The 58,235-nt window shown below is 41.1% G+C and overlaps 2 protein-coding genes across 2 annotated transcripts in view; both read left to right on the forward strand.

Annotated features, from left to right (window-relative positions):
* The first annotated feature begins 2,437 nt into the window (after window positions 1-2,437).
* Window positions 2,438-32,234, forward strand: cica (capicua transcriptional repressor a). The gene is made up of 20 exons (XM_082186159.1): window positions 2,438-2,659; window positions 7,914-11,592; window positions 14,370-14,501; window positions 14,647-14,800; window positions 16,411-16,510; window positions 16,805-16,987; window positions 17,953-18,085; window positions 18,199-18,486; window positions 19,017-19,114; window positions 20,368-21,214; window positions 21,984-22,123; window positions 22,221-22,381; window positions 24,245-24,432; window positions 24,589-25,005; window positions 25,471-25,643; window positions 25,768-25,892; window positions 28,021-28,172; window positions 28,285-28,416; window positions 28,509-28,634; window positions 29,580-32,234. The coding sequence occupies exons 2-20, from the start codon at window positions 8,085-8,087 to the stop codon at window positions 29,849-29,851; spliced, it is 7,329 nt and encodes a 2,442-aa protein (XP_082042285.1). The 5' UTR covers window positions 2,438-2,659; window positions 7,914-8,084; the 3' UTR covers window positions 29,852-32,234.
* Window positions 32,235-42,623: 10,389 nt separating this feature from the next.
* The window catches only part of gsk3aa (glycogen synthase kinase 3 alpha a), a 16,315-nt gene continuing 703 nt past the window's right edge, over window positions 42,624-58,235 (forward strand). Inside the window, exons 1-10 of the mRNA XM_082186246.1 lie at window positions 42,624-42,986; window positions 44,037-44,224; window positions 46,461-46,544; window positions 46,937-47,047; window positions 47,733-47,863; window positions 48,847-49,051; window positions 50,715-50,810; window positions 51,187-51,373; window positions 52,572-52,649; window positions 56,160-58,235. The exon at window positions 56,160-58,235 is cut by the window's right edge and continues 703 nt beyond it. Coding sequence (XP_082042372.1) covers window positions 42,731-42,986; window positions 44,037-44,224; window positions 46,461-46,544; window positions 46,937-47,047; window positions 47,733-47,863; window positions 48,847-49,051; window positions 50,715-50,810; window positions 51,187-51,373; window positions 52,572-52,649; window positions 56,160-56,212 — 1,389 coding nt within the window. The 5' untranslated portion in view covers window positions 42,624-42,730 and the 3' untranslated portion in view covers window positions 56,213-58,235. The remainder of the gene's footprint in view (window positions 42,987-44,036; window positions 44,225-46,460; window positions 46,545-46,936; window positions 47,048-47,732; window positions 47,864-48,846; window positions 49,052-50,714; window positions 50,811-51,186; window positions 51,374-52,571; window positions 52,650-56,159) is intronic.

The raw sequence follows: 58,235 nt of genomic DNA on the forward strand, positions 1-58,235 counted from the left end.
AAATCAGTACTCTTATAAATAATATATATATATATATATATATATATATATATATATATATATATATATATATATATATATATATATATATATATATATGTATGTATATATACATTTCAAAAGTACTGCTTTGGTGCTCAAGGAAGTTTACTATATTTCTCTGTTGTGCTTCTTGTCTTTTCTTGTCTTTAAAGGCTTGTTTATAAGTCAGACCAGAGAAGATGTTTGTTTCCTCGTTGTTTGAGTCAAAAACTCAAATAGGCCCCTTCTAAAGCAGAGCCCTTTTATTCTTATACCCTTTGTACTTCATAATATCCCCATCAAAGTGTGTATCTAGTCAACCTGAAAGTCTCATTATGACTGAATATGCTACATTTTGGCCTCCCTTTCATTTTCACTTTGTTTTAAAGGTCAGGATGAAACTGGCCTTTGAGCATTAACTCTAGTTCTTCCTTCTCGTAGTTAAATGTTAACATTACACTAGACACACAACTGTTCACATATCTCATGAACATCAATCCCTGCCAGGACTTCTCTAGAGCTTTAACAGAACAACAGAGCAGGGTGTGGCATGTTTTGGAGATTACCGTGGATGAGTGAGTGTGTGTGTGTGTGTGTGTGTGTGTGTGTGTGTGTGTGTGTACGAGTTATGCAATTTTCCATTGCATGTCATAATTGCATGCAGAGTGCGTGACTGTCCAGCTGAGCTGTGATGCAGAAACTGATCATCTCCATAGTATGCAGTTCCACACACAGCCATTTGCATGTGTTGAAACCACACATTTATTTAAACATGGCTCAGAGGAGGCCACCCACAATGATACAATCACATTAAATGAATTTGCAATGCAGAAATGTATATCTGCTACACTGTGGCATTGCATTTTAAACCCTCATTTAAACTAATGTACTCACAACCCTTCCTGTTTGGTTGCAGTGATGGCAACAGGCATAATGAGCTCATCACATGGCTTGGTCATTGGTCTGAAGACCCCTACAGCTTGACCAATCACAGGTTGATTTGATGACGCTGGCTGTGGAAGGCGGGCTCAAGACACTGGCGGACGAGCTCTGCAATTGGCTGGATTCATGAAGGTATAGAAAGTATAAAATGAAATGGGAGTTGTTGAAGTTGTTGTGTCTGTTTATTTTTAAAAAAGTGTGTATATATAAAATAAAATAAGAATATATATACACACTTTTTTAAAAATATATATAAAATAAAGTATTTATATATAAATAAAATATAAGTATATATATAATATATATATATAAGATATGAATATATATATGTATATATATATTTTTTTTTTTATATATATATATATATATATACTTTTTTTATATTAAAGTATATATATATTTATATAGTAATGCTAAAATAGCTGAAACATACTCAAACTAGAAAATTACTTTCCTTCCTGTTTTTATCAACATAATGTCATCCCTGTTGGAAAATTCCACTTAAAAAAACAGCTACCAGTTTAAGTGGGATTTTCCAACGAGGATGACATTATGTAAATAAATAATAAACGGAAGCAAAAAACTCATTTTCAAGTCTAAGTTTGTGCTCTTAATATGAAAACTTAGGAGATAAAAAATAAAATAGAAAAATAACAACAACACCTGTGTTATGCATTAGGATTAATCCTCACTATATATATATATATATATATATATATATATATATATATATATATATATATATATATATATATATATATAGTGGCCAGTAAAAATGCTGAGTGGCTAGTAACTTGAAAAACAATTACAGTCAATATTCTAGGCTAGTTGTTGGTTAGATGAAACTATACAGGGCAACAATATGACAGTGCTGTGACTAGTCCCAGTTAGTCTAGCACAGTACATGTAGCATGTTTATATTAATATATAATTTAATAAATAATTATAAATAATAAATAAATAAAATAATATAATATAATATTATTAAATCATAATAACAATAATAATACATAGATGGATAGAATAGGAATAGACTTAGAATAGTATGGGTTAGTAGTAATGGGTCAAGTGTTGACGAAAAGGTTGCGTTTTTGTTAGCCGTTTCTGGAAAAGGCTGCTCGGGTTGAGTTGGTCAGGTCATTCCACAAGCGTCCAGGTAATGTTAATGAAAGTGATTTTGTTTTATTTGAAATTATTTATTTATGTAATTTTATTTGCTTTGATGTTTTAGTCCAATTGATTATTATTTTGAAGTATTTTGAAATAGCAAATTGTTAATATTCTAGGTTTCGCCCACCTACTAGCTTCAGTTGCCCCGCCCTTCAATTCCCATTGGTTGATACAATTTCATGATCGACCAGCTGTTTCTTGTTTTCCCATAACGCGATTGGCCCGAACGACCTGTCGATCAACGGGACTTTGACAGATGACTCCGCCCTCTTCAAGGCTACCCTAATACCGACAGGCTACTGTACCCTTTTGTGAACGCCGATTGGCTGATGGCGCTGGTTGTCAAGGCTTAGTGCTTCATTCACCATTTTGCGACTGTAGAGTACCCTGGATCCTCAACGGCTGGACTTTTTCTCATTTGCGGAAGAAAAACATTCTTTGCAAACCCTTTCTCGGGGATTCCATGGTTTTATAGGCTTGGTTCTCGCATCGACACCATTTCGACGGCACTGTAAATATTCACGGGGTGAGTTGAAACCTTTCATCTGCAGTACTGCAGTGATCTGCCTATATATTTAATGCTGTGGTTTGCCTTTACGTCGCGGATCTATCTACAATGTTTCGCTGTCAGTTTATTTTTTTCTTAGTGGATTGTATAAAATGGCGGAGTAAGCATTTTAACATACACACACACACATTGAAAGGGAGGGGTGGAGGTGCACAGTCAGCCTAAAAACTTTTTTTCCTGAAAATATTTGTTGTGACACTACAGTTACAGCTTCAACAAACTGCTTTTGTGTATTCGTTTACCTTTCAGGGACTGTCACTTCTTATATCCATAGTTCTTTACATAAAGATAAGGCGATTGATTTGTTATTTAAACTTGACTATATTACATTAACATTTTCAGTTGCATTTAGTCAATTTATTTCGGATGTTTTCATATTTAGAGCCTATAGGCACACGTATATGAGAAATATTGTTTTTTTTATCTTCTTATATTTAATATTATGGCCACCGTCGCCCTCGATTCAGAAGCCTGAGGGAGACGGGAAACTGCTCTGCGGCCTTGTGTTATGGAGAAGGCCTACACCACTCGACAGTGTCGTAGGTGGTTGTAAGCGTAGAGTAGGGCACTACGACCAATAAAAGCGCTTGACACAGATACGGCGGTGTACTACTCAGCAAAACTTTCGCAAGTCGACGACAGCAGCTCCACTGTTGATGGGGAACAGGGCTTTTACTTTGTTTCAGGGCATTTGTGTTTACTTGGACTCATTGCTGTTGCATGGGAACATTTATTATTGTGCATTTGGCTAGTCATTATAAGACTGAGTCGTTCAAATGATTTGAAGGGTCAGTGAGTGCAGTGACCAAGCCGACCAAGTTTAGTGCACTGCAAATGAACTTTATTTTTTTTTGCCAATTCTAAAAGTTCTACACAGAACTTTTGAGAAATATTTATTTACATTTAATTAATTTATGTATTTCAGATGTTTCATAAAATGACTTTTATAGCATTCAGGGTATACATTTGACCAGTGTGAAAAGGGATAGTTCTCCTCAAAATGAACATTTTGCCATAATTTACTCACCCTCAAGTTGTTCCAAGCCTGAATGAGTTTCTTTCTTCTGTTGAACACAAAATAAGATATTTTAAAGAATGTAACCGGACAGTTTCGTAGTATTTTTTTTTTTTTCCTACCATGGAAGTCAATGGCTACCGTCAACTGTTTGGTTATCAACATTTATTAATAAAATATATTAAGCCTATTTTGTGTTCAACAGAAGAAAGAAACTCATACAGGTTTGGAACAACTTGGGGGTGAGTAAATTAACTATCCCTTTAAATCAAACACCATGGTGTTGCTAGTGCCATGATATAATGTTTGATTTACAAAATCATTAAAGTTATACATGAGATCCCCTACATGAAGCAGGTCGCCCCAGTGTTGCCAGATTGGGTCAATGATTTCCAGGCCAAAAACTCTCCAAAACCCGCCCGAAACATTCACTGCCAAATGAATGTGATGGAATTCTATTGTCATCACAACCAAGGTTTATAAAGACCATTTACCTCCTTAAAACTAAATAATGATGACAAAATAAAATGATAAAAATGAATGAATGCCAGGAGAATAATACAGCAGGAAAACAGATCAAAACATGGCAAATAGAATAAATTTAAGAATTAAACAAAAAAATTTAAGACTTAAACCCTCGCACTCCATAAAAGCTGAAAATTTGTCATTTGTGTGAACGATAATAATAATAATGTGCTTTAACTTCAAAATAAACTACAGTACATCTTTCTTGAAGTACACATTGTAGAACATAACACAGAACTTTGCAGTCAAAACTGATTAATTGTTGATTCAAACCTCTTACAGCAGCCGTCGGGGACGAGTATACCAGAGTGCAGTCTGAACGGTTTAAAAGTCGCAGATGTCCTAGTCAGGCCAATGTGCACATGATGATGGACAAGAGTAGTGCCATATTCATTTTCAATTAAGTCATTCAACTGTGCTCTCAGAGTTACAGTTATATTTACAAAGAGCCTTTGAGTCATAGGCTATATCACCACAAGTGTATTCCACATTTTGAGAGTTGGGTCACACTCCCACGCTTTACTGTAGCTACAACTTAGATTTTTGCCACATTGGCATAGAGGTCACTTGAATATACACCTACAAGTTCAAAATTGGATCCCTTATCGCGCTAAAAACCTGTCACTCGTGAATCATCACATCTGCCTTCTGTTGCTCTTGATTGGCTATAAGTGCGGGCTTGTCGACGATGTCAACACCAACACCAGGCCGACTCTACAGTGGGCTTGTTGTGTGTTTAGTAACGTCATGATGACTGATCACAGTGATCAGATGGAGTGTATGCACATTTGGGTTTTGTTTGTTAACCAATTAGCCTATAAAATGTAAATGTTTGAAAACTGCAAAACTGACCCCAAACTAGGCCAAACTTTTTACGTGTTTTGGCTGTTCATTTACACGCCATTTTGGGGGTCTTAAATCGCGAACTTTTGAATATCGTGATCGTCTTCATGTAAACTACAAAAACGTGAATTTTTTTAAAACAGTGACTTCATGAGCATGCGTATTGCGTGTTCAGTCTATGGCCTTGTTTACACCCGGTATTAAGATGCGCTAGCCAAACTGGATTTAAACTTTATCGGCTGGAGACCCAAGTCTGGGTTGAAGACGAAAAACGTACCAAGCACAATGTTCTCTCACCATTCCTGATTTCTAACACACTCACAGCGTTCGACATGGTCTTGCGGCTTTCAGAGCAGAAATGAAAGCTGCTGCTCTCCGTATGTCCTTTCTGTTGTCCCTGGGCGCGTTCATATGTAAATTGTGCAAGCTTATTTTACTACAATGTTGTGGTCTTAAGTAGATTGTTGTCATGTAAACATACCCTAAGGATGAGTTGTAGAGGTTTTCAAGTGTCCACTTTGATCCAAAACCCGAGGTCCAACCCAAGACCTGTGGCCAGCTGCATAAGCTTAGCCACTATGTTAAGACTGTGTCTTAAGAACTAGTTGGACCAACTTGCAGTTAACCAAGAAGTGATCAGTCTTACATTTTCAATTCCAATTAAAGAGAATGAGTGCAGGGATTTGCTTATTAATAAGGCTGCACGATATAGCCTAAGAAAAAACTGACATTGTGATATTTCGAATTTTTGCAATATATATTGCGATATGAAAACAATTTCACCAAATTATTTGAATAGCTCTATTTTTAAAGATTTAACAATTCTAGGTTGATTGGGGTGATTTTGTAGGGAAGTGCAACTGCATTGAAAAATAATGTACGAATTTCAAGGATAGATAAAAACAATAGGCCTAGAGCAAAGATACAAATAAGCAGTGCTTTGTTTTTCAGGTAGGCCTTAATCAGTATTCAGATACAGAAATTGAATAATCAAATGTAAAATAGCATAGTCTTTACTGTATATATTAAATATAATTAATCCGCGAATCACATGCATTACAAACCGGGGGGCAGCTGGCCCGTACGGATCACTGATCAACTACGATCCATTATCTTCACATCGCGGATGCAAACATTGTGATATCGATGATAAAACGATATATATATCCTGCAGTCCTACTTTTTAATATTAACAATAATATAAACGTCCTTGTTATTTGAGGTGCAACATAAAGCTTGTGAGCGGCTTATCTACTTGGAATTGCTTGCCCAAGCAGAAAATGTATACTGTTGCCAGATATCGATTACAGAAAACCATCTAAATGCAGTTGATGTCAAACTAAGCAACTAAATCAAACTCTGAATGAAAATTAGACCATAACTGTATTTTGATGTTTTTCCTCAGATAAAGCAATTTGTGAAAATCCATTGAAAACATATTCTACCACATTTTGACAAATTATAGGCTATATTGTCTGGCAACATGGCTTGGGTCTCGGGTCGATTTTAATTTTTAAAAAACTAATTTATGCATGTTGGATTCGGGACGTATCAGTCAGGTACAGATCTGAGGACCCTAGAAGACCTCTAATGAGTTGATTAAAAATAAATAAATAAGCAAATAAAATAAATAAATATTGAGTGATGTCAGTATAAAACCCAATCCAGTCAGTGGTACTATTGAGACAAAAACTGAGTGCACCTTTAAATAGAATCTTTCATAATTTACACTTTTTGTTATCTTGCATTGGAATAGTTTAGTAACCCAAAAACTATAGCCTACTCATCTACATGCCCAGGCAATATAAGTCTTAACAGGTCTTAGTAAAGCGTTTTATGATATAATTTTCTTACTGAAGGTAATATACTGCATATCAGATTTGCATATTGCCTGCAAACTTGTCTTACAGTGCAAATGGCAGTGTGGTTACTGTGGGTTCTGCTCAAAAGAATGGGACAGTTTTGCACTGCGGACCTGTAATGATCTGTTACATCTTTGTCAATTCGAGCATGCATTGGTTCATCAAAAGAGGTCATTCATGTCCTAACCTTTAACCATAATATACATTAGATACATCCTTAATTTAATGAAAACCAGCAGTCAGTCATATTTTATCGTCATAAACCCTGCATGCAGTTTTTGAGATATTCAAAGCTTCTATTAATTCTCATTTGACTACACTGGATTATTTGTAATCTGTATTTAAACTGGGTTGTAGCTCCATCGTGTCTAAATATGTAAATGCAAACCTTAATGTTGATAAAATATCTCAATTGGGTTTTAAACACAATCCATTCTGTAAGTTTGGATGGTGAAGAAAATGTGTTGTGGTAGGAGGAACGAATGTGTAAGTAGTAATGTGTAAGGATGGTATTGTACATTGAGATGTTGTAGTGCTCTGACAGGAAGTGAGGACTGTAGGGGTGGATTGCCTTTGTAACGAATGTAAAAAGGTCATTTGAAAGAGCGAGAGAGAGAGAAGAGAGAGCCTTAGAGTCACAGAAATACCACTGAACAAGGAATTCCCCCGCCTCCTCCCATCCAGCCAAAAAACCAAAGTGTGTGTGACTTGTCTGGGCAAGCATTTTTCTTTGTATTCCGTCTTTGTCAAAGTTTTTAGTATTAAGTTGTGTTATATCCACATTGTAAGGCTATGGTATATAATATCACTCTTATGATATTAGATTAGGCACTAAAACTAAAACATTATCTCCTTGCACTAACTTGTTTTTTTAATTATGCTGTATTCTATACTCCCTATTCTCTATATGGGGATTGCAAGTCTGAATAATAAACTGATCCATCTCATGTGCTGTGTTTTATTACAGGGTTTAATTAAAGAAGGAAAGGATATCGCAAACAGGAAGAGGCTTGTACAAGAACAGAAGAAAAAGACAGAGAAGGGGCGGGATGCAAGAAGGAAACAGAGTCGAAGATATCGATAGGCTGGGACTTGCAGGAAATCAGGAGGATTAGAGACTGTCTTTGAGCAAAAAAAGATGAAGCCCATTAAAAAGCAAGAAAGGCGGTCGCCCCCCTCCACTCGTGCCAAGGGAGTTAAGAGGAGGATGGTGGATAGTAGCCCACAGGAAGAGAAGAGAGAAACTGAGGAAATACCCCAAATTTCAACTACCTCTCCCAAGAGACATATCTCCTCAAATTCTGACTCATCACAGGAGGGGCCTCTGAGAAGAAGTGGGTCTCCAGAAAAGGAGGGGATCCACAGTGATGGGGTCCTCAATATAGCAGTGGATTTCGGGAAGACGGATGACCCCCCCGGGAACTCCAAGTCTGGTGGAACACAGAGTGACAGCAACAGTAGCACGACCAGTGCCAGCAATAGCCCCAACCCTTCGTCTAATCGTAAGACGGCCACTTTTAAGGCCCGCGTGCCCAAGAAGAAGTACACTTCAGAGCACTGTGCCGGAAACCATGGCAATGCCAACACTCCCAGCACACCCCCACAGAGCAGCAGCAGCTCTCACAATAGTACTGGTGCTAACCAGGTTCCAGCTGCCTCTGCTGCACATACAGACCCACACAGTCAAAGCCAGCAGGCTGTGGACAGCATCGCTGAGTATGGACACAACAACATAATGGGGCCCACTGGAAGAACTGCAGGTGAGTGCGGAGAGAAGGATGGGACGAGTGTATCCAGCCCACAGCGTTGCTCTTCAACCGATACGGCCAGCGAACACTCGGCCGAACTAGAAGTAACAGCTTCAGGATGTGATTCTCACTCCAACTCTCAAAAGCCACAAGCACATAGCACAACACCCTCACAGGAGAGCCTGTCATCTGGGTTAGCCGGAGTCCTCGCTAAAGGTCTTAAGAATCAGAGAGTTCTGGCCCGACAGGGTCCCAGATTAGGGGAAGGCTGGCCTCACGATCGGGGTCGGGGTATGTCAGGGGTGTTTCGCACTGGTGTCGTACGGAGAGTTAGTGAGACGCATGGGAGTGTGGAGGTGCAGCTAAATGGAGAAAAGACCATATGCAAGTACCCTTTTCGAGTGGCTACTGATTCTGTTGACCTCATTCTAGATGCGTCACCTCCTGGTGTTGCCCCGGTGGCTATAGGTACACAAGTTTGCGTCCCCTTTAAAGCTGGTGATGAGGGCAGCGAGGGAGCCCAACAGTGGTACAGAGAAGGTATAATCACTCAAGTAGATCAACATCCAGCTGTTTCTTTCCCATACCGTGTCCAGCTACGGGAGGAACTATCTGATGAGAGAAAGGAGAGGAGAGGTGTAGAGGATGATGGAAGGGCCATCAGTGCTCAGGCCGTTTGGGTATCACGACAAAATCTTCGCCTCCTGGTTCCTCCTTGGGACCTAGAGCCACCCCAGCCAGCAGAGACAGGGATTGATGGTAGGAGGGTAAGAGAACGAGAATGGGAGGAAAGAGAGGACATGGAGGTGTTTCGACTGACAGCGTTTAAAGTTCAGAGTTTGTTGCACCCTGTCACTGTACCTTTCACCTCATCCCATTCTTCGTCTTCTGCCATTAACACTGCCATCACGTCTGTATTCAGTGTAGCCCCAAACAGAGACTATGATCATCACAGAGAGAAGGATCAGGAGAGAGACCTGCATATGCACTTAGAGAGAGAAAGGGAACAAGATCGAGAAAGGGAGAGGCACAAGCATCATCCTCTTCATCCATCCACCCCAGAGGAGGACATGGAGGTCAGCCGTCTAAGTCAGCTAAGGGATGGCGGCATAACTGCAGCCATGGGTAGCAAAGCTCTTGGTGTTTCTTCTCAGCATCGGCACATTCTTTCTAAACCAAACTACCTCAGCCCCGGGAGAGGGCTTAGCACCCCAATTGCACCCCATCTGCCCCTTGCTCCTCACCCAAATCACCCCCCTATGCTCCTGGGCCTAGATTCAGCCACAGGTGCTGCAGTCATCTCCTCCACACCCCAGCTTCCTCCGTTGCCTCCAAGCTCTTCTCGAGGCTCCATGGACAAGACCCCCAGCTCCAACTCGCATGGTGCATCAGGGGGCGGCTCTGGATCCTCGTGCTCCTCGACACGTTCCCGCACACCCCTCACCGCCGCTCAACAGAAGTACAAGAAGGGGGATGTGGTATGCACCCCTACAGGCATCCGCAAGAAGTTCAACGGCAAGCAGTGGCGCAGACTGTGTTCACGTGAAGGCTGCTCAAAGGAGTCACAGCGCCGCGGCTACTGCTCACGGCATCTCTCCATGCGCACCAAGGAGATGGAAGCCGGAGGCGGGGTGGGCCGAGAAAGAAGTGGCGCCAGTAGCACGGGCACTCTCACACCTGACCTTCGGTTAGGTGGACGCACCAGCAGCGAGTATGACTGGGACGACAACTCAAGAGACAGCAGTGAAGCAAGCAGTCGTGGCGGGGACTCTCGACCACGTCTGGTGATGACCTCTCTCATACCGCAAGAACTGCCACGTGAACTATCCCGCTTTGACTTTGATGAGTGCGAGGCTGCAAATATGCTGGTCTCACTTGGCAGCTCTCGCTCATGCACGCCCTCATTCTCACCCGTATCCAATCAGTCACCATTTTCCCCTGCACCTTCCCCCTCGCCCACACTATTTGGCTTCCGCCCAGCTAATTTTAGCCCCATTACAGCACCTTCACCTCTGACCCCTCGCCGCCCTCGCCACCTCAGTGGCACAAAGATCCCGGGCACTCCCGGCACAGAACGTGAGCGCCACATCTCTGGCATTGTGCCCACTTTTCAGACCAACCTCACGTTTACTGTGCCCATGAGCCCTAGTAAACGCAAGTTGGATGCCCAACACCCCCCGCTGCCCAGTGCATCAGACTATGCGAAATCTGATCCCCAACTCAATGACCCCGGCCTCAGCCTCAACGCAGCAGCATTCAGGGTTCTTTCCCCCCAAAGCCAACCTACCACCCCCTCTTCTCTGTCATTCCCTCGACAGAGGAACAACACAAGTCGACCCTCATCCTCTGCTGCCTCCACTCCTCCCCCAATGCTGGTTTCTCCCACACCACCCTCACCCCTGCCTCAAGATCCACGTCGTATCGTTCCCCTACGCGATTCGCCTGTCATTGTTCGTAACCCAGATGTGCCGTTGGCAAAATTCAGTGATAGTCCTCTGAGCCGTAGAGGAAGCTCACGCTCTAGGGAGCACAGCCAGCCTCCTCACCATGCTGTGGGTCTCCAGGCCCCTGTTCCCATTAACGGCGCTCCCACTTTAGTCCTGGTGACCTCCTCTCAGTCATTGACACCTGTGGCTCCTGGACATCCCACCCATTCAAACTCTTCCACTTTAAATGTGTCCACCTCTAATGCAAACACTGGACCTGTCCTGGCAATATCTGGCTCAGGAAGTAAAGAGCAAGAGAGGAAATCAGGTGGCCATGCAGATGCAGGTGGTGCTCTTCCTCAGCCTGTGGCTTGTCATCCTTCACCCACAGCCCTGTTGCCCCTCATCTTGCCAGCCGAGTCCCCTCACCCTGCTCCTCGCAAAGACATCATCATGGGACGACCTGGCACTGGTAAGAGTCATGAAAGATAAATAAAAAGCAATTAGAACACTAATTATTATTGATAATTACTACTTATTATTGATCACTATAGTGTATGGTTAAAGGATTAGTTCACCCAAAAATGAAAATTCTGTCAGTAATTACTCACCCTCATGTTGTTCCAACCCCGTAAGACTTTCGTTCATCTTCGTAACACAAATTAAGATATTTTTGATGAAATCTGAGTGCTGGATCACTCCTCCACAGGCTTATGGACACCATAACTTGCTGGCCCAGAAAATGTATTAAAGACATTGTTAATATAGTCCAAGTGACTCCAGTGGCTCAATCTTAAGTTTATAAAGCGACGAGAATACTTTTTGTGCGCAAAAAAACTAACAAAAATAACGACTTTATTCCACTTTTCATTTCCTTCTCTCTGGGCCTCGAGTCTTTTCACGTAGTGTAATAGCGTAGTGCGTCTGTGTTGCACGTCACCATGTAGGCTCACTATTGGGCGACGCTAGTCATGTGTGTGATACGTGGTGACACAAAAAGTATTCTCGTCGCTTTATAAACTTAAGATTGAGCCACTGGAGTCACTTGGACTATATTAACAATGTCTTTAATACATTTTCTGGGCCAGCAAGTTATAGTGTCCATAAGCCTGTGGAGGAGTGATCCAGCACTCAGATTTCATCACAAATATCTTAATTTGTGTTCCGAAGATGAACGAAAGTCTTACGGGGTTGGAACAACATGAGGGTGAGTAATTACTGACAGAATTTTCATTTTGGGTGAACTAACCCTTTAAACACCACTGTTCAAAAGTTTAGGGTAAAATAAGGTGTAATATGTATGTATATATATTTTTTGTTGATAAATTAAAGGGGTCATGAACTGCATTTTTTTTTTTTTAATAATGTTCTCTGAGGTCCACTTATAATGTTATCAAGATTTTTACTTCGAAAATCATAATAATTTAGAAGTAATAAGCTATTTTCTATCCTGTTTTTGACCCTCTCTTTCGATCACTCCATTTTGATGGGTGTGCCACATTCAAGACTCGGAAGTAAACGCCCACTGCTATGATTGGGCAACAGTTTTGCATTTTAAAATAAGTAAGTACTTGGAGTTACCAGTTATAACTGACAAAGGATGACTTTGTTTCGTGTAAACGGAATTATGAATGAATGTACCATCTTTTATCGCACTGTCGTTCCTATAGGCTATTTATTGTTCATCCTTTTCGATAAAGTGAAAAACGTACACATTGTCATTTGCAGTGTCGTGTTCTAAATTAAACGTGTTGTTATGTCTTACTGATGGCATGTAAACACCTTAATCGCATTATTACCACTCTGACCAAAGTGCGCATGTGCTCGAATGTACATGGATGGTGTGTGTTGTTTACAGAACTTCATGAATGAACTCTGTGACATTATTCTGAAGTTTTCTCTTCCAAATCACTAAACTCTGTCAGCACAACTCACTGCACAGTCTCTGCGCCGTGTTTCATCCAGACGCAAACAAATAAACAGTGTCTTACTGATGCGATCTGGCTGGAACTTCGTTAAAAAGTTCACCCACGCTTTCTTAATGTCAGGATCACAAGGAAGGCACTGCCAAGCATTTTGTAATCCTCAGAGGCATCTCTATCATTTTGTTGCGACTACATGACATCTGCGAATCAGTGGGCGGGGCTATGTTATATATTTTATACAATGATATAAAAGTAGGTGTTAGTCTTCTGCAGAGACATTTTTTCTCGCACTATGATGTAATATTGTGACAAAATCCGAAACGAGTTGTTTTCTGACCTTGGTTTCAATAAAAGCTGGACTAATGAAGAAGTTTTGAGTTTTGAAACTTACAGGATATTTTTATAGTACAAGTCAGAAGATCAAGGACATTTTTATTTCTCAATTCATGACCCCTTTAATACTTTCTTTTTCAGCAATGCATCTGATCAATGCATTAAATTGATCAAAAGTGACAGTAAAAATATGTATAATGTTACAAAAAGATTTGTTTTTCAAATAAATGCTGTTCTTCTGAACTTTCTAAATCCTGAAAAAAAGTCTATCACGGTCAAAGTTCTTTCTCTGCCTAATTTTTTCTTCTGAAAAAGATTATCACGCGTGTCTCTAGTTTTTCAGAAAGGATCTCAAAATGTCACACACTTTGCTCAGATCACCCAAGATAACAAAATCAGTTTCAATGTTCTTTCTACTTTGATCTTATCTATATTCATTTTCTGCCTAGTTTGTTTGAATGAGGAATTCAATTGTGCAGGCTAGAATATGCTGTTTTGTAAGATGGAGGACACCATAATGCACTTTCTATTTCCTATTAGACTGGCAAACTGTAAAAATAAGGGGGGCTCAGATCAACTTTGGTATGCTGGTCAGCAGCAGGTGTGTTTGGGTGTGTGTAGTGAAGAATGCCCTGTGCTTTCAGGGTCAGTGTGTTTCTTTAGACAGTTGCAGCATGTCTGAAATGGTACACAGGAACTTGCCCAGACATGCACGGCTAGAGGGTGATTGGACCGCCCTGATACTCATGAGTACTTAATTTGAGATATACATTTCACTGAATGACAGATGCTTAGGACATATTACACACATTCTTAGTGTCACCATTCATTGATACACAGACATATGTATATGAATGGCTTTCATTCAAGTTCATTCTGACACAGAGAGGTGCTGTTTCAACAGTTCCCTCTTACGAGAACAGAGAGGCTGTAGGTTTTCCAAAACAATCATGTGTGTATATATTAAAGGCTTGTCTGTTTCTGCATTTAGTTTGGACCAACGTGGAGCCCCGCTCTGTGCCAGTGTTTGCGTGGCATTCATTGGTTCCTTTTCTGGAGACCAGCCAAACAAAAATGTCCACGCAGCCTGCAGATGGCCTAACACTTGTAAATCAGAGCAAAGGTAACATTTGATAGCAAAATGGAACACTATAATTTGACATTGCAAAATGTTCTTGTATGACTGCATATAATATTCACAAAATCGCATTCAGAATATACATTGATGTTTTTAGTTGATTTTAGTTTGAAACTCAATAAACTTGCAGAGCCTCGCTGTGGAGTTGCCCTTGTTACTGAAGGACTTGCTGCCCATCCAGCAGCACCAGAGAGAGGTTCCCCATCTTGCCCCCCTCCTTCTGCTGAAGACCCACCCGTGGAGAGAGGAGGCGACAGTGAGACCGAGAGTGATGCTGACGACCTGTAAATATCCGTTTGCATCTCGTCTCTTGAGCAATGTGTTAATAGGTGTGGGTGAAACAAATTTATTTTATTAAAAAAAATTCAAATAAAATCTTTCCCCCATAAATTATGTATGTTATGATATAATAATTATGTACCAATTTATCATTATAATTTTTTTTTAAATGTAATCTGCCTTTATCGCCCACACCTATCAACCGCAGCCAAAAGTATTGGCAGTGATATCAATTTTGTGTTTTGCAAAGTTTGCTGCTTCAGTATTCGTAGATTGTTTTTTCACGTTTCTATGGTATACTGGAAAATGATAAGCATTTCATTAGTCTTAAAGGCTTTTAATGGAAAAATAAATATTCAATATATGCAAAGAATCAGTATTTACAGTGTTGACCCTTCATCTTCATAACCTATGCAATTAGCACTGGCATGCTGGATATCAGCTTCTGGCTCAAATCCTGACTGATGGCGTTTCAAAATTTCATTGCAATGACCTCTTGTGACATGGTGCTCCATCATGTTGGAAAATGCACAGATTATCATCAAATTGGGAGAAGTTCCTCTTTCAGGGCGTTTTGATACCATTCTCTATTCATGGCAGTGTTTTGGGCAGAATTGTGAGAGAGTTCACTCCTTTAGATGAAAAGCAACCCCACACATGAATGTTCTCAGGATGCTTCACTGTTGGCACGACACAGGACTCATGGTAGCGTTCACCTATCCTTCCCCATACAATAGATTTTTCCAGATTTCCCAAACAGTCGTAAGCGAGCTTCATAGAAAATACCTTTGCACCCGTCTTGAGCTGTCCAATCCTTGTACTTACTGCAGAATTTCAGTCAATCCTTCATGTTTTCCTTTTCTTCACACCCACCTGCTGCCAGTATGAAGTAAGCTCTGCACTGGTAGTGACATGATTCCGTAGATGAATCCTCTGGAGGAGACGGTCCTAGCGCTTGCTAGACACTCTGTGATGTCCTGAAGCCTTCTGCAGTTGAACCTCTCTCCTTGAAGTTCTTGATCCAGTAAATTATACTTTATGTGCAATATTCTTTGCAGCAAAAGCGAGGCCATTTTGATGCAAAGTGATATCTTTCTTTGGAGGCAACAATTGTTAACACAAGAACACAATGATAGGAAGCGCTTCTTCCCTCCTTTCATAGCAATCAGTCTGCTCTTATAATCCAATCAGTATAAAGAGTGAATTCACCTGACTAGTACTTGATCACACTTCCCATGTGCTGATGATTTGATTAGTGTTTTCACTGAAAACAGTGAAATTTGGGTTTTTGTAATAAAGTTCATTTTGTTTGGCCAATGAAGCTTTTGGCAATGATTTAGAATGTATTTGATGACTCTGCACAACAATCTAGAAACAATGTGAATCAACACCACAACAACGAAGCACAAAATGTATGTTACTGCCAACACTTTTGGCCACGGCCATATATTCCCTCAATTTACATCGTTAGAAAGGCCACTCCTAAAACCAAAATTATTTTCACCTCTATAAGGCATTTTGAGACAAAATTACATCTGATTCTTTTTTGCACACTTTTTTTTTTGTCTTAATTTAAAAAAAAATCTAATTCTCACTTTTTTAAAATGTTTTTCAGGTTTTTTCCAGTTGTAGCTCAAGACCTTGCTCCATCCATCAGCCCAGTGAAAAGGCGTTCACAGTCTCTCAGTGCACTCCCAAAAGATGTTGACAAGAAGGTAAGTTTCAGTCTTCTATTCCTGTTAGTGTCTTCATTCTGAGGTTTTGTCCTAGTTGGCTACAATAGTGACATACAATACAGAAATTTTGTGAGTTGCTTGGTTTTCTTTGAGTAGTACTGGAAGTACCTCTCTACCTTGCTTTTAGTGAGGACAGAAAAATAACCCCAGGCACTTGTCAAGGGGTTTAGGATACAATTGTTAAGCATTGCACTTGTAACCATTAATTTCCCTTATTATCGTCTGTGTTTCTAATTTCTCCTCTCTTTCTGTCTCTCTCAAACCTACACAAAGAGGGAAAAGGACCACATCAGACGGCCAATGAACGCTTTTATGATCTTTAGTAAGAGGCACCGTGCACTGGTTCATCAGCGGCACCCCAACCAGGACAACCGCACTGTCAGTAAAATACTGGGCGAGTGGTGGTATGCGTTGGGACCCAAAGAGAAGCAGAAGTATCATGATCTTGCCTTCCAGGTACAGTCAGACTCGTGAAATATTACACAAGAGGAAAATGTAATGCCGATCTGTTTTCACTGGTTTTTTTTTTTTTTTTACAAATTTATAACATGGAGTTGAATCATGTTTTTGCATTTGAATTAGTGATAGACCGATTACAGTTTTACAGCAGTCAATATACATTACGTACTGTAGATGCAAATATTTGGAAAGCACTATGGCCGATGACCAGTTCAATGCCAATATGCACTACCGTTCAAAAGTTTGACTTGATAAAGATTTTTTTTATGTTTTTGAAGCATTACGCTTTTGTTTTCTTTTGTTCAATAAGGCTGCATTTGTTTGATCTATAATACAGTAAACAGTAACATTGAGAAATATTATTATTTTCTATTTTAGTATGTTTTCATATGTAATTTATTCCTGTGTGGGCAAAGCTGAATTTTCAGCATCATTACTCCAGTCTTCAGTGTCACATGATCCTTCAAAAATCATCTGATCTGATGCTCAACAAACATTATTATCAATGTTGAAAGTTGTGTTGCTTAACATGATAGTGGAAACCATGATACATGTTTTTCAGGATACTTTGAGGAATAGAAAGTTCAAAAGAACAGCATTTTTGTAACAATGTAAAAGTCTTAACTGTCGCTTTTGATCAATTTAATGCATCCTTGCTAAAAAAAAATTAAATAAAAAATGTAACAATAAAAATCTTACTGACCACAAACGCTAATATAAAAAAAGTCAAACAGTAATGTGTATATATATAGTATAATCATTTATAATTTAATAATGCTATTTAGTAATTATACATTTATGAAATTAATCAATTAAAAAAAAAGTGCACATTACATTCATGTAAAAATATTAGAAATTAGATTGTGCATGATCCAACATTTTGAAAATCTTAATTTATTCAGCCTGTTACATTATTTGTAACTCTAAAGTTTCATACTCGTATTTCTCTTGTTCTCTTTTAGGTGAAGGAGGCTCATTTCCGGGCTCACCCTGATTGGAAATGGTGTAACAAGGACAGGAGGAAGTCCCTGTCTGAGGGCCGGGGAACTCCAGGGGCCAAAGAAGCTCGCGAGCGCAGCGTGTCTGAAAGCACAGGTCTGTGTGGGTGTTTGTTTATATGCGTGGGCGTTTGTTGGTCTTGTGAAACTATGAGTGCACAGTAGTGTGAAACACAACTGATGTAGAGTTAACCTTCTTTGTCTCCCCAGAGGCCCATTCCACATCTCAGGGGACAGACCACAAAGGAGCAGGGCCTAGCTGGACTTCCCCTCGATCTGACGGTCACAGAGGATCAACGGGCGGGCAGATTCAACGGCCCCGCGCCTTTTCCCAGAGCGCTGTGCACGCTCTGGAGAGGAGGGAGGAGGAGACAGATCTGGAAAGTGCGGGTCTGTTTCAGCCCCGCACCCCTGCTCACCCTCAACGGCCGAGTGAGGATGTGACCAGTGATGAAGAGCATATGGTGATCTGTGAAGAGGGGGATGATGATGTCATAGGTAAAGTACATGCATTATATCCTTGTTAATATGATACCTAGCAACAACCCAGAACAGCATGCAATTCCCTAGCAGAACTCCGTAGTATCTTTATGGCATGTTTTGCTTATGCAAGCACCACTAATAGTTTCTTCAGAAAAGGAAAAACTAATGATCTGTCCAGTGTTTTAATGTCAAATATTAATTTTCTAAACCAAATTTTTTTGGATCTGTTGAAAATCCCTGATATGTTGATGATGCTGTTACATGTGGAATGTACCCACCATCAGAAAATGATGCTTTCAGCTATTTTGTTTTGATGTTACAAGCGCTTTGCGTTCCATTCTCATTGTCTCATTATTAGTCAGTCCTGACTGATTCTTGAGTCTGTGTCTCCCACGAGCTCTGTGCTCTCTGATGCACCACCGCCATCAGAACATCATGCATTGAATTTGGAGAGGCAAAATCCCCTCACTGCTCAGCTCTCTCAGTCTCATGAGTGTGAGATATGCAAGGTCTGGTCTCACAGCTAACGTGTGATTCCTTCGCAGAAGACTCGTTTGCAGATGGCTCCATTGACCTGAAGTGTAAAGAGAGAGTGACAGACAGCGATGATGAAAACGACCATGCAGATGAGGCTGACAGCAAGGTAACACTAAATACATCACATGGGTAGCTGGCATGACAAATCCCACAGTGTTTCAGTTATAGTTTAATATGTTTAATTTTTATACATGCAGTTTTTTGGGGGGGGATTTTTTTAATTAATAAACATTCTGTACTACATGCAATCTTTATTCTTTAAAAAATACTGACACTTTCCCATTATACATTTGTACAATTTATAAGATAAAATCTTGATGTTTGAAAAAACGTCACTGTTATTCGCCTACTAACCTCATCCAGCTGTGATATGTTGTCTAGAACAAAGTTAATGTTTATATTTCATTGGTGAAAGGACTATGGATCGCTTGTTAAGGAATATGCTTTAAATTAGCTAAGCCTTATTACCATAGCAACAGAAATTACATTTGCTCTCATCTAATTATTATTTATAAAACCAGATTATTTCAGCATCTTTGTTTGTCTGGCAAGTAAGTACTATTTCTTCAGGGTTTACTCTTGAGGTTTTCCACGCCAATGGATATATCCACAAGGCAGCAGATGTCGTTCCTTCTCTTAGATGGTTCACTGACCAAATTGTTTGCCTTAAGGGATGGTTCACCCAAAAAATGAAAATTTGGTCATTATTTTCTAATCCTCTTGTCATTCCAAACCAGTGTTATTTTATTATCAATAAAATACTATTATAGTTTTTAACAGTATTTGTTTTATTTGAATATTTTCCATTTTTGTTTTACTTGTATTAGTTGTTGTAGTTATTTAAGTAAATCAAGTTAACCTAAATGAAAATGAGATATGTTGCCTTTCATTATATTTTTATGCAGCTTTTCCATACATAAATAATATGTAGTGATCATATTTTATCCAAAAAGTACAAAATAAAAGTACATTAAAAGAAGTCCATATGACATTCCACTTTGAGCCTTCCTAGAGATAAAAACGACACGGTCATGGGTTAAATTCCCAGGGAACGCACAAATTGATAAAAATTATTATTGATCTTGCTTTGCATAAAAGCGTCTGCCAAATGCATAAATGTAATGTCAATGTCAATGTAAATTCCAAGTCCTCTGAAGCCATACATTAGCTTTGTGTAGGAAGTTGAAGTTGTTTTTCTCTTAAATCCTCATATTCTCTATTCCCCACATTTGAATTGTCACATCTCGTAAAGTTACAAGACAACATCAACGTCAAATCCAGCACAAACCTAATTTTTTATCAGAATGTGAATGAAATTATCAGTGTAGTCTGATGTAGCAAATTATATTTTCCTTTCAGCGCACCTTCCAACCAGTAGTCCGTTCCTCTTTGGCATTCTCTCTGGCTGGCAAAACTGGCAACAAAGATGAAGCAGGGCGTGAAGAGAACCTGGAGAAGAAGAAAAAGAGAGGGATGGGTGGTGCAGAGCTAAATAATGGGGAGCCCAAAGAAGGGAAAGGAGGAGGTGGAGGAGGGCATGTTCCGTTCCAAATGAATTCAGCCTCCGTCAGTAGTATAAATACCACTTTGCTGCATGATGCGGGGACGTACTATTCACACGGCACTGTAAGGATGGCCCCCACCATAGTGACCAATGTTGTTCGACCCATCACTAGCACCCCTATCCCCATCGCCAGCAAGCCAGTTGATGGGACCCTACCTCCAGACGGGAAGCCCAAGCTACTGATAGGTGCCGGTGGAGCAGGAGGAGGTGGGTACTTTTCCTCCTCTTCTCCCAAACCTAATGGGCAAGGAGGCTTAGTTACTGGCCTAGTCTTGGGAGGAGCCTTCCCAAACCAACCCACTGTTCAGCTCATCACCCCACCTCATCCTACTCCATGCAACGGAGCCCCTAGTAACAGTGCAGTACCCCTTCCCCTACTTCATCACCAGTTCCTCCCCACTGCCTCTATTACACCCTCTAGTGGCGGGAAACCTGTAACACAGGTGCAGTACATCCTTCCAACTCTGCCTGCAACTGCCAATCCCAACAGTCCCTCCTCCCAGCAGACCTCCAGCGTCCTTGCCCTGCCTAGTGCCACACCCACCCATGTGACCCTGGCCAATGGTGTACATTCGGGGGCGGGACAAGGGATAAGATATGCTTCAGTCCCAGCAGTGGGAGGAGTCAGCCCAGGAGGCGGAGGTGAGATTTGAGGCAGTTAAATAATTGTGGCGCAATCTAGTGTGATTTAAGTTGAATTCAGGGTTCCCACAGTTTTGAGTTTTTCAGGCCTGGAAAATTCATGAAAATTAATCAAGTCTTAAAATGTATGCAAATTATTCACTTAATTTTGCTTCGTTTAGAAAATATATATTGGTTTGATTAGTGTACACTACCGTTTAAATGTTTAGGGTTGTAATGTTTTTAAATAGAAGCCTTTTATATGCTCACCAAGGCAGCATTTATTTGATCAGAAAATAATGATATTCTGAAATGAATATCTTTTGAAATGTAATTTATTCCTGTGATGCAAAGCTGAATTTTCAGCATCATTACTCCAGTCTTCAGTGTCACATGATCCTTCAGAAATCATTCTAATATGCTGATTTGAGAAACATTTCTTATTGTTATCAATGTTGAAAACTATATTCAACATTCAGCTATATTCACAATATTTGATGTGTGAGTGAGTTGGTTCTTTTTAATAAATCAGTTCACAAATGACTCATTCATGAAGAAGCCACTGAAATTGATTTCAAAACATGTGGGAACCCTGTTAATTATGTGATGTGTCCACATCGGAGTCAGAGTGAGCTTTAGCATGTTTTTATTCATGATTTTGAGAGAATTTCATGAGGTTTCTCAAGCTTAGAGGGATCAGGATAATGCACACAGTGTTTGGGAAATTAGGCACTTCATCAAATCTATTCTCGGTCTCTACTATATCAGTCCTTTTCATCTGTCTGCACAGTTCAAGCGCAGTCTCCAGTCTTGCAAAGCAAGATGCTTGTTCCCATGGCAACTGTCGGAACAGGATCTACACCTCCGCAGCCAATTTCCCTGGTGGGCCCACACCTTCCTGTTCAAAATGGGGCTCAACCAGGAAGTAAGGTAGATTGCCTTGAGTTACTTCCCTGCTACATGAACAATAAGTATTTACTGTACTAACAATAGATGAGTCGGACTCATGCGCTTCTTTGCTTTTCAGATCATTCAAATTGCACCAATGCCTGTGGTCCAAGCAAATGTGCATCCTGGTGGATCAGTGCATACCGGCAGCTCATTTCCTGTCTCTATGCCAACCGCGACTGTCATGGCCCCAGGGCCCACCCCTCCTCAGACGGTGCTCTTGACGCCACCACCTACAAGGTACTCTACCGCCCACTGTCTCTTTAAAACTGCTGCCAGACATCTGAGCACTGAAACATAACATAACCTAACCTTATCTACTAGTGACTGTGCCAAGTAGGACATGTTCCTGGATCAACATCCTTGTTGGTCCTGGGACAACATCCTATAAAGTTTCAGGAAGGGTAGGGTTTGAGATGGGGTTAGGGGCACCCGATACCAAAATTACTGACAAATGTGTTAGTTGACAAAGTTTTATTTTCGTCAGTGATAATGAAGATGAGCAAAAAAGACGTATACTGTGACAATATTGAAATGATTTTAATGAAAACACACTGTTAAAAAAATTACATTGCAAGATTTAACTGTTTTTTTTTTTAAGGCAAAAAATCTTCTATAGTCTTTATAATTGATTTGTATTTTTTTCTTATTAAATATATATAATTAAGGGTGTACGATATATATATATATATATATATATATATATATATATATATATATATATACACACACACAACAATATCTACAATAATGTTGTAATTGTTGTTTTAACGATGTGCAGGGTTAGGGTGACCACCATCAAACAAACCAAATGTGGGACGATTATAAGTTTGTGTGGGACAATGTGGGACATGTTACCGACACTAAAACATAACCTGAAACTGCTATATAGCCTAATGTTTCTCTAAATTAAATCATTTGTATTCTGCCTTTCAGCTGATACAAATTCTTTGTTCTTTAGTCCCTTCCAGAAAACACCATTACACAACAATGTAACATAACATGTCTTTATTTTACATGTCATTTAAATTCAACATCACTGAACCCAAGGGAAGCAGGCATCATGCAGATCACTATTTTTGAAACAGTTCTGACCAAGTCCAACTAAAATCCAACAAAATTAATAATGAACAAATAAAATACAAAACAACATAAAATTTGATCATTGACAGTCTTATATATTAAGAATATATTAAACCAAAAACTTTCATATTTTTTTTAGAAAGGATGTTAATTAAAACAACCACAGAAGGCAACAAGTTGATAAATTCTGTTAAATTTTCATTTTACTTTACCGAATTATCCATTTGTTTTCTGACAGGGAACACATGGAACGAATCACCGCTCCACATTTTGATTGAAAGCTGTCACAACCTTCTAGTGACCGTGTTTACTCCTTTCTTTTCAACCATTGGATAGGATTTAGAAAACGGCTGTTGTATTTGTACTTCTGATGAAGCGCTGTTAAATATAGGGGAAAAACTACGCCGCAAAAAGAATAAATAAAATGCTTTCTTAAAAAGGCAAAATAACGCATGCACGTTTTCTAAATATGACAATTAAAAACCAACAGAATGATGAAAGTGCGGGACATTTTCTCAATATGCGACGTGCAGGACAAGGGGTGAAAATGCTGTGCGGTACAACGCAAAGCGGGACGGGTGGTCACCCTACGTAGAGTGTGCATTCACTGTGATGTTGCCTTTTCAGTTTGTTAGACTACTGTGTGCATGCTCTTAATGCATGATTTACTCTATTAAAATGCAGTAAAAATGTATATATATAATATAATTAATATATATATATATATATACTCATGTCCCTTGCAATTTGTCGTTTACTAAAATTATGTGCCAGTTCAGTCTGTGTAAAATGAACTAACATTTTTCAATATGACATGAAGAAACAATGACTGCATTCAAAGGACTTTTGTTTTTCAAAACACATAAACTAAACTTAGAAATGGTGTAAAAGTCGTTCATCCTCTGACTTAAGGGGTAGTTAGGGTAAGGCGTTTGCTCCTTTGACAGGATTGTTAAAAAAGATCCAGGTACATGCCTCACTTGGGAAAACCTAACTTTCTGCTGTGCTTTTGTTGTTCAGGATCACATATGTCCAGTCCACTCCTGGAGTTGCGACTCCTTTGCCATTGGGTTCTACACCTGCAGTCTCTTCCTCCCAGCAGACCCCGTCACCTGTGGGTCCATCTTTTTTGCAATCTCCAGTGGCGACTCTTGGCTTTACTGCAATTGCCCCAGCTGGTCAGGCCTTGGTTCAGCCTATTGTTGCAAGTAAGAATGTTACGATCCCTGGCGTCATAAAGGGGTATGGGGAATAACATTAACTGTCGGAGTTTGACTTCGGACCGATGTATAATAGCTGACAGTTCTTTAAACCACCAACACATATTTAAGACTATGACAAACATTATCAAATTTCTACCACAGGTCAGCCACCTCTCCTGGCTCAATGCCCACCCCCAAACGGATTGTCACAACCTTCACAAGCCTCGACAGCCACCCGTCAGCTTGTGACCGCCATTTACCCCAGCGTCAGCTTAGCCGGAGGAGTTGTGTCAGTGACAGCCTTGCCACAAAACGCACCAAGTTCTACATCAGTTCCGGCATCATCCTCAACGCCTCAAGCGAAGACCTCCTCAGCCGTGGCTGCGCAACCACACACGCAGACAGATGCGCAGCTGCAGTCTCAGGTAAACATGCAAATGGAAAACGAGAGAGGAGCAGAATCTAGGAAAGAGATGGAGAAACAGAGAGACCTGGTGGTGTCAAAGGATGGACATCAGGCGCCACCTAGTGGTTTGGAGGAATCGGTGCAACCCATCTGTACATCACACAAACATAAAGGTAAAAGTAACCTCATAAACTTCAGTTGTACAGTAGTAAAACATTTTTACCAAAGTTCAAAATACTCTTTAATTTTTTTATTTTAACATATTAATTTCAGTTGATTAAAAAATACAGTGTTATGAATTTTAAGCAAAAACAATTATATTGTGAGACTATTTTATTCAAAAGTTTGGGGTCAGTTTTATAACAAATAATACTTTTAATACTTTTATACACTTTCAATTATAATTTTATTCAGCAAGGGCACATTCAGTTTATCAAAAGTGACTTTTGAAGAATTTTGTTTTTTTATACTGTCACCATAATATAAGCTTTTGGTTATACCATCCATCGCTATTTCAAAAGTATATTTGGGCCATTTCGACGTCTTAAACTGCAGTTGTTATTAAATAATGATCAAGCATTTGTCTCATACAGAGTGGGTTTGCAGACTCTCAAAGTCAAATTCAAACTGTTCAACAGGTCAGCATTGCGAAGGGAAGGAGGACGGAAAGAAAGGGAGCAAAATGGAGCGAGAGTATGCGAGAGATGTGGGAGGGGGCCTTTCTCAAACAGAGAGAGTTGAAACAGCAAGAGCAATGGAAGTGGAGACAGAGACTCAAGCTGAGACCAACAACAAAGACGAGAGTCGAGAAGTAAGATGCTTTTTTCAGCTGTACAATCCAACTTTGATACATTTAAACAGTTCTCATACAAAACTTCATTGTGCAAGATCGAATCACCATGTTCCCATTGATCAAATTTGATTTTTTCTTTCAGTCAGGACGCAGGGAATCTTCTGTTTTGGACCCCCCGCCTCCGCCTTTGCAGACTGACACTCCTTCAGCTAAAAAAGCCAAGTTCCGCCCACCTCCACTGAAAAGCACTGCTGATGCTGGTGACAAGTGAGTGGCTTTACCCTAGATTACACGTTGACTAGACTAGCAGTGTTATTGTATTATTTATATACTATTATAGTATTTATTAATATTTTAAATGGCCATTTATGTTTATTATTTTAGTTTAAGTTTGAGTAATTTTGACTTTGACTTAAAGGGATAGTTAACCCAAAAATGAAAAATTCTGTCATTACTCACTCGCCCTCATGTCGTTCCAAACTAGGGATGTCAACGATTAATCGACGATCGATTAATTGTCGATAATACATTTAATCGATACAACTTATCGATCATCGATTAAGTAGGTCTTCATGCGCGTGCGCGCTGCTCAACCGCGAAACATGTAAAGCGAGCGCGCCGGAGTTATGTTTGGGACCATTTTACACCTTCATCATGGCTATAAGTTTGCATGTGCATTCGCAGCCTTTTGTTTTGTGCAAATGTAAGTTGTAATACTGTTTATTTTCTGTAGGCCTATCTATATCTGATTGATCTCATATTGGATGCATTTGGTTAAGAATTAACTCTGTAGTAAAGCGTCAGCTTCAGCGTGCACAGCTCAAACGGCAGTGCACGACTAATAATGACTATTGGGACTGTAATATTACATAACATTATAAAGAGAACAATATTGTAATAAAACATTGTGAATTATTTGGGTTTAGTTGCCGTGTCGCGTTGCTCCAGGAAGACCGCGTCCACAACATGAGTAGTTCTGAATGAATGGCACGTAACTTAGTTCAAGTTCACTTGTGCATGAATTTGCGTCATTTTGTGCAGATATAATTTGTAATATGTTTATTTTGAATATATCTGATTAATCTCATATAGGATGCGTTTCTTTTAGATAAATAACGTGCTAGCAAAGTGCTCCAGTTTAACGGTAGCAGATTCATTCAGCGCGTGCAGTTGTTCCAGGAAGAGCGCGTCCACAACAGTCACACATTCTAACCGCATATGAGGCGGCGTTGGTGACACGTTGTATTTAGTAGTTATATTTGATTATTAAATAATTAATTTAATTATCAATCACATCGAAACATTTTACAATCCTACTAGCCCTCTATTTATATTTAAAACCATTCTAATTGATTTGGTGAGGAACATAGCGTTTTGAGCAGCATTTGCAGACCCTGTCATGCTGTCATAGCCACTGCATATCGCAGTATTAAGGCTAACGATTAATCGATTAATTGATCGTTAATTTAAACGACGATCGATCATGGGAATTTGTGAAAATTGACATCCCTATTCCAAACCCATAAGACTTTCGTTCATCTTCGGAACACAAATGAAGATCTTTTTGCTGAAATCTGAGAGATTTCTGTCCCTCCATTGACAGCTACACAACTGACACTGACGCTTCAAAAAGTTTGTAAAGTCAATTTTCTGAAATCGCTTTATATGAAGAACAGATTGAATTCCACATAAATATTCATCAACGCGCACATCAGATATGGTAAACGGAAGCAAAAGCATGTTCGCTTGACGTGCGAGAACCAACCATACAACAGTTGTATTTTTTGTTTATTTTTAGGTTTTAATCTATTATGCATGTTTACATTTTATTTGAGCTTTTTCTCTTTCAATTAGTTTTAATTTATTTAACAATTACAACACTGGTCGAAGCCATTGACATGAACATTATAATTGTATCACTGGGTGGCCAAAAACATAATATGCAGTAAATTCTTGGCCAGTGAATTGCAAACATGTGGTTCAGGATACATCCTTAATGTACATCCTTGCGATACTGTACTATTAACTCACCTTAGTACTACTCAAGACCTTCAAAATATATGTGCCATTGCCATGTTGACAGTTTGCTAACTTCACTTCAAGATTCTCTTCAAACGTTTCCTCAGCCATGACAATTTTTGACCTGGAAGGGAAAACTGACTGTTGTAGATCGTTTAAGCCTATGCATTGTGACACATTTGTTTGCGCTTATGTATCAAAAAACCTTTATTCTTTTCATTTACACCAAAATGGTAGTCGTTGGTAGTCATGTCCCTGCATTTCTGCTTTCCTCATTGATGAACTACTGTAAATGTGATGTACATTATATCTCTGCTGATATGTCAGATTCATCATTATATTTAATTTTCTAAAAACTACATTGGCTCTTTCTCAGGACGCTTTTTGGCTCCACTTTTGAAGAGCGTCTTAAAGAGCTGCCGGAGTTCAAGCCTGAAGAGGTGCTGCCCTCTCCCAATCTACAGAGTCTTGCAACTTCCCCTAGAGCCATACTGGGCAGCTACCGCAAGAAGAGGAGGAACTCCACAGGTGAGAGCAAATAATAAATATAATGAGAATTTTAATTGTACTGTTTTCCTCACTTTTGCCTTTTTGTGTGATTTTGATCTTCTCTTTCTTTCTCTTTTCTTCCCTTCCCTAGATCTAGACTCCGCCGACGACCCCGGTTCACCAAGGAGGAAGAGTCGTCGCCTGTCCAGCTGCAGCTCAGAGCCCAACACACCCAAGAGTGCTGCCAAGTGTGAAGGGGACATCTTCACCTTCGATAGGGCTGGTGGGCTTATTTTTATGTAGAAACTCACTCTCATTAACCCATACATAATGATATTTATTTATATATGTTTTCTTGTCTTCGGTGTTTATCAGTTGGAGAGACGGAGCATATTTTGGAGGAGTTGGACCGCGTGCCGCCCTCCTCTCTGCGTCGGATGCTGGACCAGCGGCGTGCACTCGTCATGCAACTCTTCCAGGAGCACGGCTTCTTCCCCTCAGGTAACATCAAGTTAACATCTCCCAGTATAATAAACATGAATGAACATCAGAAGGTATGTTGAGAGATACAGTACAGCTTACCAAAATCCGTATCATGTCTCATGTCTCATGTAATCTCTCAATCAGTGTTTCAACCGCGGAAAGACGTCAATAAAAGAGCTTGTAAATAATTGTCACGTAATGTTATATTTAACTCAGAAAAGCCATTCAGTGTCCATAAACGCATTAGTCAGCTAGAAATAATGTACTTTAGAGTGGAGTATTTTGCTAAATGCATGCACTATATTGCATATTCATCATAAATTTAGGCCTATTATACAATATCATTATTAAACCTTCTTTATATGTAATTTAAATGTAAGTAGCATAAAAATCTGTTAATTTTAATATAGTAATGTACCAACTGGGGTTCCCTGTATAGTTTACACCATTAGTTGAGTGATATTTTTTCCTTGAGGAAATTTGCTATGTACTGTACCTGATAGGCCACAATGAATCAGGATCGAATCGCAAACTTGTAAATCGTAATTGAAAAGAGGAATTTGTGTCAATGCCCAGCCCTGGTTTTTACTATATTTTTTTTATCAAATAAATGTTGCCTTTGTGAGCATAAGAGACTTCTTTCAAAAGCATAAAAAAAATCACAAACTTTTGAACAGTAGTGTACTTTGTAGAAAAATAACCACTCAATAAAAATGATTGTGTCCATTTATAATTGTAATGTTATGAACAAATGATTTACATTTCAGTTTTGACTATTACTTATATATAAAAAAAAAAATATATATACTATTTCTCAGATATCTGATTTGTTGTATCAAATGCAGCAGTAAATGCTATTCTTTTTTAAATTTTTTTATGCTAACAGTACAACAACTGAAATAATTCCTCAGCCATCACTGGGAAGGTGGAACTTAGCATGCATATTTCATTTTTCTGTTACAGCGCAAGCCACAGCTGCCTTCCAAGCTCGCTACTCTGACACGTTTCCCAACAAGCTGTGCCTGCAGCTGAAGATTCGCGAGGTAAGGCAGAAGATCATGCAGACCGCCGGCAGTTCTGAAATTGTGGGAGGCGTGGCTCTCGCCGGCTCTGACTTCGCCTCTACATCTGGACCATCCAATCCAGCGCCCAGGGAGAATTCCGAGCCAGAGGAGAGGAGCAGGGCCACGGAAGAGCCAAAGAAAGACGCGGGCGATCCGCAGGAATCGAGATGAAGAACGACTGAGAACGGAAGGATGAAAGATGAATGTAGGGATGGATTGTAGAAATGTGTAAAACCATTTCCGCTGACAGTACAGCACTTATGTGGATTTTGCTTCATTTCTAATCGAACTTATTTCGTTGCCATTGCGTTCACTTCGTTGATGTTCTGTTGTTCTGCACAGTTACACACGCAAACACGCACATGTTCACACACGTTATGCAATTACATAACAATATCACTTTCACACATTAATGACTTGCACAAGGAACTATTACAAATAGCGCATGTGGTCGCACTCATTTGCATATGCCACTGGTGTCGGGGGCAGTCATTGGTCCACCTCTGCATTAGGGCGGGCATCACTTTCTGTCAGAATTTTAGAGCCCTTCAATGCTGCACCACAGGCAGCACCAAACCAGCCTGTCTGCACATGCTCAGTAAAGACCCCGCATGGGGCTAGCACAGATTTTTATCGAATGGACTGAATGTTTTAGAAGAGAAATTAGACTGAGGTACCGATAACTTTCAATTCAAAACGGGGATGGGGTGGGGGGTGGTTGGCGGGGGACAAATGCGCTTGCACTTTCGTTTTTAGAGACCGAGATACCGAGGAAAGCAATAGCCGGGGAGGAAAAAGGTCTTCATGCAAATGTTACACCCCGTGGCGGGGTACATGCATCGGCTGTTACTGTTCTTCAGCACGGGCTGTAAATTCACAACAGGTTTTTTTTTTTTTGTCCCAGAAGCAACAAACTCAAGACTCGTAATCACGTAGACCAGCGGAGCAGAAAACAGAGGCTACAGCGACCACCACAATCGCATAACAACAACAACAACAACACAGCACACTCACAGCGAGAGAGGAAAACATTGTCCTAACCTCGGAAGAATCATACAAAAGAAGACGAAAGTGAATAGAGAGACACTACCCCTCTTTGAATCAACGTGTAGATATGCTTTGTCGTTTTGTTGTTGTGTCGTAACGGTGGAACTGACTGATATCTTTTTTTGTATTAGCTTGCGCCTCTCTTCTTCTTACTATAGTAATATTTTCAGCATGGACTAATCCAGCTATCTAAGTGTTGGAGCAATTACGTTGAAAACAAAAAAAAAGACTGTGTTTTAGCCTCTTAGCTGAAGCTCCTCTTCTCTGGCCGCCGACTTAGGCTTTTCCCCGTACACTGTATATATATATACATATATATATAACCGTGATGGCTGGGGAGGGGGGCAGAGGGTGGGCACGAGGCTCTCTCTGTGTACTTTTCCTCGTTTCTTTCTTTCTTTTTTATATATTTCAATCAGGTGTTTGCACAATATATGGTCCTAGACCATGATTTAAATCAGGAAAGTATTTGTTTTTAGATATTTAAAAACTAACAGACGACTTTGTTCCATTGCGTTCGATTCTCCCTTTCCGCATACCCCGTAAGGAAAGCCCTTATTTTTTCATCTCCTTAAGACTTTTAACTGAAGTGTTGATGGAAAGCGCCACTTTAAGCACTGGTCTGGAGTCAGAGCAAGCTTTGTAGCCTGCGAGGACTTCGATTCAGGATTACGCAAGGGAAAGCTGACCCGAGACCAGCGCTGGGGCGGCATTTCTCAGGATCTCCTCTTTCTTACTCTGCCTCTTCTTTCATTGGTGCAATAGGACGTGGGTGGGAATTTTTTTGAAGTAGACGAGTGACCTGTTAGTGCCATAGATTTTCACTGTACAAGCTGTAATAAAATGATATATATGTTGAAAAGAGAGTGGGAAAAAAAATTCTGAATTTAGAAGCGAGTATCGAGAGAGAAATCCAAACTGAACAAACTAAAATCTGAAAAAAAAAAGAAAAAAAATGTAACCTAGCACTTTCTTGCGTCTGGTTTTGCTGAAAGAGAAGGAGTGATGAGCATAAAAATGCTACTCAGTCTTCACTTGAATGTGTGACAATATAAATGTATAAATATACCTATATATTTCTATATGTCCCATGATATACAGATGTCTGTGTGTGTGCGAGCGTATGTGCGTACATTACATGCACCTTAACAAATCCAACTTACTCCCAAGCAAATGCTATTCATATTTTCCCTGCCAGAAAAGCAGTGGCACTACATCAAAAGACTGTTAGCATATGCTGGCTACTGACCAACTCAATTCTTAACTTGACTTATCTGCCCTTTCTTTCCCTCCCCCAGCAACAGACAAATGCTTGCACACACACACACACATACCTGCACATGTATGCGTGTACACCTTATGATTGTGTATCCAATAAACTGTCGTTACTTTGGAGAAGGAGTTTTAGAATGAGAAAGGTGAGTGTAAACTCATCAACAGGCATGTTGACCATGTGCAATATTTCTAAACAAGAGATTATTGAAAAAATTAAAGACCTAACACAATGCTTGGTTTTTGTGCAGTTCTTTTGTGGTTGATTTTTTTTTATAAGGAAAGTGGTGTATGATATAGATATGGTTTTGAAATTTGAGATGCTCATGTTGTCTGGTCCTGTTTGTAAATTAGAACAGTTCTAAATATTCACCTAAAACAGTAACTAAATATCCATAATATTTAGTTACTATACAGAGACAATTGTATTTAAAATGATTAACACACACATACACATATATACACTCACCTAAAGGATTATTTGGAACACCTGTTCAATTTATCATTAATGCAATTATCTAATCAACCAATCACATGGCAGTTGCTTCAATGCATTTAGGGGTGTGGTCCTGGTCAAGACAATCTTCTGAACGCCAAACTGAATGTCAGAATGGGAAAGAAAGGTGATTTAAGCAATTTTGAGCGTAGCATGGTTTGAGGCGGATGGGCTACAACAGCAGAAGACCCCACCGGGTACCACTCATCTCCACTACAAATAGGAAAAAGAGGCTACAATTTGCACGAGCTCACCAAAATTGGACAGTTGAAGACTGGAAAAATGTTGCCTGGTCTGATGAGTCTCGATTTCTGTTGAGACATTCAGATGGTAGAGTCAGAATTTGGCGTAAACAGAATGAGAACATGGATCCATCATGCCTTGTTACCACTCTGCAGGCTGGTGGTGGTGGTGTAATGGTGTGTTTTCTTGGCACACTTTAGGCCCCTTAGTGCCAATTGGGCATCATTTAAATGCCACGGCCTACCTGAGCATTGTTTCTGACCATGTCCATCCCTTTATGACCACCATGTACCCATCCTCTGATGGCTACTTCCAGCAGGATAATGCACCATGTCACAAAGCTCGAATCATTTCAAATTGGTTTCTTGAACATGACAATGAGTTCACTGTACTAAAATGCCCCCCACAGCCACCAGATCTCAACCCAATAGAGCATCTTTGGGATGTGGTGGAACGGGAGCTTCGTGCCCTGGATGTGCATCCCACAAATCTCCATCAACTGCAAGATGCTATCCAATCAATATGGGCCAACATTTCTAAAGAATGCTTTCAGCACCTTGTTGAATCAATGCCACGTAGAATTAAGGCAGTTCTGAAGGTGAAAGGGGGTCAAACACAGTATTAGTATGGTGTTCCTAATAATCCTTTAGGTGAGTGTATATAACTGCAACTACGTGCTTGGTCCTCTCCTCTTCATACTATACCTGCTTCCCCTTGGCAATGTCATTCGCCACCATGGTCTCAACTTTCACTGCTATGCCGATGATGTTCAACTCTACATCTCCACCAAATCCATCACCTCTGCCACCCACTCCACTATCTCCAACTGCCTCACTGACATTAAATCCTGGATGCACACCAATTTCCTTCAACTCAACTGTGAAAAAACAGACATGATCATCATCGGTCCCAAACCCATCACTAAAACCATTCACAGTTTCTCCCTCACTGTTGACACCTTCACCCTGTCTCCATCCCTTCACAGTCGCAACCTCTGAGTCATCTTTGACAATAACCTCTCCTTTGAGCACCACATAAAACAAATCACCAGAACTGCCTTTTTTCACCTCAAAAACATCGCCCGACTCCGTCCATCACTCTCTTTCTCTGCTGCAGAAACCCTCATCCACGCCTTCATCACCTCCAGAATCGACAACTGGTATAGCATCCTGTACGGCACAACATCCAAAACCTTAAATAAACTCCAATACAACCAGAACTCTGCTACTCGTCCGCTCACCCACACCCGCACCCGTGACCACATCACCCCTGTCCTCAGGAACCTCCACTGGCTCCCAGTCCCACAACGAATTCAATTAAAAATCCTTCTCCTCACACACAAAGCCCTCCATAACCAGGCCCCTTCCTACCTCAATGACCTGCTCCACCGCCACAACCCATCTCGTAGCCTCCGCTCATCTGATGCCAACCTCCTGACTCTACCTCCCAGGACCAAGCACCAAACCTGGGGTGACAGAGCATTCTCGGTTACTGCCCCCTCCCTCTGGAACTCTCTCCCCAAACAAATCTGTGACTGCACTGACCTTCCAACATTCAAATCACTGACAAAAACTCACCTTTTTAAAATTGCTTTTAAAGTCGGCATGAAATCAAATTTGACAAATCTTCTTTTTATATGTAATATTGTAGTGTTTATTATAAATGATTTATCTGTGCACTTCATTATTTTTAAAAAATTCATTTACCCTTATAATCTTTAATCAAATACATTACCCTTCCCTCCCCCCTCGAAACGACCTCTCTTCTCTTTCGGTCACGTGCCATGGCGAAAGGGTGCGGCCAGAGCCGATGAGGGTGCGGCTATCGGTGTCTGTCTCGTTTTGAGTCAAGTCAAGTTATCAGTCAAGTTCACCCTCGAGAGCATCTCGAAGTGTCCGAATGGTAGGCTATCTATCTTATCTAAATCTAGTTATTTACTTATCGGACACGTCGAGATGCTCTCGATGGTGAACTTGACTGATAACTTGACTTGACTCATCTTGGTTCGCAGGAGGCTCATATAAATATGGGCTGATTCCTGCCTGCAAATTTAGCTGCTCGTCCTCGTTCTCGTCGCCGGGCTCCTCAAGAAAAAATCCTTCATGGGAGGGTAACGGTGGGGAGTCCGGTGGAGAAAAATCCTACACAACTGAATGTAAACTGGCATTCAAATCTGCCTCCATTTTGTTTGCAACGCCCAACCTCCAACGATCCAATCAATTCCCGAAGGACGAAATCAAGCCCCGCCCTACATTTTTTTTTCTAATTTCAGAAGCCGTTTCACTCGGATATACGTCACAACAAGGAAAAAATGACAATCTCAACTTCCGTTTCATGCCGACTTTAATGTTTAGCTTAGTCCAGTGTGTTTTTCAGTGCTTTTTAAAAAAAAAAATATTTGAGGTTGTTCCTGCTGTAAAGTGTCTTTGAGTACTCAGAAAAGCGCTTTCAAATAAAAAATGTATTATTATACAGGCGCGGATTAATACATAGGCTTGTAGGCTGCAGCCTAGGGGCCCCACGTGTGCAGGGGCCTCAGATTGGCCAGACAATTTTTTTACATTTTTAATTTACTTAAGCGGGAACAAAAAAAGACCCTAATTGGCCCATAAGAAAATTTTCTTTTTTAAACAAGCAGGCGATTTGGTCGATGTGAATTGGCTATCCAATCAGCTGCTGCTGGTCAAATCAAGTCAATCATTTTCATTTATGTCACTGCTATTGCTGGACCAGTTTAACTCCACATACTATTGTGTTGATGGAGTTTATTGTCAAAACGTTCGCTTTCTTCCGAGTCGACTATTAAACGAACAGCTCCACCAAAAACGTCACCGCGGAAAATGGCTTTGAAACGCAGACGCCAAAATCAAGGAAAGAGATAAATAACTATGGCTAACATTACAAGAAACATGGAAATTGCGACCATTTTGGTCGCATATGCTCCTGAAATTTAATCTGTGCGACCTAAAAAATATATTTGGGAGCATTTGTGCGTGTGCAAATAATGGTTGTGTTACGACCTGTTTTCATTTCTCTACAAAACGTTCGCAAATTACTGCACAGTGTGTACATATGTGCGCCCGCTGATACACGATGGCGGCGGACCATCATTTCTATCCAACGTTACATAACCAATCAAACTTCATCCTTACGTTCTTAACTTTAAAGCAGATTTAAAAAAACAACAACAACAAAAAAAACTTTAAAGCAGATTTTAGATTGGTTAATATTAGCTGTCAATCACTTTCACTGCGCTCCGTTGTCACGTGACAGGGAGCTGACTACCGCGCGAAATTTAAAAGGCTGATTTGACGTTTACTTGACTGACTGGACAGCGGTTTCAGTGGTTGCCTAGCAAAATAAAAAACGCGTTATGTGTGATCGAACCTGAAAAACGCGTTTGGTGTGATCGGCTCCATAAGACAGAAGATGAAACGAACGCTGAAAGATTTCTTTTGTAAGCTGTCACCTAAAAAGGTGGAACACGCCAATGCTGATGGTCATGGTGAGGATGTATATATATATATATATATATATATATATATATATATATATATATATATATATATTTTTTTTTTATTAATATTAATACATAGCTTATTTAGTTTTAGCTTATTTAGTTTGAGAGAGACAACAGCAAGTGGTGAGAGTTGAAATGTGAAGGTATTTTGTTGCTTTGCTGTTTACATTTGTTTTGGGGCTGTGGTGGCAGAGGATAATATCTGATATTCTTTCCACTTACACCTCTGTTTATGTTAGTTTTGGTTGAACTGCCAGTGTTTCTTGATCATAATTAAATGGTTGATTCTAAGCACTGGGCCTTATGCTTGTTTGTATTTGTGTTTTGTTTGTAATGTTCAATTTTTCATTTTACCTATGTGGTGTGGTGGTAATTGTCTTACTGTTGTGGTCCACCACTTGAAGGAATGTAAAGAAACGTAATCGGTTACTAACGTAACCTCGGTTCTCTCTAGAAGAGGGAACGAGTATTGCGTAAGTTAGCTTACGCTACGGGAAAGTCATCTTTTCTCGAGATCTGAAGCCAAAAAATTATCCTTATTTTTTATAATTTTGTCAACGCAGTGCAGCAGCACGCAGACCTAGGGCAGGCTTACTAGCGTGCCCATTGGCTGCCCTGCGGCAACTGCAGCAGCCTATTGCTGAGCCTTAGACGTGACGTCACGTCCAATGAGCGCGCTTGGCGCGCCTCATGCGTCACAGCCTGCGAAAGAGGGGGTGTGGCTTAACGTATACAAGCGAGGCTCAGAGGCTGCTTCACTGGTTTCTGTCGATGAAGCGAATGAGCTCGTGGCGCGAGCACGGCGGGTTACGCAATACTCGTTCCCTCTTCTAGAGAGAACCGAGGTTACGTTAGTAACCGATTACGTTCTCTTACGAGAGGTTCTCATGTATTGCGTAAGTTAGCTTACGCTACGGGAACTCCCTTGTCAACGCTGTGCGCGCCCAGCATCCACTAAATGAGTCCCAGGGGAAGTCCGGGGAACACGATGAGTGGGAACCGGGCGGCCAATAGAATGGCTAGCGCAGTACATAAGCACACACTAGGGCGCTCAGAGCGGCACGGCCGGTCTGAGCTGATAAACCCTTGTATAATGCAGCTCAACCAGGAGAGCTAAATCAACCGCAGTAGCCCGCGCTCAGACAGTGGGCCAGCCTACGCGTGACTTAGACTGATAAAACTTTCGCCTGCAAGGCAGGAACTTCCAGGTTGTAAAACCTAACAAATGTCGAGGGGGAGGCCCAGCCCGCCGCCGTACAAATGTCATGAATGGAAATTCCGCTGGACCAAGCCCACGAAGAGGCCATGCCTCTGGTGGAGTGAGCCCTGATGCCCAGAGGGCACTGCAGGTTTTTAGACGCATAAGCAGCTGCGATAGCGTCCACTATCCATCTGGACAGGCTGTGTTTCGAGGCGGTCGAGACCTTTGGTGCGCCCACCAAATGAAACGAAAAGCTGCTCCGAGCGCCTGATAGCGGCGGAGCGTGTGACGTAATTTCTCAGCGCTCTGACCGGGCAGAGGAGATTACCATCGACCTCGCTGCCGGAAGGCGGCAGGGCTGAGAGAGAAATGACCTGTGCTCTGAAGGGAGTGCCCAATATTTTGGGGACGTAACCATGCCTCGGTTTAAGAATGACTTTCGAGTCATTAGGTCCGAACTCGAGGCACACGGCGTTAACGGATAACGCGTGAAGGTCTCCCACACGTTTGACTGAAGACAGAGCTATCAGATTTTGAGCGTGAGGTATTTTATATCCACAGTTTCTATGGGTTCAAAGGGATGCGCTTTCAGGGCCTCTAGGACCAGCGAAAGATCCCACATAGGAACTGAGGGGGGTCGCGGGGGGTTCATCCTCCTGGCTCCCCTAAGGAAGCGGGTGACGAACTCGTTCCTTCCTAATGCGCGGCCCAGCGCCGAACCGGCAAAAGCTGAGATGGCCGCAACATAGACTTTGAGCGTGGAAGGGGACCTGCCCGTGTCCAGCAGCTCTTGAAGGAAAACCAATACCTGCGATACCCCACATGCTTGTGGATCCAGCCCCTTGGCAGTGCACCACTTTTAAACACAGACCATTTAGACGTGTAGAGCCGCCTCGTAGAGGGGGCTCTAGACTGGGTGATCGTGTTCACAACCCCTTCTGGCAGGTCAACGGGTATCCGTTGAGTCTCCATGCATGCAGAGACCAGCGCTCTGGATGGGGATGCCAGATCGAGCCGCGGGCTTGAGAGAGGTCTCTTCTTCCCGGATTCGGCCAGGGGACTGTGTCTGGCAGCTGTATTAGCTCCGGGAACCAAGTCTGGTTCTCCCAGTACGGGGCTATGAGGAGCACCGTGTGGCGCGCTTCCCTTGTTCTCCTGATGACTTGTGGCAACAGAGAGACCGGCGGGAAGGCATATAGTGGGCCGCTGGGCCAGGTCTGGGCCAGCGCGTCCTCGTTCTTCGTAAAGAACTTTGGGCAGTGAGCGTTGTCTTTTGACGCAAAGAGGTCGACTTTCGCTTTGCCGAAACGGCGCCACAGTGACTGGACTGTTTGGGGATGCAAGGACCACTCCCCAGGGGAAACATTGTCCCTGGACAGTCTGTCGGGACCCTCGTTCAGGTGCCCAGGCACATGCGCGGCTCTCAGCGAGCGCAGTGAGTGCTGAGCCCACACGAGGAGGCGTTCCGCCAGGGTGCAGAGCATTTTGGATCTGACGCCACCCTGGCAGTTCACGTAGGCCACTACTGATGTATTGTCCGTGCTGACTAGAACATGGTGACCTTGGAGGACTGGGAGGAAGTGCCTGAGCGCTTTCTCGACCGCGAGCATCTATGGCCGCTGGTCAGACCAGGAGAATCTCCTTCACATAAACTGTCTAAGTTTATGTGAAGGAGATTCTCCTGGTCTGACCAGCGGCCATAGACCGGTCTGCCTTCGAAGAGCGCTCCCCAACCTTGGTTGGAAGCGTCTGTCGAGACAACCTTCCGGTGCGAGATCGCTCCCATCGTCACTCCCGTGCGATACCATTCGGCTGCCAGCCAGGGCTGTAGGGCTGAAATGCAGCCTTGATTCACCCTGACTCGCGAGTTGCCGGCCGCCCAGGCTCGGTGAGGCACGCGCGCTTTCAGCCAGCGTTGAAGCGGGCGCATGCGCAGTAAGCCCAGCTGAAGCACTGCTGCAGCTGAGGCCATATGCCCCAGGATTCGCTGGAATGTCCTCAGCGGAGCCTGGCTGCCCACCTGGAAGGATGCGCGAGATGACGGATGCGGCGCACGCGCTGCTCCGATAATCTGGCCGTCATAGCCACCGAGTCCAGTTCTATCCCAAGAAGGAGATTGACTGGCGGGGTGATAATGAGCTCTTGGTCCAGTTAACCGAGAGACCCAGGTTTTCCAAGTGGCTGAGAAGCACTGTTCTGTGAGACACAAGCTCTGTCTCTGACTGCGCCAGAATAAGCCAGTCGTCCAGATAGTTCAGTATACGCATTCCCCGTCTTCTGAGGGGAGCGAGAGCCGTGTCCATGCACTTCGTAAATGTACTGGGTGCCAAAGACAGGCCGAACGGCAGGACTGTGTATTGATATACCCGACCGTCGAAGGCGAATCTCAAGAATGGCCTGTGACGGGGTGTTATCTGGATCTGAAAGTACGCGTCCTTCAGATCGAGAGAGATAAACCAGTCTCCTGGGCGAATTTGCGCGAGGATTTGTCTGGTTGTGATCATTTTGAACGGCCGTCTCATGAGAGCTTTGTTCAAATGTCTCAGATCTAAAATAGGTCTTAGCGCTCCGTCCTTCTTGGGTACGAGGAAGCAACGGCTGTAAAAGCCCGACTCGCTCAGAGAAGGATGGACCTGTTCTATAGCCCCTTTGTGCAGCAGCTTTTCTATTTTCTGCATGAAGCAGATGCGCAGCTTCTGAATTCACTCTTGTCTCCGTCCGTGCTAAAAAGCGCGGGGACGACGAGCGAATTGAAGCGAATAGCCGTGTTCTATAGGGTTCAGCACCCATTCTGACATGCCCTGGATAGCTTCCCATGCTTCCGCACGCATAGCTAGGGGTCGAATGGTCTCTGGGTTCAGATCGCCACACTGCGCGAGATGGGGAACCTGTATCAGAGAACACGGGGGCTGGTAGACAGTAGTGACTGGCTGTACAGCGTATGACGGCTCGATCTTTATGGATGGGGCACATTTCACTGTTAAAAACCCGTGTCGCGAGAGCGGCATGAGGGGTATCGTGTTTGTTAGTAAGTGCGCGCACTCGCGAGCGGGCGCAGGGCTTACATTTGTCACACGGCCAGTGTTTGAGCGCTTTAGAGGATCTGCAACCCGGGGTAACTGGCAGAGCGGGCAGTGGGTAGGTGTGGGCACAGAGTCGTGGACACATTCTCTACGCTTATCACTCGAGCGGCGCGTGCCCGCTTTATGAGAGTGCACTCTGAGCGCGTTACCAGGGGAACCGTGTTTGTGTGTAGCAGTGAGCACGAGGGTGTGGGCACATTTTCTACACTTATGACACCTTCGGTGTGAGCCGGACAACCCGAATTTATACTCTTTATGTGATTTATCTGGGCCGCCTTAAAAACGGCGTTTGTGTGCAGGCGAGCGAGTTATGTTACTGGCTCGTTGGCTGCGATGTAAGCTGCTGCAGTAGCCTCTTGTAAGGGGACTGACAGAGCTGGGCGCTTTGATGGCTCATATGTTTAGACGCTCATAAATACTCAAGCACCATCCTTGTGAGCGGGAGGGTGCGAGATGCGGGTTCGCTTTCTGTATGTAAGAAAGCTGGCCCGGAGCTCGGAGCAGCAAACAGAAAAAAATGTAGCTGCCGCCAGGGCCGGATTCGAACACGGGTCTCTGTCTCTGAAGCTTTCTTGTAACGTAAAGGAAGCTATAGCCCGAGACCGTCCGTTTCTGACATCCCTTGTGAGCGGCGCCGTTTGCGCGGCTTGACAGAGGGGGGTAAAAGCAGCTGTCTATGATAGCAGCGTTGTCTGCTTCATCCCCTGAGGGGACGGCAGTGCGGGCGAAGCCGGCCGTTGCGCGTCGGGAGGTGGGGGGGAGAAGGAGATAGCGAGGCTCGCGGAAGGGGCTCCGGCGAGCGCTCAGCCACTGCATCCGGCTCCGGAGGCCTCTGAGCGCGACGTTTCTTCTTTACGCGGCGCGGTGGAGGCAGACGGAGAGGCAGGAGGAGGGTCCAACAAGGCGAGTCGAGCCCGCAGGGTCGACATCGGCATCTCCTCGGAGAGTTCGCAGCCGCCCGAAGTAAGGGCGAGGGCTGCGGTGTCGAGGCCCAGGCAGAGAGCGCAGATCACATGGCGGTCGCTGTCGCTGAGCGGGGCTCTGCACGAGCCACAGGAGGAGCGAGGCATTTGCAACAACGCCTCGCGCTCTTTTAGATGCAGTGTGTCGCGGGGCGAACACACAAACACACACAACACAGAGCAAAGAAGGATATAATCCGCCGGATAGCGGAGCAGGCAGGGAAGGCTGAAGGCGGCGAAGACGGCCGGCTTCCTCAGGCTGATATCCTCGGCGTGCTGGCCGCTTGTTTCAACGGCGGCGGCTTCCTCAGAGTCCAGCGATGCGGAGAGCGTCGCTGAAGAGACAGAAATCAGTGAACCAGCCTCTGAGCCTCGCTTGTATACGTTAAGCCACACCCCCTCTTTCGCGGGCTGTGACGCATGAGGCGCGCCAAGCGCGCTCATTGGACGTGACGTCACGTCTAAGGCTCAGCGATAGGCTGCTGCAGTTGCCGCAGGGCAGCCAATGGGCACGCTAGTAAGCCTGCCATAGGTCTGCGTGCTGCTGCACTGCGTTGACAAAATTATAAAAATTAAGGATAATTTTTTGGCTTCAGATCTCGAGAAAAGATGACTTTCCCGTAGCGTAAGCTAACTTACGCAATACGAGAGAACATCTCGTAAGAGAAACTCTGTAGTGTTGGCTGTCTCAATGTGTGTGTATGCCAGTTCACCGTAGTTGCGTGTGGACCATGTATGGGGGGGCCCTCACACAAAGCGCAGCCTAGGGGCCCCTGACCACCTTAATCCGCCCCTATATACATATACTGTATATATAGAGAGATATAAAGCACATGAATACACTGAATAATATTGGTTATTTTTATAATCTGTTTTAATATGTATTATCTTTATCTGTGTCTTATTTATTAGAGACATTAATCGTGTTTTATTAATAAGAGGTTTAATGTTTTTTTTGTTTTGTTCTTTCTTTCTTATTATTTTATGTGTCTAATACACAAATAACTAATTGTGCATGATAAAGTTAGATGCAGGCAGTGACCCCTCTGCTCAGGTGAATGACACCTGCTGCTGTAGTTTTTTTTTTTTTTAATAGTCTGGATCAATATTAGTGAGCCTACAGAACTGCATTCCCCATGAGGCTGCGCGGATTCTCAGCGCGTGAGAGAGTGGGTGAACGCGGAGGGTCGCGGCAAACCGTTTGTCATCTTTTCGTTTTTAACTAAATGTTTCACCCAGCACCAGGCCAAGTCGTCGAAGGAACAGCTGATCATCGCCCCCCAGCCTCGGTACACTTTCAGTCAGATATGAGCGGCAGCGGGCGGCCCAGGACGAGCTCGTTCGCTGAGCCTCAGGGGGCGTCCGGAGCCGCTGCAGCATCCGCCGGAACCACCGCTGTCGTGGGGAGCAACGCAGGAAAGTCCGGGGTCTCACAGGCCTCGGCGGATAGTTCATCTGCTTGCTCAAATTTAAAACTAGCTAGTGAGTATATACGCGAAGTTATCTCAGTTATGAGTGTTTAATGAATATATCGCTTGTATAATTAAATAACACACCCATGCTTTCTTGATATTGCCTGTTATGTCATCTCCACGAAACTAGCTCATGCTAGCCAAGGAAAATTGTCAAAATTCTGAGTTAAGTTATTATTAACGAGAGCTATTGACTTGGCCTCAAAACCTTTTGAGGTGTGTAACGTTAAACAGCCTTTTGGGAAATTAACACAAAGTCCTGTTGCGTTACCCTGGTACAGTGATGCTAATACCATGGCACTTTCATATAACATGGTACTGATTGCCATATTCATGTAACAGTTACATTGATATTTACATGGTATTTGGTACTTAAAGAAAACCATGGTGCTACCAGAGGGAGAAAATAAATACCATGGCAATACTATGCCCAAATACATTGCAGTAGCCTAGTCAGTATTTTGTAGTGTATACGCATTTGTAACATGTGGATAATGTTATCTAAATAGGCTGCACACTAGGATTTAAAACACTATTATGAACTTGAGAATAAATGGTTGACAACCAGTTCAAGGCTCTGTCATTGCAGTGATTGTTCAGATGTTTTACTAGGCAATTCACTAGGTTTTAGGGCATGTTCAATAGGTGGTAACTACCTGTCCCGACACGCCCACTGTCATAATGTCCTGTGTGAAGGACAACGGCAGGACAGGCCCGTATTTAATGAGATATGTGCCATGTTTCCTTTAGAATGACAAATACACTGTTTTACACTTTTTACTAAGCACACATGCACAAGGTTTGGTTATGTTTCTGTCCAAATATGCATATCATTCTACAGCTTTCATACCACTAGACCCTTTGCAGTTTTTAATATGTTATGAACCAATACACCTTGTATATGCCAAGTAGGTAGGAATATATGTATATTTAGAGAATAGCATTGCTTTTTTAATTAATGGAGTTGCTGCAAGAATGTATTGGCTAATATTTGCTCATTTACATACAGGAAGCACCTCAGCTTTGGTTAATCAGATCTAATGTCTCAAATGTGTTTTAGGAGATAGTGGGAAGGTGACCACAGTGGTTGCCACCCCAGGCCAGGGCCCGGATCGCCCGCAGGAGGTGTCCTATACTGATATCAAGGTGATCGGTAATGGCTCCTTTGGCGTGGTGTATCAGGCACGGCTCATTGACAGTCAGGAGTGGGTGGCCATCAAGAAGGTACTTCAGGATAAGCGATTTAAGGTACGACACACACATTCAAGTGTATTGGTACGTTGACCCGATCTGTTTAATAACATATTTTAAGTATTTATATTTAATATAATATATAGTTACTTTGTACTAAATTACAGATTAAATTGTGAGAATGTATTATAATATTATTAGTCTTTGACATTAACAACAAAAGATATGGAAATCGCGTTTAGTTGCATTACAGAACAGACCTGCAATTTCAACCATTTATGGTTAACTAAAAACCATTAACTATGGTTAATGAAACTAGTTTCATGTTAACTAAAACCATTAAAATGTGTTTTTGGTAATTGAAATAAAGCTGAAATCAAAACAAATGTGTTTATATATATATATATATATATATATATATATATATATATACACTGATGAGCCAAAGCTTTGATAACTCATAGATGAAGCAAATTTCGTTGATTATCTCCTAACAAGGCCACATGTCAAGGTCTGGTTAAATTATATGGAAAGCAAACAGATTTTTATGGGCCTACCTACAACTGGGTCATAGCATCTCTGAAACTTCAAGGCTTGTGGGTCTGAGGAGAGACAAACCACAAACTGGCGACAGGGTGTTGGGCTCCCAAGGCTTCTCGATGCGCAAGGCCAATGAAGGCTATTCTTTCTGGACCAGATTGACAGAAGGCCTTTTGTGGCACAACTTGTAACACAAAATTTGAATGATGGAGGAATGTGTCACAACACACAGTGCATCACACTCTGCTGCATATTCGGCTGAGTATCCGCAGACCAATCAGAGTGCCTATGATGACTCCTGTCAACAGTCGAGAATGCTGGGCATGCGAGTGCAGGAACTAACCTTGGAGCAATGGAAGAAGTTTGCCTGGTTCAATGAGTCCCGTATTCTTTTACATCACGTGGAAGGCTGTGTACGTGTGCACTGTTTACCTGGAGAAGTGATGGCACCAGGATGCACTGCAGGACGACATTCATGTGGACGTAAATTTGACACATGCCACCTACCTAAACATTGTTTCAGACCAGGTACACCCCTTCATGACAATGGCGTTCCCTGGTGGAAGTGGACTCTTTCAGCGGGATGTTGCACTCTGCCACACTGCACACATTGTTCAGAACTGATTTTTAGGAGCATGATGAAGAGTTCAAGGTGTTGCCATGGACTCCATATTCCTCCAGTGCCAATCTGATCATGTCACCTTGGACATGAAGGATCTGCTACTTTTGTCTAATGTGCCGGATACCACAGGACACCTTCAGGGGTCTTTGTAGAGTGCATTCGGTGGGTTGGCAGGACACAGAGGACCAACAGCATATTACAACACAGTGTACAGTCATAGTGATTTGGCTTATCAGTGCTTATAAATATTAGATGGAAAAATTTTAATTTTAGAAACTTAAATGAAAAGTAGAAATGTTACCTTGGCAACTAACTGTAGTAATTAAGTAATTAAGTTTTGTCATACTAAAATTACAAAAAACTGAAATAAAAATAAAGGCTATATAGAAATATAAAAAATACGAGAGCATGTAAAAATGAGAGCGGAAAATAAAAAGCTAATTTAAAATGTTAAAATACTAAAACCGCAATGTTTTAGCGGACTGTATACAAATGGCTGAGGGCGTAAATATGCTAATACGGGACAGTCCGTCAGTGGTCGTGGGCGGAGCATGAACAATATGACATCATATTGCTCAGTAAATCAAAACGGCTTGATCATTGAGTGTTTAGACTTTAAGGATTAAAAAAAGGAGTGAATGGATTTTTTTCATTTTATGGTGGTTGTGTCCACACACTGCAAAGACACATTTATATGCAAACACCATATACAAGTGAATTTTGCATCCGATGACCCCTATAAGCAAACTATAAGTGTATCCAGTTCTTTGTATGTTACGTGACAATCAACAGATGGTTTTCATTCAGAGGTTGGCAGTATACAAATTTTTGGAATGCAGTCTTGGGTTAACAGATCATCTCAGATGCACAGGGATATTCTGATTTGAATATATCACCAGTGTGTGGTCATTTAGTCGACCAACGCCGCCCTCTTTTAGCCTGAAACCGCTAACCGTTTACATGACCCACTTGTGCTGTCCACTACCAAAGCAAACACTGTGCCCTTGAACAAGGCTCTTAAACCCAGGCTGCTCTAGGGATGATTGTACTGTCGTGATTACTTGCTTGTAAATATTGTGACATCTTTTATCCCTGAGAGATGCTAACAGTCTTTCTTCTGTGTTTATGAAGAATCGAGAACTACAGATCATGAGAAAGCTGGACCACTGCAATATAGTGAGGCTGCGCTATTTCTTCTATTGCAGTGGAGAGAAGGTAAAAACCTGACATTTGTTGCAAAGCTCTATATTATGACCTCAAAGTGAAATCAATATTTACACTACTTTTAAATGTTTGTGTATTTCTTGAGAATTCCCGCTGAATTATGTTGAAATGGTTAAAAATATAATGGTGACTCTTTTCATTCTGATGGCCTGTTCTGTTGGTCTAGGGTTGTCTAATGGTCTTGTTGTGATTTTTAAAGGGTTTATATCCTCTCCTTAACTACACTACATGATAGAATGATACATAAATATTAATTTACACTACACTAAATGAATATAGATGCAAGGATTTTCCCAAAATAGTTTTGGCCATGTAGTGTGTGTGTTTTTGGACAGGTTATTATATTTCATAATCTACAAATTGAATGTGTATTTATTCCACAGAAGGATGAGGTATACCTCAATCTGGTGCTGGAATACGTGCCCGAGACTGTCTACAGGGTGTCACGACACTTCAGCAAAGCTAAAGCCATTATTCCAATCTTTTATGTGAAGGTAAAGTTGACTGAACAAACATTCTCTAATACTGAGTCAATTCTTGACTTCTTAAAGGCAACACAAAATCAAAATTCACATTATTTTAATAAATGTCATTGGTCTTATTGTGCACAATTCGTCAGTTTATGTCAAACACAAGCAGCTTTCAGTTTGACTGATATTACTACAGTTAGAAGAACTATATCACTTGGCACAAAAATTATTGTGATCATGATTAATCAATTTAACCGTTTAGAGTTTTATTGAATTTCTTTTATAGTTTTGCTGTTGCCACTGTGGGAAACTCACTGTGACGCACAGCTTCTCAAGGCTTATTGCTTTAATAATTACTTTTCACCACCTCTGACATAACCAAAGCCATATGGACAGGAAATAAATATTAGCTGACAATATCACAGCCCAGATTTGACTGGATTGAAGTCCCTCAGCCTACCATACATTTCATGCGTGATATTCTGTTTTACTTAGAAATGTCACATTGTTATAATATATTCATTCATTTATTTATAATACTGTTAATAATAATACAACAACAATAATGAAAATAATAATAATATTATTATTAATAATACTTTCAGAATTTCTATCAGTCTTCATTAAGGAAAGATGGGGACTGAGAAAGATCTTTATTTTAAAGAAAAAAGAAAGATAGTTTTGCTCACTTGCTTTTATTTTCTCTTAGGTGTATATGTATCAGCTTTTCCGCAGTTTGGCATACATCCATTCCCAAGGTGTGTGTCACCGAGATATCAAACCACAAAACCTTCTGGTGGACCCAGAAACAGCTGTTCTCAAGCTCTGTGACTTTGGCAGGTCAGTGCTGCGTGTGTGTGTGTGAGTGTGAGAGATAGCACGAGCGAGCGGGTAGATTTGATGGGTTTTCAAATGTGACCTTATGTCCGCCAGTGAACATTATGTTCGGTTTTAATGTGTGTTACAGTTACACTATTACAGTCATTGTATTTTGAGAGTGCACCTCTTTATAAGGGCGGGCCTTAGTTGGTGTCTAGATTTGATGTATATTGTCAATGCATTATCTCGCCCTGCCTGCGGCCTGATGTAAGGTATTGTTTCTGATTGGGTTGTTGAATACGTAAGCAAATGCCATTGTTCATGTTCTCTGTTCTTTGACAAAAGCAATATGCATTGAGATATTGATGCTGATGGTCAGATTGTCTTTCTGCTTTGTTCCTTTGTCCCCCTTTTTTGATGGATTCTCATTAAAAACGGTTTCTTTTTCTGAGCTATTTTTATGAACACTTGAACTATTTGATGGCAGGCAGATATGATGACCATTGTAATCCAGACCACATTTGTTTAATTTATTGCAATTTCAAGTAATTATTTGTGTGATTGTTTAAGGCACTTGTTGGCATTCAAATCATTGCATTTTCTTTTGTTTATTTTGAGGGAACATGAACACTGGCTTTTGTGTCTGGACAATTTGGCAACTGAAAAAGCTTGAAAATAGTCATTTGGCCGAGCATGCACATCAGAGTGGAATAATTGCTTTGTTTGAAAGTGCATCTGCATTGATTTGAGTATTATTCTGGAGCTGTTTTCCCAGCAGTTCTGTCATATGCCTTTTTTTTATTTTATTGCAAAGCATTTATTACAGAATCTTTTGAACAGCAGTGGTGCTGTGCACTTTTTTTTTTGTGCCGGGATGGAGGGAGATTTTTGACCATTTTGTGGGGTTGAGCTTGTTTCAGTGTTTTATTGAGGATGTATAAATCTGTCATTTTTCATCCTGACTGCCTTATTAAAGTTTGTCTCATAATTCTAATCTGTCACAGTGCAAAGCAGCTGGTGAGGGGTGAGCCTAACGTCTCGTATATCTGCTCACGATACTATCGTGCCCCTGAGCTCATCTTTGGTGCGACGGACTACACCTCCAACATTGACGTCTGGTCAGCTGGATGTGTGCTGGCTGAACTGCTGCTGGGGCAGCCCATCTTCCCTGGAGACAGTGGTGTGGACCAGCTAGTGGAGATCATAAAGGTAAAACTAACCCTTTAATTTTGATCAGTACATTAATGGCTCGTTTCCACCGAGTGGTATGGTACAGTACAGTAAAAAGGCTGAAAAAGCATGCACAAGTGACAATTCTCTATCAACCAATCAACGTTCTGCGTCTAGCTCCACCCTTAAGTACCAGACTACTGTATTAGGGACCCCAACGGAAGGTTCCCAAAAAAGTGGTACGGTACAGTTCGCAATTAGGGTACCATTCACAACTTCTGTCAATGGAAACGGCAAAAATTGCAGACTGTACTGTACCGTATCGCTCGGTGAAAACGAGCCATTAGATTCAGTTCTACTATACATCATCAAAGGATACGTCTGGACTTAGGAGCTTTTAGGACCTCTCCAGTTCAGAGTCTTTATACAGAAGCCAGAGATCCTTCACTCCACAACAGACCAGAAGTAATCCAGCCTTCTTACCAGTCTTTCTCCAGGAATATCTTTATTTAGAAGAAGCCAGACCTGGGTATATTAGACCTTGATGAATGATGATAAAAACTTGGAGAACCTGGGCATTAATTTGGACATCTTAATTTAGACTCACTTTTTCACTATTCCTCCCTGGGATCTGAAAAGGTCAAATGTCATATTAACCCTGAATCAACACAAAAAGACAGCAACACACCCTCATGAATATCGGCCAAAATCTTTGGAGTTAAGATGCAGTTTTCCTCTTCATAGACCTCTATTCACAGATGGATCTGAAGCAGATAAACATGAGTCAGCAGACACGTTAATTAGAGATCAAGATCATGGCATGTGAATCCCAGGACAAAGTTCTGCCTTTACAGATGAAGCTTGTGCTTCACTCCTGGCTGTAGAAATGCTAATTATAAGTATATTAGCTAAAGTAGCTAAGAAAATCTTCAGTATCTTTTTTCTGCTGGGTTCCAGGTCATATTGGTTTATCTGGTAACGAGAAAGCAGACATCGCTGCAAAGGAGGCTCTCAACTTGAATATTTCAGTGTCAAATTCAACCCTCTGATCTCAGACCAGTAATAAACTCTTATATTAATAACATGTGGCAGATGGAATGGGATGAATGCCACGGAAATAAGTTACATCAAATAAATCCTAGTATAAGAATGTTTTTTTACTCATTTCAAATCTAGGTATGATCAAGTTTGTTTTTACATAGAAGACTTACACATGGCTATTTATTAAAAAGTGAAGAACCACCATCATGCCTCCTAAAATGACTGTTAAACATTTTACTGGACTGCATTGTTTTTAATGTAAATAGACAATGGTTTTATTCAGTGATGAGTTTAACTGATGTATTTAAAGTATCACCTGAATATATTTTAGAATTGTCTAGTATTAACCTTAAATAGTTTAACATTGATAATAAATTTTTTTGAGGAACAAATCAGCATATTAGAATGATTTCTGAAGGATCATGTGACACTGAAGACTGGAGTATTTATGCTGAAAAGTTATTTTAAAATGTAACTATTTCACAATACTTCTTTCAAAAACATTTATTGACCTCCATTTTTATGAAAATGGAAAATATGTGTGTTTGTGTATAGACACAATATCTGAATTGGAATCACACATAATGTTCGCTTAACAAACATGTTTTTTTTTTTTTTTTTACCCAGCATTCTTCACAGTTGTTTCTGTCTGTCTGCTCAGGTACTTGGAACACCCACAAGAGAACAGATCCGTGAAATGAACCCGAACTACACTGAGTTCAAATTTCCACAGATCAAAGCACATCCATGGACCAAGGTAAAATCTCACACCCATATCTGGCTCATATTTACGGCCAAAGCCATGAGGTATCTGTTAGCAGTGTTACAAGACTGGCCTATAAATTTTCTCAAGTAAAGAAAAGTAACATCTTTGGACATTTGGCAAGTTTAACTGCTTGTTCTGGTCAAGAACTGTTCACTTTAACGGGAAAAGACCAAATGACTGACATGTGAGGTAAAAGACTATGCTTGAATATCTTACAAAGATTTTATACTTAAATGTGTACTTACATTTTTACCAGTGGATTGAGTAAAAAGAAATTCTAGAGAGTAGCTAATGTAAGTGAGCTGTCTTTTAACTCTTGTGTTTCCTCTCGTTTCTCATTTCTTTTTTTAATATAATTCCTCCACAGGTGTTTAAACCAAAAACTCCTCCTGAGGCAATAGCCCTGTGCTCTCGGCTGTTAGAGTACACACCAGTGACTCGACTGTCCCCGCTTCAAGCTTGCGCTCACACCTTCTTTGATGAGCTGCGCCAACCTGGCACCCGTCTGCCCAGCGGTCGAGAGCTGCCTCCGCTTTTCAACTTCACCATGACAGGTGAGTCACATGAGCCTGTCATGCGTATACTTTGGATCAAACTTCTCACCGATTACATACAGATGTCATTCGAGTAATGCATCTCAAAACAGATTTCCATAAGACTAGTATCAGTTTTAGCCTGAGGCTATTTAGTCTCAGAACAAGGATCCGGATCAGGGTATTTAATCAGCCTTTTCTGTAATTCCACCCATCAGAAATCTCTCCAGTGCACCCAGAGCATTTATTCAAATTAGCCTGCAGTAACGGCTTGTTCAGAGCTGAACCAATCACACATTAATAAACTTTTTACTATTAAGCACTTTGATCCACTCTGATAAAAGGCAGTATAAATAACACGATCCATGTGTCATGTTCACAGTTTTACTGTTTTTACTTTTGATCAAACTAATGCAGCTTTGGTGAGCATAAGATAATTACTTCAAAAACATTATAAAATTCTACCAACCCCAAACTTTTGAATGGTAGTGTTTTAAAATGCAAAGCATGAGTTCTGTCCTTATTTACTCCCCATCTTGTTTGTGTGCATGATGACGTATGACGTGTTCTGTGCAGATCTGAAGAAGCTTATCAGTAAATGATGATTTAAATTAAAAGTCTTTCCCTCACACAACAATGTATCATATGACCAGAAGACTTCAGACGTAATCATTTAGACTACTTTGATAATGTTACGGCCTTTTTGAAGCTTGAAAGCTTAATTTCCTATGGAAATTAATTGCATGGACAAGAGCGGCCAGTACAAATCTCTTTTTGTGATCCACAGAAGAAATAAATTAATACAGGTTTGGAAAGACACGAGTGCGTGTAAATTATGACAGAATTTTCATTTATGGATGAACCATTCCTTTAATTCTAAGGGTTAGAAAGCGGGCAGCAAATGGTTATGCAAAGCTAAATTACAACTACGTTTGATGCAAGAAACCTTGACTAACATAATTGGACTTCAGGGGAAAAAATCAAATGCTACAGAAGGGATTTAGAGGAGACTAGCTTCACTTTGCTCAGCTCCTACAAAATTATCCTGTTGCTTTTCTTGGATTTGGCTTTCTTCGGTATTGCTTAGTGATAACAGTGCTTGTCCATTTTATGGGATAGTGTGTTAATCGTTTCTGTTCCTAAAAGAGCATTTGATATGTTTGCTTAGTTGTTTGTTCCTCTTAGAGATGTCAACAGAGTGTGTTTCTCTTTATTTCAGAGCTGATGATTCAGCCCCAGCTCAATTCCACCCTCATTCCACCTCATGCCCGTGCACAAACCGTAGCATCCTCCAACGGTAATGCTGTTCTTCTTCTAAGTGATGGTCTGGGAGTGAATGGGGTTAAGACCACTTTAAATCAAAATTTTATGTTAATAAAGTCTTCCTGTTGTTTTATTATGCATGATTCATCAGTGCTTTTTGTCTAATGAGGAAAATGCTTTCTTTCATCATCTTTCATGGACAATTTTCTTCTGAAATTAATTTCCTGATGTAGTAATGCCGTCACAGTGCATTTAACGCCTGTTACACTAGTGGTTCCCAAACTGGGGGTCCCAGAGTTATGAAAAGGGGGGGTGCGGTAAGGCCGCAATTTTAATTTTTTGTTGGTACGATTATAGTCTGAGGAATAATCACGGTTTCACGATTATTATGCATTCATAAATTTCACAACATTATAAAATCACATGAACACTCTTTAGATTTTAAAGTGTTATTTAGTGCTGCCTTTTGAAACAGAAATAACAGTTTCCAGATAATACAGCAAATAATAATAATAATAACAAACAAAGTCCATCTCTCCCTTTGGAATTGAAGAAAGGTGACCTCTGCTCTGTAAATCCATGTCAGTATTTCCCTTCTGAAAATAACAAATGGAAATAGATCACAGAATTATTTAGTGTTTTCCATTTGTGCATTCTTTCTACATTTCATTTGGACCTGAGGTAGAGAACTTGGAAACATGGTGAAAAAAAATATCTTATAAGATCTTATCTTATAAATAATACTATAACAGGGATAATAAATCAAGTCTTTGTCACTTTGGAATTAAATATAAGCTACATATTAGCCATGTAGTTCCCTTTTAAAGAAAACAAATGTAGTCAAAGACTGCTTTACCTCTGTCTTAAAGGCTCTTTTGATCAACTATATTACATATGTAATGTTAAAAGTTCACTGACTGGAGGTCTTGGGAGGACTACATTAGAGACCTTTGTCAAAATGTATTAAAAAAATATATGCTACCTTCTCCCGCTCCTCCCCCCGCAAAATTCATGTCCTGTTGGTGTAACTTTTTTTCCGTTTTGTGAAAGTTGCAGCAGTTCAATTCTGTGCAACAGAAATGCTCAGTGTAGCGGAGCCTTTACAATGAATTAACCGTGACGTTTTAAAGTGAATAGAGAACCCATTATAATCATTGATGCTGTCTACACTGGATGTGGGGCGGCTCAAATCGACAACAAATTCCTGTCAGTAAAGCAATCCCCCTTTCTATTTCTGACATACTCCAAGAGCTTGCGCAACTTCTGACACAAAATTCAAAAAAATTCCACCAAATCAGAAAGTACACACTTAACATCAGTCAATCAAGCATGATATTATGACAATCACAATTTAATGATATAACTTTAGTAATTAGAACTAAAACTTGGTAACCGTATATGAATGCATATTTGTCATTTTAACTGAATTTAGGACTGTGGTGGGGCTTAAGATATTGTTGGTCATTCATTAACAAAAAATTGTGAATTAACTAAAAAATAGATAATAGTATGAGCTGCTGGGTTCATGAATATAAATCATTTGACAAATTCATTTCCTTAAAGGAGAACTCCGGTCAATTTTAACATTGAGCTCATTTTTTTGTACATTTGGAGTGCTGTCAATACAGAGAACAATGACAAAAATCGGTGTTGCCTACACCGTGTTATCCTCTTTTTAAAATTTGCACCCTGTTGACTTCAATGGGGCATATTTTAAACCTGCTTTTACAAGTGCAAGTTTACATTACAAGTGCACAGGTCATGTGAGTGATTCCTTTAGAGTTAACACGGGTGAATCTGACTGCAGTAGATGTGAAAGATATGAATAAAGTTAATTCGGCCAGCGCTCATACCTGTGTTTACATCCTGTTTTCGGTTGAAGTCCAAAGTAGTCGATTGTCGAGTCCACGCGCATATGTTTAGTTACCTATGATCACGCGCGTGAACTCGACAATCGACTACTTTGGACTTAAACCGAAAACAGGATGTAACTACAGGTATGAGCGCTGGCCGAATTAACTTCATTTTAACGGATGGTGTAGCAATATTGTTGTCCAGGTGGAAATCGGGAGAAATTCGGGAGAAAGGTCGGTCCGGGAGATTTTCGGGAGGGGCTTTGAAATTCGGGAGTCTCCCGGAAAAATCGGGAGGGTTGGCATGTATGGCTCAGCTTCTCATCTGAGGTGATGCGTGTTCCAGTAGCGTCGTCATATCTGGCTATAACATTACATATAGCCTATAACACGCTCTCACACGTTTATTTTTTTAGCATTTTTGGGAGGAGTACAATTTACATATGTGGTTTCAACAACCAGATGCATTTACACTTGTCCAGTTTCGTCAGGAATGCGGCCCAGACCACCTCCTGAAGTGGTTTGAGCGATCGGATTCAAATCCGTCTCGAATGCGTTTCGGAGGGCATTTACACCTGGTCTTTTCACGATCGGATAGCTATCCGATCTGAGAAAACGCATGAAGTGGCCAGGTGTAAACAGCCCCTTAGAGACTTCACATCATGAACACAAAGAGAAGCCCATTGCAGTTGAGAACTTGTATTGCTGTAATAATTACAATGTTTCAGTTGTGGCTTAATGGTTCGGGGCAGTTGTGGCCCAATGGTTAGAGAGTCGGACTTGTAAACCAAAGGTCACGGGTTCGAGTCCCGGCAGCACTGTAAAAAAAATTCTAACCCTCCCAAATCAAACATTTCAAGTGACCGATAACATCTAAATTTTTTCAATTGGCCCAAGTGAAATTCTTGTTGCAATAGTCTGTTAACATTGGCTCAATGAGAAATAATACGTCAGACTAATTGAAAAATTTAGATCTTATCGGTCACTTGAAATTTTTGACTTGGGGATGTAATTTTTTTTTACAGTGAGGAAATGTAGCTGGGGGGAGCGAATGAACGTTTTTCCACTCTCATAACTCACAACTGAGCAAGGCACCTAACCCCAAATCGCTCTCCGGTGCTGCAGCAAAAATTGCTTTCCACTGCTCTGGGGGGTGTGTGTGTGTGTGTGTGTGTGTTTTCAATATTCAATGCTGTGTGTGTGCACCTGGATGGGTGAAATGCAGAGCACAAATTCAGAGTATACCATGGGTATCATAATGGGTACCATACTTGGATACACGTCACTTTTTTTTACTTTTCAATTCAAACAGGGTTATGTCTTTATGTGGGTGAATGTTGGTGTGGGGCTTGAAATTATTTTGATCTACAAAATCGGGCCTGGCAGAAAAAGTTTGGGAACCACTGTTACACTATCATTGAAAAGGTTTGGGGTTGGTAAGATAAAAAAAAAAAAATATATATATATATATATATAAAAATATTTTTATAATATTTATGTATTAATTATAATAAATTTTTGTGGAAACCTGGGATTCTTTGCTGAATAGAAAGTTACTGACCCCAAGCTTTTGAAAGGTACTTGGATGTATTTTGTGTGTGTAAGTATGGAGCCTTGTGTATGCCGATCACGGTGACAAATGCTATTTTTCAAAGTCCTCTTTTTGTTTTGTCCTCTCTCTTCTCTGTCAGATGGCTCTGAAGGTTCTGTACAGCCTGGATCTACTCTGACCAACAGCACCTGAGGCTGTGACTCGAAAAACAAGCTTACACACCACAGCATCTGAGCCACCACAGTGCACATCTCTCCCTCTTACAAACACATACACAGTCTTACACCCTCTTTACCTCATAGACGGCTTCTCCTCCCTATAGCTCTAATTCACACATTTACAGACTGATTCAGGTGTCACGCGTTTCAGAATTACCAGTGACTGCACGGCAGTCTGGAAAGCCTGATGTTTGCTGACTGTCTACTGAGAACCGTACTGTACACACACACCGACACACTGCCATGTACATGCAACAAACAACAACAACAACAAACAGTTATACTGCTAATATTTGCTTCAGATAATAGAGGTAGTCAATATCGAGCCCAGAACGGCTGCGTAGGCACGTAGCAAAGCTCACACGCATCCATAACGCAACACCACTCGTGCTTTGGAGGTCAAATGCGATTGGTTCAGTGGCTAGGGGCAGGTCCTCTGTCTAATTTTTATCTTAATTTATTTAAATTAACATTTACAGTGGATGTTTTACCTTGATTTGTTGAGGAGTAACGCTCACTCATCCCTCAATCTCCCTATCTGAGGTATAATACATTTAGCAGGGAACAAGCAGTCACGGTAAATTACGTATCTTGTTGTAAATGTCAAGCAAAAGAGGCGGGACTAAATGTTGTGGTTTTATACAGTTATTTTAATATCTTGCTTTTACCTTCCAGTAAATGTATTTATGGTTTTCAAATGCCTAATTGGAGGGACTTATGAGAAAGCAATTTTCCTTGTGGAACAAAGAGATAGTTGGGAAACTGTTAAACGCTATTGTTGACCATAAAGAAGGGAAAGAATGATTGAAAGGCGTATGCAAGACAATAGCATATTAATATTGTTGTACTGAAGTGACTTTATATTCCTGGGCATTATCGTTAATTTTTAATGATGCTCCGGGTCTAGGCTTTTTAATTTATGCTTGTGAGATTACAAAGTCTTCATCCGTTCAAAGTCATTTTTGAATGACATCAGGCCTGGAGACTGAACCATGCATCATAATTCAGTGTTTCAGAATTCTGTTTTAGCATTTCAGTCAACACAATTTTTCTGATCAGTTAAGCTACTCTTATATTTAAAGGCCTTTGTGGTAGAACAGTTCTATAAAATGTTTGTGAAATCTCCACATGAGTTTAGAATCGTAACGTTAAATGGTCTGTCAATCGTATCGATCCAAAAAATGACCGATATCTTTTCTTTTCTTGAGAACGCATATGTTAGCTTCTCAATAAACCCTGTTCCGAGGCCCTCAATAGCCCATCTTCCAACTTTCTGTGATGTTCATGCTATTCTCCTGTCCTGTTTTTTTTTTTTTTTCAGAGGGTGTGCTTTGACCAGGTTTGCTCCTCCCATCTTTATGTAAATATACTTTGGTTTTTAAGCCCTGTGCAGGATGTAAATATCAACACTGTACCACTTTTGTGTTTTCATTGATGTCTTTCTCTCCCTTCATCTCTCTTGGGCTGTCTTCTCTTAGCTTTGAAGATGTCAGCGTTCATTTTGTTTGTCATTTACAGTATTTATTGTTTTGCACTGCAATGTTGGGGCTGAAAGTTTCTTATCAGCGTACTGTATGTCAGTTCATAAGCTCAGCACTTAGTTTGGGAGGGAAATGGAGTAAAACTTGAGGTGCATGTCCAACAGGGTCATGCTTTGTTCTCGACTTGGCGATTTGAGCACATTTTTGCAAAGGTGCAATGGAAGTCATGCTCATACGTTCTGTTTTTCATGAAAAGGGTGCTCTCTGAAGCGAATCAATTGCTTGAAATACTGCGGCTCTTTGTGGCGGTTTTGCCAATCTGGCTTGAAGCCTCAAAGACAATGGAATGTGTTTATTCTTTAATCTGACACCTGTGAATCAAGCCCACAGCAACATGTATGTGTGCTCTTAGAAAAATGTGATTTTTATTTTATTTAATTTTTTTAAATGGCTTTGAAGTTTATTTTCCTCCCCTTTAAGGCTTGTTAAATGAATTGAGACCAGCCAGCGAAGTCT

This window comes from Leuciscus leuciscus (assembly GCF_965113295.1).
Source record: "Leuciscus leuciscus genome assembly, chromosome: 12".
NCBI lineage: Eukaryota > Metazoa > Chordata > Actinopteri > Cypriniformes > Leuciscidae > Leuciscus > Leuciscus leuciscus.

Coding starts and splice junctions, on each gene's coding strand:
- cica (XM_082186159.1), top strand. CDS start 8,085: ATGAAGCCCATTAAAAAGCAAGAAAGGCGGTCGCCCCCCTCCACTCGT. Junction 24,433..24,588: donor GGTTCAGCCTATTGTTGCAA/GTAAGAATGTTA, acceptor TTTCTACCACAG/GTCAGCCACCTCTCCTGGCT. Junction 25,006..25,470: donor TACATCACACAAACATAAAG/GTAAAAGTAACC, acceptor ACTGTTCAACAG/GTCAGCATTGCGAAGGGAAG.